The 72,089-nt window shown below is 40.0% G+C and overlaps 3 protein-coding genes across 7 annotated transcripts; 1 reads left to right on the top strand and 2 right to left on the bottom strand.

Moving 5' to 3' along the window:
* Positions 1-4,887: 4,887 nt before the first annotated feature.
* Positions 4,888-9,297, top strand: LOC103717533 (AP2-like ethylene-responsive transcription factor BBM2). 2 transcript variants are annotated; one of them, XM_008805970.6, is made up of 9 exons: positions 5,171-5,542; positions 5,635-6,328; positions 7,112-7,194; positions 7,352-7,360; positions 7,516-7,604; positions 7,739-7,812; positions 7,895-7,945; positions 8,099-8,175; positions 8,322-9,287. In XM_008805970.6, the coding sequence occupies exons 1-9, from the start codon at positions 5,314-5,316 to the stop codon at positions 9,212-9,214; spliced, it is 2,199 nt and encodes a 732-aa protein (XP_008804192.3). In that variant the 5' UTR covers positions 5,171-5,313; the 3' UTR covers positions 9,215-9,287. The 2 variants fall into 2 exon arrangements, with proteins under 2 accessions (XP_088576222.1, XP_008804192.3); XM_088720096.2 differs by lacking the exon at positions 7,352-7,360 and having other exon boundaries at positions 4,888-5,542; positions 8,322-9,297.
* Positions 9,298-15,731: 6,434 nt separating this feature from the next.
* LOC103717531 (mRNA splicing factor, thioredoxin-like U5 snRNP) lies at positions 15,732-27,160 on the bottom strand. Of its 4 annotated transcripts, none has more exons than XM_088720100.2 (6): positions 26,945-27,160; positions 25,702-25,859; positions 23,943-24,009; positions 16,677-17,521; positions 16,495-16,542; positions 15,732-16,293 (listed from the first exon to the last, which is right to left on the bottom strand). In XM_088720100.2, exons 1-4 carry the CDS (start codon positions 27,077-27,079, stop codon positions 17,423-17,425), a joined length of 459 nt encoding a protein of 152 aa, XP_088576226.2. In that variant the 5' UTR covers positions 27,080-27,160; the 3' UTR covers positions 15,732-16,293; positions 16,495-16,542; positions 16,677-17,422. The 4 variants fall into 4 exon arrangements, with proteins under 4 accessions (XP_088576226.2, XP_088576225.2, XP_088576224.2 ...); XM_088720099.2 differs by having other exon boundaries at positions 15,732-16,346; XM_088720098.2 differs by having other exon boundaries at positions 16,633-17,521.
* Positions 27,161-49,778: 22,618 nt separating this feature from the next.
* Positions 49,779-51,724, bottom strand: LOC120113062 (uncharacterized). The gene is made up of 2 exons (XM_039133744.3): positions 51,279-51,724; positions 49,779-50,845 (listed from the first exon to the last, which is right to left on the bottom strand). The coding sequence occupies exons 1-2, from the start codon at positions 51,558-51,560 to the stop codon at positions 50,504-50,506; spliced, it is 624 nt and encodes a 207-aa protein (XP_038989672.3). The 5' UTR covers positions 51,561-51,724; the 3' UTR covers positions 49,779-50,503.
* Between the last annotated feature and the right edge of the window lie 20,365 nt (positions 51,725-72,089).

Genomic DNA, 72,089 nt, shown 5'->3' on the forward strand with positions numbered 1-72,089 from the left:
CCTCTCCGGTTTTGTTTTCCATCCAAAACGCGTCTGCAGGATTAGGAGACACCCGCCTCATATGCCCAGGCTCAGGAACGAGTCTTTCCGATGTGGGACTATTAGGCCTCACACCCTTCCCACCATCGGACAAGAGCCGTCCTCGGCTCTGATACCAAATGTCACGCCTCCGCCTGCGCGAGGCACGTGAGGCACCCAATGCCCACATGGGGGCCACATGAGAAGGGACCGCGGGGCTCCCCTGCCAGATATTGTCCGATTCCGAAGCTTCACGCAAGCGTCCTTCACCCCTCTCCAGTTTTGTTTTCCACCCAAAATGCGTTTGCAGGATTAGGAGACACCCGCCTCATATGCCCAGGCTCTAGAACGAGTCTTTCCGATATAAGACTATTGGGCCTCACACCCTTCCCACCATCGGACAAGAGCCGTCCTCGGCTCTGATACCAAATGTCACGCCTCCGCCTGCGCGGAGTACGTGCCTCCGCCTGCGCGGGGCACGTGAGGCACCCAGTGCCCACGTGGGGGCCATATGAGGAGGGACCGCGGGCTCCCCTGTCAGATATTGTCCGGTTCCGGAGCTTCACGCAAGCGTCCTTCACCCCTCCCCGGTTTTGTTTTCCACCCAAAACGCGTCTGCAGGATTAAGAGACACCCGCCTCATATGCCCAGGCTCTAGAACGAGTCTTTCCGATGTGGGACTATTGGGCCTCACACCCTTCCCACCATCGGACAAGAGCCGTCCTCGGCTCTGATACCAAATGTCACGCCTCCGCCTGCGCGGGGCACGTGAGGCACCCAGTGCCCACGTGGGGGCCACATGAGGAGGGACCGCGGGGCTCCCCTGTCAGATATTGTCCGGTTCCGGAGCTTCACGCAAGCGTCCTTCACCCCTCTCCGATTTTGTTTTCTACCCAAAACGCGTCTGCAGGATTAGGAGACACCCGCCTCATATGCCCAGGCTCTGGAACGAGTTTTTCCGATGTGGGACTATTGGACCTCACATTATGTATCATATTACCTAATGGCATCTTTATATAGTTTCTAAGAGATGCTAAGGAAGCTGGTGCAGCACCTATATGCATTGTATATAGTATGATATCGTATTGTTCTTGTGCACCTACGTGAAAGAACAAATTAGAGCCATGCAACTTTGAGATTGGTGTGGAACATTGTGCATGTATTGCAGTGTCATTATTCTTCCGATCAACTTGAAAAATCAATCACATTTGGTTTAGCTTCCTTGACGTTACTTGCAACCAAAGTGGAGATAACTGTTTAATTATCATTGCTTAATATCCAGCGTTCTCCCCAGCCAAAGAAAAGGCTGTAAGAGCATGTGGGAGATTATAATTGCAAGAAAGAAAGGGAGCAAGAGAAGCATGTGTTTTGGATTGATTCAACCCCTCTGAAATTAAAAAAATACACCCAAGAGGACTGCAACAGGAATGATGTGCTTCCATGCACACGTGTGCTGGCCCTCATTTCCTCCCACAAGCCCACATGCCGGTAATGCAGGCGGATCAACATAGGCTCGTGGGTTCGAGGAATGCACACCCATTATGACTTGGGGATCTCTACAATTAGGGTTCATGCCCCACTCACCATTCTCTCTTTTCCCCACTCCCCACTCCCCCTTCTTAACATGGGAAGTCTTCTAGGTCAAAAGGCTTGCATCCCAATCCCCCTGTTAGCACGTATTGTTTTGTTATGATTGTCTACTAAGCCTTTTGGAAGCAATGGAATAAACTAATTGAGATAAGCATTCATAGGGTTTAGAAGGATTCGATTTGGAAAATGGGGCGGGTCTATGTGAGACAAACCTAGACAGGCCTCTATTAAACTAATCTCCCCCCACCCCTAATCTCTCTCTTCCTCTCTCTCTCTCTCTCTCTACCCCCATCCGGCAAACTAAAGCAAGCAAGAGAATGAGAATGGACCCTGAGGCCTAGTTCATGAAAACCGGATTCGAGCCAACAGCAAATGTTGTAACCTAAAATGAGGTCTTTGCACCCTAGTTGGCTAAGCTAGCCTAGCTAGTTCATAAAACCCCGGCTAAGGAAAGGGACGGATGCTGGATGAGTTTGTGATCTTTTTGCATCTTCCCTGCACTCTAAGACAAACTCCTTCTCTTCTTTGAAACTTTAAGAAAACCGGGTTTGAGCCCATAACAAAAGGTGTGGCTAAGCCCCAGCGAGTTCCTAAAACCCGGGCTAAGGAAAGCGATGGTTGCTGCATGAGTTACGATCTTTTTGCCTCTTCCCTCCGCTCCAACACCAACTCCTTTACTTCTTTTGAGTATTTAAGCTTCTTCTCTCTCTCTCCTTGGCTTTCGTGCATGGCCATATTCACGTATTCATTCCGAGGAGGCACGGGCCCTCCGCCGATTTCTCCCAGGCTGAGCCAGTTCCTAGGGCTTTTGAATAGTTCCCCACCACCACCACCCCCTCCTCGGACCCCGTGCCCCCAATTACCTCCCTTACCGTCCCCAATTACATTATCACTGTTTACCAATTAATATATCTTAAGACTTGAGAGTTTGGATTATTATATTTGACAGGAAGGATGGGATGTCTTAGTTGTGCTGGTTTATCTAAATATTTTTGTTTCTTTTTGTTCGTATGCAGCCTAAAGTTTAATAGTTTAGATTAGTGTTCTTTGTGTGTGTGTGTATATATATATATAGGCTTGCGTTTTACTCTCCCTGGGAGGGACGTTGCTATCTCCTGGCCACTCGCGGTAGAGGGCCATTTTTTTTTTTTTAATGACCATTCCTTCTCGAGGTACTGGTTTGGGTGGGCCCGACCAACGGGCACGTGTCTGTGGTCGCCCACCCCAACCTCCCTCCGCCACCAATGGATGCGTCCCCTCCATGAAACACCGCGGCCTTTCCTCTACACCCCGCCCTCTCTCTCTCTCTCTCTCAACCATGATTTGATCTCCAATACGACCATACCTTAATATCTAGCTAAAGAATTATGGGTCCCATTGCATCAAACGGCAGGGAGAAGGATGATGGTGCTCTACCAACATGGAGGTCAACTTCCCGTTAACCCCTTGTTCCCACTTGTAATTTTTTTTTTCTTTTTGAGTGGAAACAAATGCGCATTTATGCTTTGTTACCGAAAGATTCATGAATATAAATGTCTAGAAAAGATATCCATGAGGAAGCACGCAGCTTAACGCGGATCAGCGACCATGCATGCATGCATGCATGCATGGCTCGTGCATGCATGTACCTACGTGAAAGCCGATGCACGTGTGAGTCGCACATGCACGCCTTTTCCTGGAATGGTGATGGGCTATACACGTGCGATGGGGACAAAAAATGGGGTGGGGAATGGATCCATGGATTCATGCTTTTCATGAGTGCACTACCGTGGAGGGTGGTTCCGTAGATGGAACAGGAAATGGTAGGAGGTTGGTACACGCAGGCACAGAGACACAAGACAAGTACCATGGCACGTGCCCACGTGGGAACAGTGTGCGCGTGTGCCGCGCCCCCGTACAAAAGTCTATGGTGGAAGCGCAGAGATCAGAGCGGCCTCCATTTTTTGGTTTTGGCTTCTTGGAGCCTTCTTAGTAAGTACTCCTCTTTCTCTTTCTCTCTCTCTCTTGGTTGGGGTATGATTATGATTAGAATACCGAGAGGCATTTATTTTTACAGAGCAGGCTTTGTATAATAATATAGGGGAGAGAGAGAGAGTATGTGAAGCCATGTGTTTTACCATATTCGATTCCTTTCTTCACGGTCAAACTTTCAACAAGCTGTGCATCCACCGAGATAAAAACTACTCTTATCTTAGCCCCCTCCCCCTCCTTTTCTCTCTCTTCTGTTTCCCGGTGGGAGAGAAAACAAAGTTGTTTACTCTTGGCCGTACTGTAATAAATAACGAGGGGGGGAGGGAGAGAAGTGGAGTTGGGTTTGAGCAAGTGATCAAATTCCTCTGGTGACATTGGGGTAGTGGTCTAACCTTCAAATTTGGTTTGAAAGGTTTTGAGAATGAAATAAGATCAAGGCCCGGAAGACAAGGGTTCGCATCCTCGCATTGGGTACAGGTCTAACCCATCTCTTTTACCTCTCCCCTCACTCTCCGGTCTTATTTTCCTTTTATTGTTCAACTTTCTTATTTTTAAGGGGCGATGGTTCCTCTTCTTGAGCGAAATGGGTAGAGTGGGAGGGCCCGAATAGTGCGGGAGAGAGAGAGAGAGTCAGATGATTAGGACAAGGGGGTAGTTCCAAAAATAATAGTCTGGATGAAGGATATAGAAATGAAGTGATGGGCTTTGACGGCATTTCTGTGTGAGCAAGAGAGAGATATGCTGGCACGCTACGACATGGCCAACTGGACTTGAATAAATGAGTGTAGATGAGGGGTTGCGAGGAGACCGTTTATATCAATATATATATATATATATATATATATATATATATATATATATATATATATATATATATATATATATATATATATATATATATGTATGTATATATATATATATGTATATATGTATATATGTGTGTGTGTGTGTGTGTGTGTGTGTGTGTATTCCTGTTACACTTTGCCAGAGATCAACTTCTGCAGGTGTGAATAGAGAGAAAATTAACTCTGAAGGTTGGGACTCAGGAGTCGTTCAACTTTTACCTTTGAAATAAAAGGAATGAACCGTCGCAAAGGTCATATTTCTATGGACTCCATAAAGAGTTAAACTACTTACTTTTCTTGTTCACATGGGTTAACGCACTGGTCAAAAAAGTTAGCAAAAGCCAACCAAAGTACCTAGCAGCCTTATGGATATATGCTAATATTCTTGGCACGGATGCAGTGTAACCATATCTCCAAAGCTTAGCGAACTGACAAATAGTAACTTATCATCATTATATTTTACATAGTTATTATTATCCGCTTTTCCTAGCTATTTAGCAAGCCTGCCATCTACCAGGCTACCATCAACAACCTGGCATTGTTCGGTTGCAGAGATATATAAAGCAACTCTGTTTGCTTATGTTTGAAATGTTACTTTCTTTCAGGTTCTTCTGACCTTTCCTCTTCTCTTCCAAACCCCAAGGCACTGCCTCTTCTGTGACTCCCATATCAGAACACGATCCCCTTCTTCTCTTCTTCTCCTTCCCCTCTCTCTCTCTTCCCTGATGGCACCTCTCTCTCCTTGCACCCTCCCAAGCCTCTGACCCCTCAACCCCCCCTCCCCCTCCTTCCATAGAGAAAAGACTGTCCACAAAACGACAAACCCCACCTCCCGGCTCTTCCTCTCTCCAATCTATAATAGCCAGTGTGTCCTCATCCCACCCATTTAATGGCCTCTATGAACAACTGGTTAGGCTTCTCTCTCTCTCCCCAAGAGCTTCCACATTCACAGCCTCACCAGCCCCCCACCCTTATCTCTGGCGACGAGGTCTCCGCCGATTGCTATGGTCTCTCCGCCGACTCCACATCGGCTCCGCCCCTTGGCATACCAACCCTAAGGCCAGATGGCTCTTTTGGCATTTTGGAGGCCCTCAACCGACCTAACACTCAGACCCAAGGTCAGGTTGCTTTTTATTTGCGCATTTTGGATTCGATAATCCTATTCACTTTGTATTTCTTATATTTCTCTTTTTTTTTATTCCATCTAAAGATTGGAGCATGAAGAGTTTGGACTTCAAAGGAAGCTCTTCAGAGCTATCTATACTGGTGGGATCGAGTAGCAATCAGAACAACATGGATGATCACGAGCCAAAGCTCGAAGACTTTCTTGGTGGACACTCGTTTGCTGATCATGATCAGAAGCTCCCACCGGGGTGCAGCTCGATTCCCGGGCCGTACGATAATTCGGGTGACTACATATTCTCCAACTGCTCCCTCCAGCTCCCGGCAGCAGCGGCGATGGCCTCCAATGATGGGAATAATGGTGGGCTGGTGAGCAACAATGGCGCCGGCAGTAGCAGTAACACCATCGGGCTTTCGATGATCAAGACTTGGCTGCGCAACCAGCCTGCCCCACCACAGCAGCCAGAAGGCGGCAACAACAACAACAACGACTCAGCTGGGACTAGTAACCGCGGTGGTGGCGCATTGGTGGGAAGTGTTGGGGGGCCGATGTCTAGTACGCAGAGCTTGTCGCTCTCCATGAGCACGGGTTCACAGTCGAACTCCGCGCTGCCACTATTGGCAACAGCTGCTAGTGGGGGAGGGGAGAGCTCATCTTCGGAGAACAAGCAGAAGGGTATTGGGAGTGGTCTTGATGGGCAGAGTGGTGCAATAGAAGCAGTGCCGAGGAAGTCGATCGATACGTTTGGGCAAAGGACCTCCATTTACCGGGGCGTGACCAGGTTCGACGTCTCCTCTAAAGAATATTTTATTTCTAACATTGTGTTTGTTATCGATGATATCATCACATTTCGATGATCCACAGATACTTTTTCCATCAACCCGTATGCAAACCAAAACCCTAAAGGACCATTTGAGAGATTGATGATATGTTGGAGTCCTTATAATGGTTCTGTTGATTTATGCGGATGTTCTTTCTTTGAAAAGCCTAAATCGCCCAGGGATTATATTCATAACATGCAGTTCAAGTTATCAAAGCAAATAGAATTTACATAATGATTAATTATTGTAGAGAATGTTGACGCCGGAGCATGTTCTGTTCTTATTTCTTTTCTAGTTCTTATAAGATTGGAACTGTGAAGATCGCTTTTACCATTTCAAGCAAACGTTTTTAAATATGATTTCCTTCTCTAAGCACTGGCCAAAGTGATCATTTGTGGGATGTTTGTGGTTACAAATCTAAAAAATACTTATTGATTGTTATAATTATTTTTTCTTAGTTTGTCGGATAGATCTCATAAAATGACATTTTAGCTTTTAGAAAAGATCGGCTATATTCATCATCTTCAGATAGGAAACTGTGGTGAAGCAGAATCTAAATGGCCAATCTTGAATGTGTGCACATTGAGATTTGTTTGCATAGCATATAAAAACATACCCATATGTATAATTGTCATATGCAAATGGATCGAGATTTTATTTGCCTTTGTTCTTCTTTGTTTAACTTCGTTCTTTTCTCTTTTTTTTTGAAGGTCTAATTCTTCTGATTTTTTTTTTCCGAACAGACATAGATGGACTGGAAGGTATGAGGCGCATCTATGGGATAACAGTTGCAGAAGAGAAGGTCAAACTCGAAAGGGTAGACAAGGTACATTAAGCTGCGTTATCTATATGTTTCATATTCTTTCTGACACTTGCTTTACTACTCCTAATTTTTGCATTTGTTCTGACTCTCTTCGTTCTCTCTTTTCCTTTGGGGCATTGTCGTGTTGTGGAAATCGGTCTTGTTTCAATTGCATGCACAGTCTATTTGGGTAAGCAAAACATGCTGTCCTTTCACCATTGTTCAGTATATAGATCTTTTGATCAATAACAGGCTTCTCTTTCCTTCAGCATAATTCAACTGATGGGCTCAGAGAATCATGAATTCGTTCTCTTGTTCTCTCTTCATCTTTTTAAATTTTAACAGGTGGATATGACAAAGAAGAAAAGGCTGCTAGGGCTTATGATTTGGCTGCTCTCAAGTACTGGGGTACAACTACAACAACCAATTTTCCCGTGAGCTAATTTTCTCGATCGTTTCTTTTTGATGATATTATGACTAATAATCATACATTACGGACATCAATTTCTCCTATGTCTTTCTTTTACAATTAATGCTCAAATGTATGTTCGTGTCTGCACATACTCAGATTAGTAACTATGAAAAAGAGTTAGAGGAGATGAAACACATGACGAGGCAAGAGTATGTTGCATCACTAAGAAGGTAACCTTTGATCTCTAATGTTATGTACTTTAGTGTTACACAATAGACTATCGTTTGAATTAAGATATAACTTTCAATGCAGAAAGAGCAGCGGATTTTCTCGTGGTGCCTCTATTTATCGTGGAGTGACTAGGTATGTTAGTATGCTAATTTTGTCACATAAATAGACTGAAAAAATTTCTTCACTGAATATTCGAAGATTCAAAATATTGTAACAAACGGCTTTTTCATAAGAATAACAACTATAACCGCACAAGTTTATATATTTGGTTAATAATCTCGACAGGCATCATCAACATGGAAGGTGGCAAGCACGGATAGGAAGGGTAGCAGGGAATAAGGATCTCTACTTGGGCACGTTCAGTAAGTCTTTATGATTTTAATTTAACTGCTCCGAAGATGTTTTCAAAGTTTAAGATCATTTGAATTGCTCAGTATCACTGATGAGAATATCGGAACCAATGACAGCAAGTACCCATTTTATCATTTCTTTTGTCATTTTTATATAGGTACCCAAGAGGAAGCAGCAGAGGCCTATGACATTGCTGCGATAAAATTCCGAGGCCTGAATGCCGTTACTAACTTCGACATGAGCCGATATGATGTTAAGAGCATCCTCGAGAGCAGTACACTCCCCATAGGCGGGGCTGCCAAGCGACTTAAAGATGTCTCCGAGCACACAGAGGCAAGTGTGGATGGGCGCAGGACTGATGATGACAACCTCACCTCCCAACTCACTGATGGTATCAGCAGCAGCTATGGAGCCCATGCTCACCACCACGGCTGGCCCCCCCTCGCCTTCCAGCAGGCACAGCCTCTTGCCATGCACTGCCCTTACGGTCAGCAGCGTGGATGGTGCAAGCAAGAACAAGACAGCATTGTGGCCACCGCCCAAAGCTTGCAGAATCTCCAGCAGCTCCACTTGGGGAGCAACACTCACAACTTCTTCCAACCATCTGGGATCCACAACCTCATGAGCATGGATTCCTCCCCGATGGAACATAGTACGGGGTCTAACTCAGTGATTTACAACGGGAGCATGGGTGGGAGTAGCGGAAGCTATCAAGGTGTTGTTGGGGTGAGTGACGGGTATGTGATGCCTATAAGCACAATGGTGGTGGATCAAAGCCAGAACAATCAAGGGAGCAGCAGTTTTGGAGACAATGAGGTGAAGGCAATGGGTTATGGGAACATGTTGGGCTCCACCGATCCTTATGGTAGTAGGAGTGTGTATTACCTCTCGCAGCAGCCGTCCGGTGGGGTTGTGAAGGAGAACGGGTATGATCAGAGTAGTGGGTGCAACACTTGGATGCAACCTACAGTCCAGGCGATTGCACCTAGGGCGAACAATGTGGGTGTTTGCCATGGAGCTCCTCTTTTCACTGTGTGGAATGATGATTAGATGTTAGATAAGAAGGTCTGCGCAGTGGTAGGAGTGATGAACAGGAGGGATGGTGGTCATAGAGAAAAAAGAAAAAAAAGAAACACACATGCAACTTAGCTCCTAGTTTTGAATTTTTTTTCTGTATGGTTTTTCCTTTAGGAACTTCAATGAACTCTTCTTCTAACACAAGGATTCTGCTGAAGTATTGGTGATGGCTTTTGAGAGTTGGTGGATGTGATCATGATTTCTCACTAGCTGTTGATTTTGGGAACTTCAGGTGGATGAATCCTTACCAAGGAGCTTTGTAAATTCAAATAATATTATGACTGCATGAAATGAAACATGATTTATCTCTTCTCACATTCAAAGGTGGATGATTCTCTTCTTACAAGCCTCTCGTGCATGATTACCATTTTATCTTGAAGAAATTTACTATTGTTCATGTGCTCGTGGATGCTGATTTCTGAGATTTGGTATGATAATGGTAGGTTGTCTAATTGTTATATATTTTCCATGATTTTGAAATGATAAGAGTGAGGGATCGCATACTCAACACCGTTACAATGTATTGACCGATCTGAATTACACCCCTTGTTTTAATTATACTACATGCCACGAGTAATCACTTCGATGGAATTCTATGAAGAAACCTTATTGATATGACGAGTGATATTTATTTGATAAAAACTTTCTAAATGTTCATTTATATTTGCAATATTTTTGGAAAACTATTCGGAGATTGAAGTAGCCTAGAAGTTAAAGCTCAAGAGCCTGCATGCTCATGCAGTTAATTGTTGCTAGATAGATTGCTTCCCATGTACCCTTTCACATTTTTAATTTTCTCTTCCCATGCATGTGATCAGTCATTCAAGTCAACCTTTACGTTTAAATCACGAATTCTGTATTATATGTAGCAGAGACCTTTGGATCATTGACTTGGACTGAATCTCTGTCCCTTATTTTTCATGCAATGACTTCAGAGTTAATTAAGATAGTCACTGTCATCCATATTTTTTTCTTTTGAACTTGCATCCCATTCACATTGCGTACATATATATGATATTATTCCTTGAACGATAGCTACCTTTTTACAAATTTATATAGGAGCTAATGATCCAATTCAGAAAGTTTTTGACTGTCACTACAGTGGTGACAGTATTAGAAGTAGAGATGCTAAAGAAGGGAGCAGACACAGATCGAGGTCCCCCACACCAACTTAGAATTAATTCCTTAGGGAAGAGTACAATATAGTGAACGTATATTCGTAGATTGAGACACGAGGGTGGCAGGTTGATTCTTTCTATATCGTTGAGGAATTGACATGTGTTACAAAGAACAAATCTGATGCATCGATGAACTTTGTATGGTATTAGAAGAGGATACTTTCAAGGCCTCATGTAGGATGACCTGTTCACGTACATTAAAATGGGTGCAACTCATTTTTTGTTTGCATATCGCTATAACTCCCACAAAAGAACACCTGAGCTAAAAGGATCCCCGAGATATTTAACTTACATAGTGTCTTGCATACCTCGTCTTACTCTCTGTTCATGCCAAGTTATACAATACGATTCTAGTCTCATGCAGATACTTTGGAAGTATGATTTCAATTTCTATAACCACAGTAGAACTAGAAATCATCTGCTTCAATAAAAAGCTTTTATCTTGGTCCATGTCTTTTTGTGTTGCCCAGACTATGCAAGCTTTTTCCCAGTCAAGAAGAGTGCAAGTCCTTCCAGTCCCTAGCAAAAGTAATGTGCTGGTCTTGACTGGGGGAAGCTCCTGCTGCTCTATTCTAGAGCTTTACCTGCTAATCAACGCTTGATTAATAGTTTCTTCCATAACATAGTACGACGATCCACAACTTGTGACTTGATTTCATAAAAATAATCTTTAGAAACAACCAACTTCCAGGGAACTATTTATTACCTCGGTCTCGGTGCTCATATTTGGAAGTTCTTCTACTTGTAGTTCACCTATTAGTGTAGCTTGAGTTTTCCACCCCACATCCATAACCTTAACTGGAGGCGCGGTTTAATCACTAAAGTAGCAGAGAAAAGAACATATACTTATCGAGGTTTTCACTAAAAAAACACTTCCATCTCTTGTCCCTAAGCCCTCGTAATCGAGAAAGATTTCAAGGTTGAGAACTACCAAGAGCATAACCAAATCTGCTTTTCCGAGCTTGCCTGATAGGTCATAGTTTGCTGCGCGTCATCCAAAACAACCAGGTGGTTTTCAAACAAAACGAAAACTTTGTTAGTGTGAAATTAATGTCGCTTATTCTCAGCCTAAACTATAAAGAGATTTGAGCCCCTGGCTCAGTTGTGCATGCATGTTTGCTCGCGCGCGCGTGTTTGTGTGTATATATAAACACGATCATCTTTAGGGAATACCAATTGTTGCAGCCCAACAATGAGTCTACTGTACTTCTTTAGACATGCCACCTCAACCCTTGCAGCAAACGAGGGTACCGAGTGAAGAGAAGAATTGGAGTCGCGGCCAACGAAGCTGATTCCATGGAAGCAGCACCCACCCCAAATAACAAAACTCTATATGCATAAAACCTTAAATATTCTAAAACTAGCTAGCTTTTTAGGGTTTTCAGAGCACGTAGACGTCTATCTATCCTAATTCTATAGCAGTGGTAGGAAGTAGCAGTAGAGGTTATAATTACATAAATAATACGGAATTCCTGTGTCCATCTATCTCCCTGCCACCTTGTGGTATTCTATTCTCGGCCACGCCCGCCTCGGGAACGCCAGACATGAATTAACCTCGAGGGTGGCGCGGGGTGTCCCGGGGAAAACGACGAGAATTCCTCGGCCGTGCAGAGCTGTGTCGGCCCCATCTCTGACACCAAAAGACAGCCCTGGACCCCACCACCACCACCCTCCCTCTCTCCCTGTAGCTTTTTGGTGCAGAAAGAGAACAGCCATGCACCGCTTGGGCTCCCAATTGGGAGGCCTGACTGCCGGCAACTGCGTGGCAGACATTAGATTTTAGTAGGAGCACTGGCTCTGCGGCAGCAGGAGCCAGAGGTTGGTAGTGAGATGTGATTGTTTTTTGCGTTATATATGTAGTTTTTCTATTGCATGTCGCATGGTGGTTGATTGATTTGATTTGATCTGATCTAGCTGATGAGACACTTTCCATTTCCTGGCCACGCTTTTATTATTTTTTTTTGGGGAAGTGTTTGGTATCTAAGGGACGCATCTCAAGTTGTTCATATGAGATGCTATGGAATAGGAAAAAATAAATAAGTGAAGGGAGGAGAGCGGCAAAAGAAAATAGTGTGAAAAGGAGTGCTACCAGAACTGGACGAAACTGCTGGGAAATGAGAAGAAAACCAGGTAGGCTAATCACAAAATAACTAGTCTTTAGGAGTTTTTACATGGTGATCAGCTAAAATTATTTATATTTATATTTTTAATTCTTCTGAGAAACATTATTGGAGCGTCGCTATCTTATTAAACTCGAGATTCTTTGAAGAGAGGGGTGCCAATGCAACCGGCTGACATAAGACCTTTGGATGAACCTCTTGTTCGATTGTTAATAGTTATTAATAATAACAGAAATAACAATTATATTAGCTCAATGAAGTCGTTTGACACCTTTCTTTTGGCAAAAAAAAGGATATATATATATATAAAGGATATGATACACATATCAAACATTCGGAAGTATACTTGCAAAATGTTGGAGAGCCTCCTTTGGATGGAAACATTGAGCTATAGCACTGTTAGCACCAATAAGGTCTTTGTAGTCAAAGAACAGCTATTATTATAACATCCCTTATTAATAATTAGAAGAGACAAAAAGTAAGCCAAACGGCCCAAACCAATAAATATAACAGCATATTTGATATATCACTGTAACAAAATATAGTATTGGTTTATAAAATGACTGCAGATTTGAGTCTAAAATAATAATTTTTCGATCCATAGTGTAAAAGTAAAACAATAGTCATTATTGTCACTATATATTGTATCCATTAATGGCTTAATGTCAACCACGCCATATATAAGTTGTTATTAGAGATGTATATAACATAATGTGGGCCCTATAGACCATCAGATTGAGTTATAACATTATAGAATCTGTTATTTTAAGCCTTGTGCTAAAGTTTCCGGGTGGTTTTAAGTCATTATTCTCATTATATGATAACAATTAATAGATAAATATTTCCCATTATGTACATATATCTTATGCATGTATATAACATAAAATCGGCCCCAAGAACAGTTAAAATGAGAATAATAAGATTACAGCATCTGTCATTTTAAACCTTGTATGTTAATGTTTCCTTGTAGTTTCTTATTATTCTTATTCAATTTAATCTTCTATTTCTAGTAAAATCGCTTGGGTTCTTAGATCAATCTTTCTCTCAAATTTTACTGATCTCTTTGCACCTGGCTGCCAGGGACTTTAGATTTAATACGCCTTCAGTGTTTGACTTCATGGTGGGGATTGGGTTGTAACTTTCGCACGAAAGAATGATTGATTTTCTTTCGCAATGTCAATCGTTGGATCGCAACTCGCATAGCTCTCAAAGCATTCTGAACTCTTACTTTCGTTCATCTGTATAGATCTTGAAGTGGCTATTGTGCGATCCAACGATTGATGATAAATCATTCTTTTTGCACGAAAGATACAACCCAAACCAAGATCCGCAATCTTGGTACCAGATACCATATTAGTTTCATATGGCATGATACATTCTTGCACTAAAATATTTCTCAAGCCATTTTTTAAATTTTCATCTCGGTACACTTCGATACAAGTCTGTATGCCTTCGAACCGGTACATAGCTCGGTATGTTTTGGTACAGGTCAGTATATCTTGGAATGAGATATTAGTACATCTCGATACAGACAATATAGGGCTTGTACCGACTTAAAGCTAAATTACGTACCGATTTTCTTTCGGTATAGTATTGTATGCTCCGTACCGAGTGGTATGGTGAGGCACAGCAGACCATGACCCAAGCCCCTATGGCAGACTCTCTGGGGGCTAAAAGTCATTTTCAATCGTGTGCATGGACTAGTTTGGAAGATCTCATGGAGCTGGTTGCCCAGTTATGACAGGACCCATGAGCTTTGTCTAAGTTCTGGTCCCAGTTGTCCAAGATGTTTAAAGTGTACAAGAAGAAACAAGTCAAAATATTTTTGTTGTGCAGGGATTCTAGACTGATGTGATAGACGAATGTATATATTTGGTTGTTTGGGGTGGTCCCCTGAGGCTTTGGACCTTACTCGAGAGGCCGGGTGTGCTGAAGTTCCCCTTAAATAATCACTAGTGGGGAATTTTAAATTTGTGACAACGTTCTGGGTAACGTAGAAGATCGATCAAACGAGCAAACTGAACGTGAAGAGATTGTATTCAGCTTGAAATTTGACTCGAATTTGGCTCACATCATATTCAAACTGAATAACTAGAGTACTATTTTATGCTATGGGCTCGAATCCCTTGAACAAGATGCCTATTTAGATGGAACCTGAGCAAGAGGCATTGAAACTCTTTTGAGGCTTTCTTATTTATTGCTATAGAAAAGATCAGTCAATATGTAGGGTTAGTAATGGGTCGGGTATGGATCAGGTAGGCCATTATCTATACCTGACTCATATTTGGCTCAAGATGGGTAGAGCCTCGAGGCAAGATGGGGTGAGTTAGATAAGGTAGGCTGCACGGACCCATTACTACAAAAATTAATTTTGTTTATACTTTTTTTTTTTGCCTTAAAGGAGGGAATTTGTGAAGAGTAATATATATTTGGATCAGATTCTAAGAGAATTTTATCATTACCTGTACCTATCTCGAATCCGCTACGGGTCAAGCAAAGCCCTCCCTATTAGGGTAGGGTCAGACCAGGTCGGATATCGATGAAGCAAAATAAATTACCAATCATCATGCTACAAAATCCACATCTTGTGAATTAACTTGGCATAGACATCTTCATTTTGAACTTGTATTACCCATACCCCATGTTGTTATTCAGTGTGACAATCAAGTACAAAAAAATTGTCTTAGGTAATTTTTGGTTGCAGAATAAATGGGGGTAACCCTGGCGCTTCTCCTATTCAATCTGCCAAACAATATTTGATGCCTACAAAATAGTCTTATACCATCCCTATACCGCCACGAGGAATATCCCTCTCACTTGCGTTAAGCCTTATTCCAGCTCTGAGCTCAGACAGACTTATTCCCCTAAATTAGGCAGAATAAGGACCATATTGTCCTCCAGTTATTCTCCAGCCCCTATGCACTCTTCGAATATACAAAAAAGTGGGACACTAATTTTATTCTTGTGATGACATCCAAATCATTTCAAAATCCAACGCATATCAAATACATTGCATTCCTTGCACTTTGTCTTCTTTAAAGGACAAATCCTTATTCCATGGAATAAGTTCAAACCTCTATACTATCCAAATAACCTTTTCTTATTCCCAAAATTTATTTCCATTGCCACAACCCAACGCAGCCTTAATCCAATATTTCATGCTCAAACATAGCATATTAAGCTAGACTGCCATTTTCTTCGAGAAACGGTGACGGGTAATCAATTATCTCCTGAATATTGCTTTACAGAGCAACCAATGATGTAAATAAAGTTATGGCTTGATTCTAACACGGAAAAGCAATCAGCACTAATTCATAAATGGACAGCCTTAAAGCTGTGTAGATAAGCCAATAACCATTGGCCTGACCTTTCCTAGATACTTGTGCAGATAACACTGTTTCTAATACAGGGTTGGTTGCTGCCTTGCTCTCCTTTGAATGCCATGAGTTGAAAGCATGTTGTGTGCAATTTATTAATGGCTTCCCTGCGCAAAGCTCATTAAAAATGGCACAGTTGAGTTGTCCTGGTGTGACAAGCTCAAAATTTGGTGGTATGAACGATCTGGCTCTGGATGTACGTGCCATCGGCCCATTTGATCTGGGAAAAGAGAGAGCTACAATTTTTATGAGAAAAACTACTACGCTACGTGGAACAACTTCCAAGTCACCAACGTCAGGAACATGATATGTTGGGGATCGTCCCAACTGGGTCAAGAGGTTCTTGTTCTCCTTGTTTTGGGTACCAGCATAAATCCCTAAAGAAAATAAGATTCAGCAGTGACTGAGAGGTAGTAACTTCATGCAAGTCCTGTCAGCAGAAGGTTCAAAGGAGATCCCTTAATCACAATCTTTACACAGTAATTATTACTCCAGACCAGCCTATGCGTCAAGATTCTATGCATATCTTATGATTGTCTAAAAGTATCTGAATTAAGATGAAAAAAGCAGAGTATAACCTTTAATCGCAAGAACAAGAGTTCAATGGCAGCTCTACGGCTGGTATCCTGTTCAAAAAAACCAAAATGAACCTTATCAGAAATAAAGTTGAGATTTGTCATATTATCAACTCCAGTCTAAGGATGACCCCATCTTACCTTCCTTTAAAACTTATCCAAGAGTTGTATATTTGGGTTTGTACCTGAAACTCCTTAGGAGGTGCAGCAGGACCAATACCCGAGACTCATATCCTCCATCTCCATGTACATATCATTTTGTCATCAATGTTCTCATCCTCATCTAAACTTTACATCAGTGTCTCCGCATCCAGACTTGACAACAAGGTTAAACTGACGAGCACCACAACCCTATCAAGGTCTTCTGAAACATCTTAATCCATCACCGCACATCCAAGCTACAGGGAAACAATCCTTGGCTTGTGTTCCATTTCCTCATCTAACTGTCCAACTAACTGAAGTGCACTAATTCTGCAACCTGCATGACAAATTAATGGAAACCACCATTCGGCATCACCATCACCGCAGCTGGCCGATGGCCCAACCATTGAACTGCTAATCAACACCACCATTCGGCATCACCATCAGTCACATTGCCAACATCATCATCATCATCGCCTCAACCACCTTGGTGGCAAACCATCCAGCTGTTTATCATACACTTGCAATATAGGCATCCACATACATAATCAAGAAAGTCTATGGAATATTTGGATTTTTCTAATATTTAACATATACATATCTATATGATAACACAAGCCAACATGGTTATGGAATGGTTATAGAAATATTAGTTATGGAATAGTTATAGAAATATTACTAGTCACCGGCTGTAATCTGCCATACACTTGCTCATCAAACTAATGGCAGTCCATCGAGTGGTAAGTTTCATACCATTGCCCTTCGCAATTATATACACTGCTTGTTTGTATCACAAGTCCTTAAAGAGTAGCTGGAATCTGGGTATCCTCTCTGGTGGAAGTGGACAGGTCACGATCAGCTTACCCTTCATCGCCCCTCTAAATATGGCCTGCAAACAGAATAACAGAATGCAAAGTTTGAAATCCTTTCCAGAGAATACCTCACATACGAAATATATAAATAAATAAATAAAAGGAAACAGAATAAAATTACATTGTAACAAAGATTAATTCCAAAAGCAAACAAACATTCAGTAAAAGAAATAAAATAAAAAAGCAATAACTGACTCAATACACCACGTGGTTAAACATTATCAGCTGTAAGTCTCATATTTGAGATATGCAAAGATTTATAATATAAATTATATTTGCAAGATAACTGCTTTTGGAGACATAATTTTACCTGAAGGAATGCCCGACAACAATAAAGTGGAAGCAAACACATCACACAGCAAAAAAGAATATAAAATACTGACAGTGTAACAACCCAGGACCTCACTCAAAATGGCTAGCCGGAAGGTATTTATTTAGATTCTTTGATCCTGTATAAATACCCAAGATCTACCCAGCGAATAACTGATGTGGGACTAAACACACGCCCGCACGGATCCTCACATACTCCCCCTGTTTAAGCTCTGACGTCGTCGTCAGGCTAAGGGTTTAAATCTATTCAAATCTAATAAAAAATACCATGATCGGCCCGTGGTCAGCTCCAATGGATCCGTGCTGCAGTGTCCCCTAATCCACATAGGTTATTGGCCGGATCCGCTCTGATACCATTTGTAATAATCCAGGACCTCACCCAAAATGGCTAGCCGGAAGGTATTATTTGGGTTTCTTGATCCTGTATAAGTACCCAAGATCTACCCAGCAAATAACCGATGTGGGACTAAACACATGCCCGCACGAGTTCTCACATACTCCCCCCGTTCAAGCTCTGACGTCCTCGTCAGGCTAAGGGTTCAAATCCATCAAATCTAATCACAAATACCACGATTGATCTGTGGTCAGCCCCAATGGATCCGTGCTGCAGTGTTCCCTAGTCCACATAGGTTATAGGTCGGGTCCGCTCTGATACCATTTGTTACAACTCAGGACCTCACCCAAAATGGCTAGCCGGAAAGTATTATTTGGGTTCCTTAATCCTGTATAAGTACCCAAGATCTACCCAGCGAATAACCGATGTAGGACTAAATACACGCCCGCACGGGTCCTCACAGACAGTATATGGAAAGCATGGTGGAAGTTACTCCCAGACTTGTGAGAAAGCCATCCAACAGGGGATGGGGGGTTTGGTTGGATCGGTACACATTCAGAAAAAGAGGCTAGCAGTACAAGAGTTAACTCAACCAAGCATGGAGGGAGGAGGAAAAAAACTAAAAAGAGAGAAAAAACAGAAATCCTGCCTAAAGAAACAGAAAGACAAGGAAAACCAACCGGAACGATGCAAAGAAATCAGCTCTCTAACATAGCAAAACACAAATTACATAACAAAAAAGAGAACACCAGCTTCCCTTAATCATGCTGATCAGATAGGAAATCAGCAGGAGTTGTTCCCAGTAGCTAGCATCTTCACCTTAAGAGGAAAGATCTGGAAGAATTGACTTTTTAGTAGACTTTTAGCAGAACAAATATCAATCGCCCACTGATCCCCAAATATAGTAAATTGCTGATGACTAGTCGCATTATTAGAATAAATTCATCTATAACCTCAACTTTCATTAAAAAAAAAGCTAAAAAGGCCCAATCCTTCCTTTAAAAAACTGATCCAACTTTCTTATCCCTGACATTTTGTCCATAACAGAAGGAGAGTTGCAGGTCTTCCCTTTATCCCAAAAATCTACTCGTAAAAGTTCCAAACACATATAGCAAAATCGCTGTGGAGAAATAGGTGACTTCAGTTTCTTTGGCCTGCCTTCAAAAGAAACAGTGGGTACCTCCAATGGGACCTCTCCTATGTAAATTGTCTAAAGTCAGAACTCTATCATTTATTGTTAAGCAATTAAATATTCTTGCTTTCAACTCACCTGGAAACACACAATAACTTAGCAAAACCGCATAGCACACCATCATTATTGAACGATCTATAAAAAGATTTTAAACAGTAAAGATAACACAATAGGTGAAGTGGTGAACCTCCAAATTCTTGAATCACTTTGTCCAGCAGTTCCAGTCTCAGAAAGTAAACTAACTGGCTTCATTTATATCTGATCACCCAATACCCTGTTAAATTTGGGTTTGCACTGAATCATCACATTTGACCACTTATATTGAGATCTGATATTTGCCTTCTGATCACAAACCAATATGGATAGAGAAGAAAAACTAGAAGCCAGAAAACAATTGCACAACCAAATATATTTCCAGAACCTTAAATACTTTCGACTTGCAATCTTTGCACTGAATCCACAATTAAAACCTTCTGCAAAAAAACAAATAAACTGATCTCTTTGTAGTTGCCTTTACACTAAACATAAGTCTTCTGCTAACCCTGAATAATAAAGGTGCCCTAGCAGCTGAGAACTACTATCCTCCAACATCCTCCACAACCATTTCCCGATCCAATAAAATCTTTAATATTTTCACTCTGCCACTATTTTCCTTGCTTCTACTAGCCTTGTTCCAACACATGAGGCACTAGCCATGAATGTCATCCCATCGCCTCTGTGGATATGGTAAGCATTGTGATCTCCTTCCTTAAGCCAAACCACTCACGATCTTTGTATTTACATAATCCTCTCGTCTTAAAATTTCCTCTAGGCTCTTCTATTAAAAAACTTGACATTACAAATTTCTGTTTTTCAGACAGATCAACAGAATTTCTTTTCGTATCCATCTCCAAAACAACCAAAAGTGTCTGTAGAAAATCATTCTTTTGAGTAATTATGCTGCCAAATTCAGAAGCATCCCAGTTACTTAAAACCAAGGTCCGTCGTACCGGTACTAGTCGGCATACTGATGGCGTTCTGTACCGGCCCGTACTGGTTCTGTTGAATGGTCAGGTTTTAGGGTTCCGCGTACCGGGCCCATACCGGTCCGTACCAGTCCCGTACCGGTTCTTCAATAATAAGCTCCCGGTACCAGATTCCACGCTGATCCGGTACCGATCCTAGGCCGGACAGGTACAGCAGACCATGTTTAAAAATTTTTCTTAGCTTGTAAAATTTTAGAACCGGTACGGCAGACCATGCTTAAAACTTTTTCTTAGCTTGTAAAATTTTACCACCACTTTCCTCTCAGCTAAAATACTAATCACGCCATTCAGAATCATGAAAATGAACTTATTACAAATTTTCTAGCTACATTTTTCCATTCTGAACAAGTTCCCATGGAGATTATCATTTCTGATGTCTAAGCAAATAAGAGAATGATCTGACCCCACTCAAGGAAGGTCTCTACCCATAGCTATTGGATATCATTCTTCCCAGTCCAGACCAACCAGAACTGTGTGTCCAGTTTGAATAAACAGGTTCTTCTCTAACATTTGACCAGGTATATCTCCTCCACATAAAAGCTAAGTCAATACAATCAAAACCACCTACGTATCCATCTGCCCAACTGCCCATCCTACCAAATATTTTGACAAGGACTAGTGACATGAAGATCTCCAGCAATCAGCCAACGTTCAGAAATGATATTACAGATATTTCATAATTCATCCCAAAAGAATTCTTTTAAATATCTACCAGAACAACCAAAAATTGAAGTAAGAAGCCAAAATCTCCCACCACTCAAATTTTTCAAAACCACAGAAGTGGAATTTGTCCCCTTCCATTGCTTAACAACATCAAATACCTGCTCTTTCCAGCCAACCAGAACTCCACCTAAAACTATGACTGAATTTATCCAGCACCAATGACTGAATTTAGCTTTCTCTGGATGAGCATCACCTAATTGTGAAACAGAAAATCAATGAAGTTCCAGCAGAAGCTACCTCCCAACTGTATCCATGATCACACCACTTAGGAAAAGCAAATCGAGAAAGGAAAACCATCAGCTAGCATCCTCTTCCATCCAATTTTTTCCCTTCATCATTCTAAATTGACTTTCTATACCTAGAATCTCTAAGTCTTTCCCTAATCTCAAAGGCTTTCTCTCAATCAAAACCTTCCAATGCAGAAAAAAAAGTAACACAGATCCATCCAGCATTCGCATAATCCATTTCTCAATATTATGTATCCAGCACCTCTTTCTTGCACAGAGCTTCACAAATCCATATTCCTCAATAAGATCCAGCATCCTATTCCATATTTTCCCTTTGTTCCATTTTTGTTGCTTTCTAGAGCTTTTCCTCAATAAGAAAGACTTAGCAATCTGTTCCCTGAAGCACTTACTGATGGTTTGCAACATCAGCTACATGCAAGAGGCAAGCTAAGAATCAACAAACAGAATACCAACACCTCACTTGATATGCTTTTTGGTTCTAAAAAACAGAATTTTGATGCTAATTAAATATTCCTCCTTAAAAGAGCTTCCCTACATCTTCATTGGCATGTCAAATCATCTCAATTGATTCTCCATCACTTTGTCCTTAATTTGAACAACTCCTAACACTTCACTAATATGCATGTTCCTTATTCTATCGTTCTTGTTTTTACCATAGATGCATCTTAATGTTCTCATTTTGTACACATGCATACTTGGACCTTCTTTATATTTCAAGCCATACAACAGTGTGGGTCTTACTTGTGCTGTACTAAAGTTCCTTTAAGTCACCAAGAAATGAGGATCAATTAAGCTGAAACCAAGTAGCTGGGACAAGGCTGGATGGTCGTGATTATTTATGTATTATTTACAACAACTTACATTTGCCTTTCAAGTTGGCTCACATCTACAGCCCTCTCTATGACCATATTATCTTGGAAGTGTCTACTAAATTGCAAGGGCAACTGATACAGTTTTATTGGAAATTTTTCTAGCCTCGCTAGTTTTACTCTGCTGTTAAACTATCTAAGTCCATTCAAATCCTTATTTGAGATTTCAAAGAGCTGCTTATAATTGGCTTAAGTCATTCTCCATTGAGAAAATAATAATAACAACATGCCAACTTAGTCTCCAAATCTCTCTTGCAAATATTAATAGATGATTTGCATAGGACAAACGCACAACAAAACTAATTCCTTAACAATAAAAAATAATCAAATTCAATCATCAGTTTTTCTCGTTTGCACTATAAAACATCCTACTGAAAATTACAAAAACAAATAAACAAAAATAAAATAGGATCCCCTAACCTTTCCTTCTTCCAATGAATGCACCTAAGGCCCCATTCAATCCATTCACAAAAATAAGAAATCTAGTGAATTCAGTAATGAACCTTTCACCAATTAACCTAGTCATCGCTAGAAACCGTCATCTCTAGGAAAAAGAAGACCCACTCCACATTGTCATCAACAAGGTTCACCATCCTAGTACCAAACCCTGTACCGGTACCATCCTATTACAGTGTCGGTCTATGGTGTGGTGTAAGATGATGAAGAGTACCGAGTGTCGGTTGAGACTACATACCGATTTAGTACTGGTACAATACGATACATTTGATACGATACGGTACCAACAGTACGGAAAACCTTGGTCATAAACCTTTTGAAAGCAAACTTATAAACAAGGCCTGAGTTTCCAGCATGCTGTGCAAAATTTGTCTATAGGCCCTAAGAGATGAGCTAGAAATCAACTAAAATAGAGTGAAAATAGTCTGGTTTGCCAATATTCAACCATGCTCTCTACAGTTGTTGTTCAATGAGGAAAAGCCAAGATGGGGTATAATAGTCAAGAGATAATATAAAGTTAAAACCAAAAGACAACAAAGGTTCTGGCTGAACCAAATGCTCCAGTGCACTAAGAATCTAAGATTACATGACCAGAAAAGGCAAAATCTTCAACCACTGTCAATAGTTTGATAAGGATAATTTAAAACAGAGCAGAATAAAGTCCATGCAAAATATCCTAAAGATAATGTAGAAGTTTAAAAAAAAAGAAAGGAAACTCGAAACAAAGAGGAAATGTGCTGAAAAGATGACAAGAAACATAAAGTGAGCACGAAAGACATTGGTATGCTTTGCTACAACAACTGTACTTATCAAAGATGAAATAGAATATGCCAACTGGCACCAAACAAAGTGACAATTAAAATGCACCACTGTAGATTTAGAAAAGATAATGATGAGAAAATATCCTGCGTTTTAAAAACAAAATGAATGTCTTACAATAGCAGAAGGGCCAGATTGTTCTCCCAGAATGAGCGAATTAATTAATAAGCATTTTACGGCTCAATACAACTTCTTTTCCAGCTATTCCAAAATAACAGGGCAATAGGTCTTCCAAATCAAAGTGTATCAGAATAAGAACATAATCTGAACTTGGAAAACATATTTATCAGTATTGTTTATATTCTACAGCAATGAGACCTCACCTAAATTACAAAAGTCAGATGAATCCACTCGATTGATACAACTCAATGGATCCACATCAGAAAAGACCAACAAAATTTACTTCTAAAAGAATCTTCCTAGTGCAATGGGTACTACTGACCTCTACAACATCAATAAAGTCTTGTTTTCCATGAAAAGAACCTATCCATTTAGTGTGATCAGCAGTCCTGAATTATAAGAAAAATATAACTGCTTCAGTAAACAAGATATCACTAATAGGTGCCAGAATACGTCAAAGAAAAGCATAAAACCTACACAATTCTTAAACATGTATATGGGTATTTAGATCGACAAAAAGAAAAGGTGTTAGAACAAATATGAAATATAATTTGAATTAAATAATATCTAGACTAGTTTTCATAACATAGTAGAATAGAAAAATCAGAAGGCTTTGAACTAGGTGATAGCCCAGTGGTTGCACCTTTCCTCCACACGAAAGAGGTCCCAGGTTTAAAATTTGGGAGGTATTTCCTAAATTTGGACCTGTGTAATTCCACAGAGAGGCCTTCCCTTCTTTTCCCTCAAAATAAAAAAATAAGAAGACTATATTTATTAGGTGTTTCATCTTCTATATAATTAAAACATTACAGCATTAGCCTTTTTCTGCTATCTGACAAGTAATTAATTAAGCAATACCAGCATGTCAATGTCATTCTTGATTTCGAAAAATTCAATATTTGTGTTTGGTGAAAGATATGATTTTAGCATGCGCTATCATAAACCTTAAACGAGTGATCATAAGCATAAGTCATAAAATATACATCAAATTATATACTATATACAGTTACATCGAGAGGAAGTTAACATCAAGAAATAACGAAAGATGCTAGAACTGTACATGCCATTTTAACTTCTACATGCTTTAAAACAACTATAGTATAGGTGTTATATTGTTGTCAAACTTCATGTTCATCATCTAAATTCCTGAATATGGTTAAGACTGCAAGATTATAAAACATTATATTAAAGTTATAACAAACCTTCATCCTTAAACCATGTCATTATTGTGGGATCTGTTTTGCAAGCCATGCTGAACTTAGCTTTTGGATGAGTCCAACTCTCCACCAGTGTTTAGAATATGGAATCTGAGAGTCATATGTATCTAAAGCATCTAAAACACATTTAAGTCACAGGTGAGCAAGTTCAGCTAGTAATTGGGGTTTTACAATGACCCCGTTCACCTCATCGTAATGTCCAATTAGAAATGGCAACTTGGGAAACAAAAGAGAAAAATATACTTAAAAGAAAATCATAGCCTCAAGGGTCGAATACATATAGGTATGTCAAAAATAATAGGCCCTGGGTGACTGAAACCAATACTAGAACAGGATGACTTCTAACTAACAAAAAATAGAATGATATGTTAGAAAAATGACTTAAGTTATAGTAGAAAGTTATGCTTGTCCATAAGAAGAATGTTAACTAAATTTTCTTATAGGGGTTTAACAAACAAGAAATAAATAAACCCGGCTCAAAAAATTTCTTAGCATGACAAAAGAGCTTTTGTCAGGATAGTACTTGCATATACCAAAAGTCTACATGGTCAAGCCCATCCCCACCAACAAGAATGAACCGCATGGAAACTCAAATCACATGTATTATATCAATTGTCTAAGAAATTAGTAGTTATTGTGCATATCATGTAATAAGCAAAACCTTGCAAGAAGTCCGGAAATTACTGGAACTTTAAACTTGAAATATGATTTCATCAACTTTAGAATAACAAGATGGTCAGATGTATGAACAGCTCAAATTGTCACATGAAATATGAAACAGGCTGTGCAAACAGAGATAAGAAAAAGAAAATGAAAGACTGCTAGAGCTGTGTAAAAATGTGATATTTAGTAAGTGAATCTTACCCTGAGTCCATCTTCATGTGATGAGCATTGAAGAAGAATATAGTTGACGGTATCAATGTAATGTCAAAATAATTAACATAAACCTGAATCTCCTCAGCATCTGTATCAACTAAAGCTATCGTTGCAAACTTTGAAATTTCTCGAGAAGACTTGGAAAGCTGTTCAAATCAGATGATGGAAAGCATAATGTTAAGAAAAGCAGGAAAAATAAAAAAATGAATAAGAACATTAAAATATTAAATATTACTATGCAAATAGCATGACATAACGCAAAGTGATCTTTTGAGAAATGAGAGCATAGATGAAAAAGGCGTTTGCAGACACCAGGAATCACAGCGAAGAAGGCTTAAATAGTTGATGGCGAAACAAGATTTACTCTATATTATACACACTATTGTCTCGGTTCCTTGAAAATGCCATAGTAATTGCGGGACTCCTCTCCCACCTACAAAATTTAGATCATAAATTTTTTCTTTAATTTATTACAAAAAATAATGATATCCTGACATTCAACTATTTTAAGATTGTCTTCTTTTTCCTTGTGAGATGCGGCAACTTCAGAATAGCATTTGTTAAAGCACAATGCAAACCACAAAGCTCCAACCTAAAAATCAACTCGAATGCAAGCGCATGCAGAAACCACTTAGTAATAGCTTGCAATGGCAAAGGCATCCTATTAGAAGCAAAAATCATATGAGATGCACAAAGAAGTCATGCGAGGTTAGAGCGTTGATGAGATGTATAGTGCTTAAATAGGCTGTCCCGGTATGCCGACTGATTTGAAAAATTCAAACACATAAAAACTTATTAAAACATTAGATTGTAGAAAGAAAATCAAGCAAAATAAAGCCAAGTCAGAAAATCCTTTTGCAAATTTTCATGTTCTTGATAAACTATTTCAATGTAACATGACATGTTAGCTAGTAAACAAGATTTTTTCTCTTTTTTTCTGTAGATTATAAACAATAATATCAATTCATCATTCAAAATTATGTACTAAAAAATCAGAATCAATGCAGCAAGGGTAAAAACAGAGTTTAGGTCATAAATTAAACATTGCAATCGAAATAACCGAAGCATTGCAGTGACGCAAAGTGACATAACAAAGTAAAGCATGAAATACAGAGAATTTCATGGTATTGCGAGAGCATCATCAAGCCAACCTAATGAAAGACAGAATCCTGATGCGATTGGCAACAAACTAAGATACATGTTGTAATCTGAAAGAGAAATTGGGGCATACGATGTCGTCGAGCTGAAGACAGGCGGGATCGGAGCTGCGGCCGAAGCGGAGGACGAGGACCTTGTCGAGGGTGTCCCTGATGATCCCGTCCACCTCCCTCTTCCGAGTCAGAGTCGGCAGAAGAAAGGAGCTCATCTCCCCTCTCCCTCTCCCCTCCCTCTCCCCTCCGCGCACGTGAGATGCCCGTGATATAGAGACGGAGGCGAGAGAGGCGAGAGAGGCAGAGAGAAAAGTGGCGTTTGGCTATCTAAATGGCATCACGATGGTGAAATAATTTTTATTCTAAAATAACCTGATTCCAATAATTTAAAATTATCATAGTATGCTATATTTTAATATTAATTTTTTTAAATATTCATAAATAACAAATTTGATGTTTTATAAAAATCCAAGATTACCGACTATATAATACAAAAACAACTCCTTATATATTCCATCATAATATATTTAAAATATATTTTAATAAATATTGATAAAATATATTATTTATACTTATAATATATTATTTTTAAATACTAATATTTATTTTGATTATAAAAATAAGCAAATAGAAGTAGTATATTAGATAATTTCGTTGTATAAATATTAAGGTACAATAATATATTTCTACTATAATTTCACATTATCGTTGAATAATAATATGACAATAATATGATCAAAAATATATTATAGTATAATATATATTATAAATAATATATATAATATTAACATAATATAATATCACATATATAATAATGACATATAATATATTGATGATGCATTGATATACTAATTTTTCCGACTAAACTAAGGGGCACTTTCATTTTCATTAGATTTAGTATGGATAAAAAAAAATTAGTCTTCGATTCTCGACGGCCCAAAATCATTGCCCCGAGGTGATCTTGCAAGCATCTAGAGGCAGAAAATCCATATGTTTCTACAAAACAAAAAAAAATAAATAAAAACCCACTCAGATAATTTTCTAAATTTGCTATAGAGGCCACACTAATTAAATTCCAGCACTTATACCTGAGATCAATCAAATACGTGTAGAAATTTATTCCCAAAAAGATAACTATACAAATAACCACAAAAATTCAAGAACCCATGACCACTGATATACATCCAAATATTGGATGAATTGATCTTTGGGAATAAATGTCGGTGTTGTCAAGGAGAATGACATGTGGGGCAATGATATGGATCAGAGAAGAAGGAAAAGAAAGAGTTGAACAACAAACAACTTTGGGTTTCTTCGAGGGAACCCGACCTCCACAATAAGCCAAATATTTGGGTGATCAAATCTCCCTTTTTTCATTGTTAATGTAACTTAAATACCATACTGGCATAACAGCCATGAACCCACGTACAACATAATAAAATAACTAAAACAAACTTAACAGAACACTGAAACATCCCATGAAACAAACACCAACCCACGACTCAACAAAACACCATCCATCCCATGAACAGAACACTAACCCATGACTTAAAAGAACACCATCCTATGAAACAGAACACCAACCCACGATTGCATGTTATCTAACAGAACACTAACTCAACTGACATGTAACCAAATGGACACCATAGCAACACGTAACACGTAAGGAACCCATAACATTGCCCTCCTGTTTAAGCAACCGTGTCCCCACGGTTAGAAAATTTCTGGTGCAGCACGTGATAGTCTTCCCAAGTTGCATCGGATACATCAACACCGACCCATTTGACAAGAACTTCGGTAGCTGCTCTGTTTCCACGTTGAACCATGCAACGCTGGAGGATAGCCTCTGGTTCAGGATGGAAAGTCCCATCTGGTGTCAAAGGAGGAAGAGTTGGGGAGGTGATAGCGCCAGACCCAAGCTTCTTCTTGAGAAGGGAGACATGAAAAACAGGGTGCAAGCGAGTCTCTAGTGGAAGAGCTAGTTTGTAAGCGACTGCTCCAATGCGTTGTATTACTTGAAAAGGTCCATAAAATCTGGGAGAACGCTTGAACTTGCGACGGACAGCTACTGAATGTTACCGATATGGTTGGAGGCATAAAAAGACCCAATCCCCAATGTTGAATTCTCGATCTGTTCTGTGCAAATCAGCAGTCTCTTTCATGCGCTCCTGCGCTCGATGTAGGTGTTCCTTGAGTAAGCTTAGGATCTGGTCACGGGACTTGAGATTATCTTCAACCTCCTGTACCTTAGTAGTCCCTGGAATGTAGGAAACCAATCGAGGTGGAGCAACCCCATATACAGCTTCAAAAGGTGTGAGTTGTGTGGACGTGTGAGTGTTGGTATTATACCAAAACTCAGCTAAAGGAAGCCACTGGGACCAATCTTTTGGGCGTGAACCAGCAAAACAACGAAGATAATGTTCCACACTCTTGTTCACAATCTCAGATTGTCCGTCAGATTGGGGATGATATGCAGAGCTATGAGCGAGCACGATTCCCTGCAAACGGAACAATTCTTCCCAAAACCGACTGGTGAAAATTGGGTCCCTATCACTTACAATAGAAGTTGGCATGCCGTGTAACTTGAAAACATTATCAAGAAAGAGATGAGCTATTTTGGCGGCAGTATAAGGATGTGATAACTTAATGTAATGAGCATATTTGCTCAGACGATCAACAACCACATAGACTACATCACAGCCATGCGACATAGGGAGACCTTCGATAAAATCCATAGAAATTTCAGTCCATACCTGTGATGGAATTGGAAGTGGTTGTAGGAGACCTGCCGGAGAGATATTCTCAGATTTGTTGCATTGATAGCTATCACATTCACGAATAAAGTTCTTGATATCGGAGCTCATTCCCTTCCAGTAGAATTCCTGCTTGGCACGCTGCAGCGTTTTGTGAAACCCAGAGTGGCCCCCAAGTGGGCTAGAATGGATTTGCTGGAGTTAAATCGAAATGGCATGCTAGAACCCACGTACACCCTTCCCTTATAATATAAAAGTCCATTATGCAGTTGATATTTGGAAGAGTCCAACATACCTTGACTTAACTGCCGGAGAAGTTCTTGAAACTTTAAATCCGTGTCACATTCAGACTTCAGCTCCCCTGCCCAAGCTGCAATTGGACTTGAGATAGCAATAAGAGTGGCTTCTTCCGAGTCATCTTCATGGCATTGTGAAAGGGCGTCTGCCACCCGATTTTCTTTCCCTGCTTTATACTCCACATGCATATCATACCCCAATAACTTTGATGCCCATTTTTGTTGCATCGGTGTACCAATTCGTTGCCCCAAAAGAAACTTGAGTGCTTGTTGATCTGTGCGAACTTTGAAGGGTTGGCCAAGGAGGTAAGGTTGCCACTTACGGACAGCAATAACAAGAGCCAAGAGTTCCTTTTCATAAGTGGATAAGTGTAGGTTCCGACCCTTGAGTGCATGACTTAGGAATGCAATTGGCCGATCTCCTTGTGTAAGAACTGCACCTATGCCTGAACCGGAAGCGTCACACTCAATGATGAAAGGCTTTGTAAAATCAGGAAGTGCAAGCACCGGGGAATGGGACACAGCAAGCTTGAGCTGGTTAAAAGCTTCCATTGTAGCAGGGGTCCATTGGAAGGAGTCCTTCTTCAACAGGGATGTTAATGGGGCAGCAATCTTCCCATAATCCTTGATGAATTTTCGGTAGTAATCGGTAAGCCCCAGAAACCCATGCAAAGATTTAATGTTTCGAGGCTCCGGCCAAGAGATCATTGCTTCAATTTTGCCTGGATCAGCTTCTACCCTAGAACTTGAAATAATGTGCCCCAAATAATCAACTTGAGAGCATCCAAACTTGCATTTGGTTAGCTTTGCATACAATTTATGCTCTTTTAACACTGAAAGAACCACCCTTAAATGCTGCAAATGATCATCCATAGAACGACTATAAACAAGAATATCATCAAAAAACACAAGAACAAACCTCCGAAGGTAAGGGCGAAAGATGTCGTTCATGAGCCCTTGGAAGGTTGCGGGGGCATTTATTAAACCAAAGGGCATCACAAGGAATTCATAATGACCTTGATGAGTACGGAATGCCATTTTAGGAATATCTGCAGGAGAGACTCGAATTTGATGGTAACCTGAACAGAGATCGAGCTTGGAAAACACAGTGGCACCATGGAACTCGTCAAGGAGTTCATCCACCACCGGAATGGGGTACCGGTCCTTAATTGTCGCCTTATTGAGGGCCCTGTAATCCACACATAATTGCCAACTACCATCCGCCTTGCGCACTAATAGGACCGAAGACGAATAAGGACTCTGGCTTGGTCTGATTATCCCAGATTCGAGCATCTCATTGACGATTTTTTCGATCTCTGTCTTTTGAAAATATGGGTAACGGTAAGGTTGCACCATGACAGGCTTGGAGTCATTTTGGAGAGAAATTCGATGATCACTGCTGCGGATTGGAGGAAGTCCCCTTGGCTCATCAAATACTTGGCAAAATTCTTGTAAGAGACATTGCAAACCCGAATTTGGAGGATTAGCACCAAGATTCTGACCCATATATGCTTCAAATTCTGCAGGTAGTAGTTGCAGCAGTATACCACATTGTTGACTCTTAGAAGTCCTTCTTAGTTGGTCTTCTCCCACTACTTCAAACCCAGTTGATGATTTTCCTTGAAGTTGGATAGTTTGGCCAGCCATAGTGAACTGCATTGTAAGCTTGTGAAAGTCTCACAAGATAGGCCCAAGAGTAGATAACCACTGAACACCCAATACAATATCGCATCCCCCCAACATCAGGATTAAGAAGTCCACCACAATGCAATTTCCTTGTATAGTTAAAGGAGCATTATCACAACGGCCTTGACAAGCAACCTTCTGACCATTGCCGATCATAACTGTCATAGATGGGGCTGCCAAACGCTGCAGGTGAGCTCGGTGGAGAATGGAGGGGTCAACGAAATTATGTGTACTCCCAGAGTCCACTAAAATCGTGACTATGTGACCCAGGATTTCGCCCCTTAAGCATATCGTCTTAGGAGTAGGAGTTCCAGAGATGGCATGTAAAGAAATGAATGGGGCCTTACTCTTGTCAGTTTCTGAAACAAGTGTTAGATGTATGCCCTAGAAGCCAATCTGGCTGACACATTGTTAATTCTAGGGACATAATTTTGTATTTGACTATTTATTATTGAATAAATAAAAGGCATCTTTTCATTCATATTATTTATGTGTCTATGAATCGTCCAAAAAATTAATAAGATGATGATACATATTCTCAAGAGTTGAGAATTTGAGCCATGTATCATTGGTGATTAATTTCTAAATGCTCCTGATCAATGGATCATCACGAGGACGGTGATCGATCCGATCAGTGCACAGATCACTTTTCTTCTGGATGGACGAGACTTGAGTCCACAGTGTAGGGACACTGAAGTGATAGTGCAGGTGCTTGTTAGATAACAAGGGTACTGAGCGTGACCAATACAAGAAGTCACTTGGATGTCTATCCACTCGTCAGTGACTTGCTTGATGTTGCAGTAGTGTGACTGGTCCTTTGACCTGCGGTGCTTCGGCTACTCACAGTGAGGTTATTGTAGTTTGACTGCACACATACATGGTCTCTAACCATATGGGTCCATGCAGTGTAGATTGGCCACAGTAAGTTCACTGTAGGAGTAGGGTATGCACCTATAAGGAATCTATCGACCTTGATAGATAAGGAGAGATCCTATGTGATTTATAAGACTGAGTTCGTAAGACCTCGGCCGGGGCAGTATGCACAGTGGAGAAAGAGTTTTCCACTCTCGAACTTAAGTCGAATAAATCTTCACATATGACAGACGATGGGGTTTGACGAGCTGTCCATGATCTCCGTCATGTAGGGATCCACGATAGTAGGACTGTATCACATGTTAACTGCACCTAGAGGTTCATCATTCTATTCTGCTGGGTAGCCACTACATGCTGCTAGGTGTCACTGGTGGATGGTGGGACTCACAGGGATTATCTCGATGATCGATTAACCCTAATGAGTAGAGTTGGAATCGTTCCAATCCATTGAAAGGAGTTTTCAATGATATTGTGATAGAGATCATAATATATCTCACTACCAGTCAGAGTAGAACCTATGGGGTCACACACACTAGAAGTATTGATCGATCCGATGGTTGAAAAGTGATTATGAATCACGAGTAATCAATTCGATTGATAAGAAGTTGAAGAAGGAATGGGAATTGATTAATTGGACTTAAAACACAAATCCTACTTGGAGTAGGATTCCTAGAGTCCTAATTGGATTAGGACTGGAAATCCTAATTGGAGTAGGACTGGGATTTCTACTTGGAGTAAGATTCCTACAATCCTAATTAGATTAGGAGTTTTGAATTAAAATTGGATTCCTACTTGGAATAGAATTCCTAGAAGTCCTAATTGGATTAGGACTTCGAATTCAAATAAGAGTCCTAATTGGATTAGGACTAAAATTAAATATGTCCTAATTTGGATTAGGGTTTCTTAAGTCACAATTAATTATTAATCTAATGAATCAATAAGACTCCTAATTGGATTAGGATTGAAGAGTTCAATTGAGTCAAAATTGATTTAAGTTCTAATTGGATTAGGACTTACCTAGATTGGATCCAAATTGGTTCACCCTTGGGCTAAGCCTAATTGGATTAGGGCTTGACCACATTAGGGCATTCCAAACCCTGCTTAATATGGATTAGGGTTTGCCATGAGGAGGGGCGTATGCCCCTCCCCTTTCCATGTGGTGAGGGATGAAGAGAGGGGGCCGGCGCCCCCTCTTAGGAAATAACTCTAGGGCTCCTAGATTGTAGGAGCCCTAGATGGCTTTAAAAGGGGAGCAAGGGCCGGTGCCCTAAGTAGAATTGGATTCCTCCTCCTCCAAGCCGTGGCCACCTCTCACCCCTCCTTGGTTCAGCCGCAAGCAAAGGAAGAAAAGAAGAAGCCATTGGCGGCCTCCTCCTCCTCTCTTCCTCCTTCCAACGCAGGGAAAAGGAAGTAGGCTGCAAGGGCTTTGATTCATCTTCAAGTTTCATCCTTCTTCTTCCTCCTTTCAAGCACATTCAAGAGTTGAAAGAAAGAGAGGAGATCAGCCATCAAAAGAAGTCTTTGCAAGGGAGCTAGCACCCCGGGAAGACTAGAGAGCTTTGATCGGATCTCTGCTTCGTGTGGATATCCGTAGAGGCCGGACACTTGAACGACTTCAAGCGAACCCTCTTCCTAAAACCACGAACTCAGATTTGCGGTGATCATCTACCCGCACAAGGTGAAGATATGATCTTTTAATGTTTTAAAAAGTATTTAATCCTTATCCATCTACGAACGGTTCATGAAACAACGTTCATGCGATGAACGTCGATCCCGCACATGCCTCTTCCGCTGCCATCTGATTTTTTTGAAATATCAGCGGCATAGGCGGGTTCCCAACAGTGGTATCAGAGCCTAGGCTTCGTAGATTAAGGTAAGAATTAATTATCTAAAGGCATATTAGATCTGAAAATTGAAGGATTATGCGTGCTGAAAATTTCTGCATGCAGATTTTTCAGGGTTGCTGAATTTTTGCATGCTGATTTTTATGTGATAAGATGATGATTCTAATTGCATTGATAATGAGATTACAAAGTTTAGAATCATGATTAGCATGATCAGCAACCTATGTCATAACATAATCAATTAATTCTCAGATCTGAAATTATAATTGTTGCATATGGTGATGATCATAGGATTCAAACCCTTTTGGTATTAAATGTAAAGACCTGCGATGTGATCTGCAATGTCATGTAATTTTTCAGATGCTTGCATGCATCTTATTTAATGTTTTGAAAGGCCTGCGTGCCTCCTAAAAGGGAGATGTAATTTATTTTATTTTTATTTTATATCTGGTTGTATTTCTGTGATGTGATGTACGTCAACGATCAAGTCGAAGATGATGCATGAGATGAGCAAGGGGTCTAAGCGGTTGATGGCGATTGGATCAAGAGTTGGTCAAGGATCGAATCAAGGAGGCTTGGAACCAATTCAAGAGTTGAAGACCAGTTGATCGATTGACGTGCATGTGCTTGTAATACGACCTAACTAGAATCCATGATCATCACCTATTTAAAGTTTAGCTTTAATTACTGCTGCGATTATAACTGCCTGCAATGTGCCGTTTGCATGTGATGTGAATGAGAGTCGGGTAGATAGGTTTACATGTGATGTAGCAAACCCAATTGAGACCTAAAACTAAAACCTCCTCAATCAAGTCGAGAGTGAACCGACATGAGCAAGTCATATTAGATTAATTGATCTAATTGGTGTCTAGAAAAGCATGAAAGGTGGTTACTTAATTAGGACCTTACTCTCTGAGTAAGGAGAGCCTCCCACCTGCTTACCTGGCCAATTGTTCGATTACCTCTTATGAAGAGCTCAAGTTGCAAACACTAAGACCTGATTAACCAATATTAAGTCAATAGGTCTTCCACTGTAGTAGAGCTGCTAAGATCTTTCTGATGTTGATTTGTCTCGGCTGGACACAGTGGTCAAGTTGCATCGAGGGGCTGGACCTCTCTATAGACATGAGATGTTGTAGGGTAAAGGTGGGGTTGGGCACCAATAACTGTTAGGTGAGGACCCAATGACGACTTTATTCCTACGGTTATACGGTGGGTCTGACTTAACTAAGAAATGGGACCAATAACTGTTAGGTGAGGTCTTCATGGCTTAGAGACCAAGTTGCACTGCAACATGCTTGAGAAGCATTGTACAAGAGTTGTACACTCATCCATCTATGTGTCACCAATAACTGTTAGGTGAGGTGCCATGTAGATTAGTGAGACCGCAGTACCTATTAGAAACTCTAGTCGCGTAGGATTTCCGTTTTACTTACCAGGGGAGTGTAAGGGATTCGAGAAAATAGTGAGAGTTACATTTGTTCTAAAAGACCTTAGAACAAATTAATGATCAAGTACAAAAGTCTAATTAGAATCTTTACTCTCTGCAGATACAATGTCAGCTTCAAACCCTTTGACCCGTATTCTTGAGACCAACCGACTGACTGGAACCCATTACAAGGACTGGCTTAGAAACCTCAAAATTGTTTTAGACTGTGAGAAAATAGGCTACATACTCGATTTAGATAGCCCCACACTACCAACACGTCCTACTGATGTTCAGCGATAGATGCATCAAAAGTGGATGGATGATGACATTAGAGTTAAATGCTATATGATGACATCCATGTCAAATGAACTCCAATGCCAGCATGAAAATATGAAGACTGCTAGGGACATACTGGCACACCTGCAAGAGTTGTATGGTGAGCAGAGTCGCACAGCTCGTTTTGAAGAGTCCAAGAGGCTCTTCAAGACAAAGATGCGCGAAGGGCAGTCTGTCCATGATCACGGTCTGACTATGATCAAGGACCTAGAGGAGCTTGAGAAGTTCGGAATGAACATGCACAAGGAATTGCAAGTGGATTTGATCCTACAGTCACTTCCTAATTTATTTGGTCAGTTTATAGTAAACTACCACATGAATAAGATTGAATGCACTAAGACTGAACTAATCAACATGTTGGTAACTGCTGAGGGAGCCTTGAAAAGTTCAAGGGGCAATGTCCTTGCTGCTGAGTTGACTTCTGGTTCCAAGAGAAAGTCTACTTGGAAGAAAAGAAGCCTGCTAAGAAGCAGAAGAAAGACAAGAAGCCAAAGAAGGAAGTTCAAAAGAAAAAGGCTAATGACAAAGAAAAATATTTCCACTGCAATGTCGATGGCCACTGGAAGAGAAACTGTCCTTCATACCTCGAGAGCCTGAAGAACAAGAAAGGTGACACACCTTCAGAAGGTATAGACTTGCTCATAATTAAAACTAATCTAACGGTTTCTTCTACTTCTAGTTGGGTTATAGATTCTGGTTCTAGTGCTCATCTGTGCACTACCATGCAGGGTCTAAAGGAAAGTAGAAGGCTGGCGGAAGGTGCGGTAACCCTTCGGGTTGGCAACGGGGCAAAAGTTGCTGCTGTAGCTGTGGGCACCTACCATCTGCGACTACCGTCTGGTTTTAGTTTATTACTTAGAGACTGCTATTATGTACCTGTTGCTAGCAGAAATTTGATTTCTGTTTCATGTCTAGCACAGGAAGGTCATGTTTTTACATTTGACAAAGACTGCTGTTCTATTTATTTAAGAAATAAAATAGTCGCACGTGGTTTTATGATTGACAGTCTCTATCATTTGCATATGGATGTATCTATAAATGTGTCTGAGCAAGAAGTGAGTGCCAAAGGATCCAAGAGATCCAGGGATGGGATAAACCAAAAATATTTGTGGCACCTCAGACTTGGCCATATTAGAGAGGATAGGATGAACAAAATGGATAAAGATGGGCTTCTCGGCTCATTGACTTCCGAGTCATATCCAGTTTGCGAATCCTGTCTTCAAGGAAAAATGGCTAGATTGCCCTTTGTAGGACATGGGGAGAGGACCACTGAAATACTTACCCTAGTACATACAGATGTATGTGGCCCATTCGATGTGCTAGCCAGAGGACGTTATTCGTACTTCATTACCTTTATCGATGATTATTCACGGTATGGGTATGTGTATCTTATGAGACACAAGTCTGAATCTTTTGAAAAGTTCAAAGAGTTCAAGAATGAAGTAGAAAAACAAACTGAAAACTCCTTAAGGCTCTTCGATCAGATCGAGGAGGAGAATACCTTAGTGGAGAATTCCGGGACTATCTCAAGGACAATGGCATAGTCTCACAATGGACTCCTCCGGGTACACCTCAACTCAACGAGGTGTCAGAGAGGAGGAATCGGACCCTATTGGATATGGTCAGGTCCATGATGAGCTTCACTGATCTACCGATGTTTCTTTGGGGAGATGCCTTACTTACTGCAGTATATCTACTGAATAGAGTTCCCTCTAAATCCGTTCCTACCACACCGTATGAGATATGGCATGGTAAGAAACCAAGTCTTGGTCATCTCAAGATTTGGGGATGTCCGGCCCACGTCAAAAGACTACAGGCGGACAAACTAGAGGCTAGGACCATAAGTGCTCGTTTTATAGGATATCCTAAAGAGTCATTAGGATACAATTTTTACATCTCAGAGGATCACAATGTGTTTGTGAGCCGTCATGCCATCTTCTTGGAAAATCAGTTTATCCTTGACAGAGGCAGTGGGAGGAAAATTGAGCTTGAAGAGAAAGTCTCTAAAAAGCAACGAGTCATGGATCCTATCGAACCCATTCATACATAACCAGTATACGATGTCCCTCGACCACCTCGTAGATCTAGTAGGGTCTCCCATCCTTCCGATAGATACTTAGGTATACTAGAAGAGGATACCGAGGAAATGTTCCTAGTGGGAGATAGGGATCATACACAAGATCTCAAAATCTACAACGAGGCGATATCTGATGTCGATTCTGAGAAATGGTTGGAAGCTATGAAGTCAGAATTAGACTCCATGCATTCCAACCAAGTCTGGACTTTAGTAGATCCACCAGAAGGTATTGTACCTATTGGATGCAAATGGATCTACAAAAGAAAAATAGGTTCGGATGGAGAGGTAGAGACCTATAAGACAAGGCTTGTGGCGAAAGGGTATAGTCAGCACGAAGGCATTGACTATCAGGAGACCTTTTCACCTGTAGCCATGCTAAAATCCATCCGAACATTGCTTGCCATTGCAGCATTTCATGATTATGAAATCTGGCAGATGGATGTGAAAACTGCTTTCCTGAATGGATATCTTGATGAAGATATCTATATGGAACAGCCTTTGGGTTTCACTTCCAGTGATAGAGATCACAAGGTCTGCAAGCTGCAAAGGTCCATTTATGGACTAAAGCAAGCATCTCGGAGTTGGAACACTCGTTTCGATGACGCAATCAAAATGTTTGATTTCATCAAAAATGAAGAGGAACCGTGTGTTTACAAAAAGGTTAGTGGGAGTGTTGTCGTATTTCTCGTACTGTACGTGGACGACATCCTACTGATAGGGAATGATATTCCCATGCTAACCTCGGTCAAGGTCTGGTTGTCATTCTCCATGAAAGACCTTGGGGAAGCATCCTATATTTTGGGAATAAAAGTCTATAGAGATAGATCTAAAAGGATGCTTGGCCTTTCACAGAAGATGTACATAGAGGAGGTGCTGAAGAGGTTCAGCATGGAAAACTCCAAGAGGGGTCTCTTACCCCTTAGGCATGGAATTCATCTCTCCAAGAAGATGTGCCCCAACACATCTGAAGAGATTCAACGCATGAACAAGATTCCCTATGCATCGGCAATAGGAAGCCTCATGTATGCCATGCTATGTACACGACCTGATATAGCTCTTGCTGTGAGTGTCACAAGCAGATATCAGTCGAATCCAGGTGAAGAACACTGGACAGCTGTGAAGAATATTCTTAAGTACTTGAGAAGAACTAAAGATTTATTCTTGATTTTTGGAGGATCATTAGAGTTAAAGGTAGAAGGATACACAGATTCAGACTTCATGACTGATGTCGATGATAGGAAGTCAACATCTGGATATGTGTTCTTGTGCAATGGTGGTACGGTAAATTGGAAGAGTTCTAAACAACCGATCATTGCTGATTCTACTATGGAAGCTGAATACATCGCCGCCTCTGAAGCTGCTAAGGAAGGCTTCTGGTTCAAGAAATTCATTGCGGAATTGGATGTAATGTCATCAGATGCCATAACACTCTACTGCGATAATAATGGCGCCATAGCTCTTGCTAAGGAGCCAAGGTCTCATCAGAAGCCAAGCATATAGAGCGGCGCTTCCACCTCATGCGCGACTATGTTGAGAAGAAATATGTAGAGGTGTAGAGAGTAGACTCCGCGGATAACGTGGCAGACCCGTTCACTAAGCAGCTAAGTCAGCAGAAGACTGAAGCCCACCTTGAGAAGATGGGGCTTAGATATATGACTGATTGGCTTTAGTGCAAGTGGGAGATTGTTAGATGTATGCCCTAGAAGCCAATCTGGCTGACACATTATTAATTCTAGAGACATAATTTTATACTTGACTATTTATTATTGAATAAATAAAAGGCATCTTTTCATTCATATTATTTATGTGTCTATGAATCGTCCAAGAAATTAATAAGATGATGATACATATTCTCAAGAGTTGAGAATTTGAGCCATGTATCATTGGTGATTAATTTCTAAATGCTCCTGATCAATGGATCATCACGAGGACGGTGATCGATCCGATCAGTGCACAGATCACTTTCCTTCTGGATGGACGAGACTTGAGTCCACAGTGTAGGGATACTGAAGTGATAGTGCAGGTGCTTGTTAGATAACAAGGGTACTGAGCGTGACCAATACAAGAAGTCACTTGAATGTCTATCCACTCGTCAGTGACTTGCTTGATGTTGCAGTAGTGTGACTGGTCCTTTGACCTGCGGTGCTTCAGCTACTCACAGTGAGGTTATTGTAGTTTGACTGTACACATACATGGTCTCTAGCCATATGGGTCCATGCAGTGTAGATTGGCTGCAGTAAGTTCACTGTAGGAGTAGGGTATGCACCTATAAGGAATCTATCGACCTTGATAGATAAGGAGAGATCCTATGTGATTTATAAGACTGAGTTCGTAAGACCTCGGCCGGGGCAGTATGCACAGTGGAGAAAGAGTTTTCCACTCTCGAACTTAAGTCGAATAAATCTTCACATATGACAGACGATAGGGTTTGACGAGCTGTCCATGACCTCCGTCCTGTAGGGATCCACGATAGTAGGACTGTATCACATGTTAACTGCACCTAGAGGTTCATCATTCTATTCTGCTGGGTAGCCATTACATGCTGCTAGGTGTCACTGGTGGATGGTGGGACTCACAGGGATTATCTCGATGATCGATTAACCCTAATGAGTAGAGTTGGAATCGTTCCAATCCATTGAAAGGAGTTTTCAATGATATTGTGATAGAGATCATAATATATCTCACTACCAGTCAGAGTAGAACCTATGGGGTCACACACACTAGAAGTATTGACCGATCCGATGGTTGAAAAGTGATTATGAATCACGAGAATCAATTCGATTGATAAGAAGTTGAAGAAGGAATGGGAATTGATTAATTGGACTTAAAACACAAATCCTACTTGGAGTAGGATTCCTAGAGTCCTAATTGGATTAGGACTGAGAATCCTAATTGGAGTAGGACTGGGATTCCTACTTGGAGTAGGATTCCTACAATCCTAATTAGATTAGGAGTTTTGAATTAAAATTGGATTCCTACTTGGAATAGGATTCCTAGAAGTCCTAATTGGATTAGGACTTCGAATTCAAATAAGAGTCCTGTCACGCCCCCACCTCTGCGAGGCACGTGAGGCACCTAGTGCCTACGTGGGAGCCACATGAGGGGAGAACACGGGGCTCCCCTACCAGATATTGTCCGGTTCTGGAGCTTCACGCAAGCGTCCTTCACCCCTTCCCGATTTTGTTTTCCACCCAAAATGCGTCTGCAGGATTAGGAGACACCCGCCTCATATGCCCAGGCTCTGGAACGAGTCTTTCCGATGTGGGACTATTGTGCCTCACACCCTTTCCACCATCGGACAAGAGCCGTCCTCGGCTCTGATACCAAATATCACGCCCCCGCCTGAGTTCTGATGGGATCCGGTGCATTAGTGCTGGTATGATCGCACCCCTTTAAAAGGGTGTGAGGCACAATAGTCCCACATCGGAAAGACTCGTTCCAGAGCCTGGGCATATGAGACGGGTGTCTCCTAATCCTGCAGACGCATTTTGGGTGGAAAACAAAACCGGAGAGGGGTGAAGGACGCTTGCGTGAAGCTCCAGAACCGGACAATATCTGGCAGGGGAGCCCCGCGGTCCCCCCTCATGTGGCCCCCACGTGGGCACTAGGTGCCTCACGTGCCTCGCGCAGGCGGGGGCGTGACAATTGGTATCAGAGCCATAGGTCTCGAGTTCGAAACCCAGGCATCACGTTGGGGGGGGGATTGTTGGCGGAGGCCTGAGGGGCTGAGTCAACGTTGGCGGAGGCCTGGAGGGCCGAGTCAGTCCTGCCGCCTGCCAACGTGGATGCGCTGGAGGAGTAGGATGGGTTATACCACTAGGGGATCCCTGAACCCACTGGCGAGGCCCTGTCGGAGTCCGGAGTTGGGCGAGGCTTGGTCGGAGTCGACTCATGGCGCTATGGGCCCCTACGCTAGTTTAAGGAAATAAAGTTGCGCCTTCACTAACACCTGCGGGTTTTGGTGTAATGGTAGCGCTTGATCCTGACAAGTCCTAATTGGATTAGGACTAAAATTAAATATGTCCTAATTTAGATTAGGATTTCTTAAGTCACAATTAATTATTAATCTAATGAATCAATAAGACTCCTAATTGGATTAAGATTGAAGAGTTCAATTGAGTCAAAATTGATTTAAGTTCTAATTGGATTAGGACTTACCTAGATTGGATCCAAATTGGTTCACCCTTGGGCTAAGCCTAATTGGATTAGGGCTTGACCACATTAGGGTATTCCAAACCCTGCTTAATGTGGATTAGGGTTTGCCATGAGGAGGGGCGTATGCCCCTCCCCTTTCCATGTGGTGAGGGATGAAGAGAGGGGGCCGGCGCCCCCTCTTAGGAAATAACTCTAGGGCTCCTAGATTGTAGGAGCCCTAGATGGCTTTAAAAGGGGAGCAAGGGCCGGCGCCCTAAGTAGAATTGGATTCCTCCTCCTCCAAGCCGTGGCCACCTCTCACCCCTCCTTGGTTCAGCCGCAAGCAAAGGAAGAAAAGAAGAAGCCATTGGCGGCCTCCTTCTCCTCTCTTCCTCCTTCCAACGCAGGGAAAAGGAAGTAGGCTGCAAGGGCTTTGATTCATCTTCAAGTTTCATCCTTCTTCTTCCTCCTTTCAAGCACATTCAAGAGTTGAAAGAAAGAGAGGAGATCAGCCATCAAAAGAAGTCTTTGCAAAGGAGCTAGCACCCCGGGAAGACTAGAGAGCTTTGATCGGATCTCTGCTTCGTGTGGATACCCGTAGAGGCCGGACACTTGAACGGCTTCAAGCGAACCCTCTTCCTAAAACCACGAACTCAGATTTGCGGTGATCATCTACCCGCACAAGGTGAAGATCTGATCTTCTAATGTTTTAAAAAGTATTTAATCCTTACCCATCTACGAACGGTTCATGAAACAACGTTCATGCGATGAACGTCGATCCCGCACATGCCTCTTCCGCTGCCATCTGATTTTTTTTGAAATATCAGCGGCATAGGCGGGTTCCCAACAACAAGCTCTTCTTCCTTAACACCCTCCTCGGCTACACCGGAAGTCTCACCAATTTCCACCATGTCAATAAGCTTCGTCCCTTCCATCAAATATAGTCTCGGACCCTTGCAACGATGTCCCGGAGCCCACTTGTCTTCACAGTGGTAACATAAACCACGCTCCCTTCGTTCCTTCATTTATGCTGGTGAAATGCGCTAGATAGGCAAAGCAGGACGCTTAGTAATGGTGTTTGATGGTGGTCTAGTTTGCTGGGGTGCCACCACAAGCGCCGTTGAGGTAGGCGGTGGTTGTAGCACTCGATCAGCCCGAAAGGAACGCCGCATATTACCAGCATGCTCCTCCTGTATTTTTGCAAGACCAAAAGCTGCAATGAGTGCAGGAGATTGAAGTAAACGAATCGGTAATCGAATATCTTCGCGTAAGCCACTGAGGAAGCAGCTTAATTTATAATCTTCATCAAGCCTGCGCAATCTATTGGTAAGTGCTTCAAACTACTCCTTATATGCCTCGACCATTATTGTCTGCCGAAGACGAGTAAGAGCCTCCATTGGGTCATCGTATGCAGAAGGCCCAAAGCTAGTAAGGTTGCCAGATTCCTCCATATCTTGAAACCAGGTAAGAGCGCATCCCTCCATATGAAAGAAAGAAATAAGGATGCGATGCAACGGATTCGTTTGGTGGTAGGCAAAAAATTGTTTTGCCTGATATATCCATCCAGCAGGATTGTCACCATCGAATTTTGGAAAATCCAACTTCATAGACCTGGTGTGGATTCCTGCATGGGGCTCATAGAGCAGATTGCCTTGGCAGCCATAGTGGCCAGTAGTCGAATCTTCAGGTTGCCTCTCTCGAGATGAACCTTGGGACTCCACTACAGCTATTAGAGCGTGCACTTGCAACGAAAGTTCAGCAATAGCCTTTTGATGCTCCTCTTGCTGTTTCTCTTGAGTGAGTTTGAATGAGGCTAGAGCCTCTGCCAATTGGGAAAGGTGCGTACCTTCGGCCATGGGGACCGACCGCTCTAATACCAAATGATATGGATCAGAGAAGAAGGAAAAGAAAGAGTTGAACAACAAACAACTTTGGGTTTCTTCGAGGGAACCCGGCCTCCACAATAAGCCAAATATTTGGGTGATCAAATCTTCCTTTTTTCATTGTTAATGTAACTTAAATACCATGCTGGCATAACTGCCATGAACCCATGTACAACATAATAAAATAACTAAAATAAACTTGACAGAACACCGAAACATCCCATGAAACAAACACCAACCCACGACTCAACAGAACACCATCCATCCCATGAACAGAACACTAACCCAGAACACCATCCCATGAAACATCCCATGAAACAGAACACCAACCCACGACTGCATGTTATCTAACAGAACACTAACTCAACTGACACGTAACCAAATGGACACCATAGCAACACGTAACACGTAAGGAACCCATAATAGGCAACAAACAAAATTGTTTAGCTAAATGTATCTTTCGGCAATCATAGGTCCTCTTGTTCCACAATAAAGCAATACAATTATCCTTATCTAGTGTAAGGAAGGGGATTGAAAGGATTACAAGGTAAGCAGTTATAATAAGCCTCGAGAGAGTAGCACCAACAATCAAAATAAGATCTTCCGTGGATCAAAGAAATGTGTAGTAGCCATATTTCTTCGTGTGATCTTTAGGGCTTGGCTAAACTCTCTCTTTCTCTTTGTGTGATCTTCATATATACATACACACATATATACATACATACATACATACACACACACATACATATATACACATGCAAAGACATATATATATATACACACACATATATATATACACACGCAGAGACATATATATATGTTTACCTATGTATATTTGCATACATACGTGCACATATATGTAATATAAATATATGTATGTGTGTGCGTGTATATATATATATTTGTGTGTGTGTATTTATATATATATAGGTCAAAAAAATGTGTAGCAGCCTTACCAAAACTCTCTCTCTCTCTCTCTCTCTCTCTCTCTCTCTCTCTCTCTCTCTCTCTCTCTCTCTCTCTCTCTCTCTCTCTCTCTGTGTGTGTGTGTGTGTGTGTGTGTGTAATCTTTATATGTACACACATATATGTATATATATGCACATATATACATATATATGTACATATATGTATATATATGTGTGTGTATATATGTGTATATATGTGTGTGTATATATGTATATATATATGTATATATATATATATATATATATATACACACACACACACACATATACAAAAGCATGTGTGTATATGCATATTTATACATTTGTATATATTTATATGATACATAAAAACATACATATATATATATATAGATGTATAAATGTATGTATGTATGTTTGCATGTATATATGTATGTGTATATATATGTGTGTGTGTGTGTTTATATACATATATGCATGTATATATACATATTTATATATATTTTAATTCTTTAAGTTTTTTTATATTTTGTATTATATATAAAATGGAAGTTTTATGTCTATACTTCGCCCAACCTATTTAGCCCAATTCAATTAAATATCAATCGAAAATTGAATCAAATGGAATCGAATTTCTTCAGTCAGCTTCAAGCAGATGGTCGGTTCAGATACGATTTAAACCAGATGGACCATACATATATCTTCAAACCTACCCCGACATGACTCATGCATACGTACCCCTTGTTCCAAAGATTGGCAAGGTGGCCAGATCCACATCATAGCCTTGCTCTCCTACCCCGATTGCTGTGGATTAGGTGAGTCTTTCTTGCCACCATTTTTTCTTCTCACATCCACGCCACCTTGGTCTCTTGGCTCCAATAGATGCCATGGCCTCGAAATGCCATGGTTACTTCATGTTCTACCCCCTATGGACCTTCACGTGAGCTCTTAGCTATGGGTTCAATTTGTTAAGGTTTGCAGCATAGCTGCCCTCTCGCGGTCACTTCCTTTGCTCAGTTTGAGTCCACGAACTGATACCATGGTGATCACGTTGGTTCCTTCCTTGGCTCGGTTTGAGGCCACACCCTGATTCCACGGTGATCATGTTGGTCTTTTTCTTTACATTTTTATTCGTGCTTGATTTTACTGTCAACAATGAATCCTTTGGAAGGCCCTTAGCAGCTAAATGATGTGTGTTTAACATCCCATCTACTAATATTTCATGTACATGCATTTCATTGCAAAATGCCATAGGTTGCATTCATGGTTTGCATATCCATGTAGCCATTTAGCAGGGCAAGCAGCCAGGGTGCCAAAACAGAAAGGAATGGACATTCTAGAATGTCATGGTTGCATGTTCTTTTAACTACAGTTCTTGCATGCATGAGAGAGGCACTTTAGCATGAGAATTATCATGGCATATTGTGTGACCCATAACTTCATTAGATACAATCAAGGCAATGACATGCACATTAGCATGAGAATGGAGTGTAAACGGCGGTATGAGGATCATGGTGTGCTGCAGTATCCTCTAGTCCACATAGGCTATATATGGGCCGAGTTCGATCTAATACCATTTATAATAACCCAGGATCTCACCCAAAATAGCTAGCCAGAAGTTATTATTTAAGTTTCTTAGTCCTGTATAAGTATTCACGATCTCCTCGGCGAATAACCGATGTAGGACTAAATACATACCCGCACGGATCCTCACATGGTGACACTAAGGCACCCCATGATGATGGTTGGATACAAGATGATAGACGTAGAGAGAGGCTGATGCGCAAGATTGTGACCAATGACCCATCCTGGGATTGTAACTTCTAAAGGGAGGAGGCATGCTGAATGCGCAAATAGGCCCTTGTACAGAATGGTTTAATGCACCTTTGTGCGAAAAATAGGTTGTTGAATTCAGCTGCTTTGGATCTTGGTAGATGGATATATGACCATTTCATTGATGGGAAAATAATCAAACTCAACGTGAATCTGGCAAATGCATTCATAGACATGTATGCCAAATGCGAAGATATATATTAATGCCATGGCCAAGTTGTTCAATGACATGCCAGAGAGTGACATAGTATATATCTTGGAGTACTATAGGATATCATAGGCAGTTCCTGGTTATGGCAATAAGGGCCTCACGCTTTCTAAGTAGTTGAAGAGTGAGAGGATGGTGCTAGATGATATCATGTTTGTTGGTGTCTTATCTGCATGTAGTCATGTTGGCTTAGTTGTGGAAGGTCATAAGCATTTCAATGACATGAAATCCATGTCTGGTACAGCATCGAAGGCGGTACGTCATGCATGCCAATTACACTTAGTGCTCAATAAAGTTGGTGTAAGGACCTGTGCGAATATGTGTTTAGTCTCACATCGGTTATTCGCCGATCTTGAGTATTTATACAGAACTAAGGAGCATGAAAAAATACCTTCCAACAAGTCTTTTAGGGTGAGATCCTAAATTGTGACAAATAATATCAGAGCGAATTCGGCCTATAGTATATGTCGACTAGGGGGCACTATAGTATGGGTTAATGAAGGCTGACCACAAGCCGATCGTGGTGTTTATGATTAGATTTGAATGGATTTGAACCCTTAGCCTGATGAGGACAACAGGGCTTAAACAGAAAGATTATGTAAGGACCCATGCGGGCATATGTTTAGTCCCATGCCGGTTATTCGATACTTATATAGAACTAAGGAACCCAAAAAAAAAATCTTCCGGCTAGTCTTTTTGGGTGAGGTCCTGAGTTGTGGCAGTTGAGCTCCTGAAAGATGCCTTCAAGTTGGTAAGGATCATGCTAATGGAACCAGATGTGGCAGGGTGGATGCCCTTCTTAATGCATGCGGGATGCATGGTAATGTAGAATTGGGTAAGTGTGCAAGGAAGAAATTATTGGGTTTGGATCCAGGAGATAGTGGTATCAATGTGCTCCTGTCAAATATGTATGATACTAGAAACAAATGGGATGATGTGAAGAAGGAGAACGATGAGAGATGGAGTGAAGAAGACTCCTGGCTGTAGCTTGATAGAGGTGGATGGGAAGTTTCACGATTTCTTTCTTGCAGACATATCACATGTTCTTTACATGTTCAATTGAAAGACATATATATATATATATATATATATATATATATATATATATATATATATATATATATATATATATATATTTGACCTTGGATAACATATATATACTTATAATCAAGGAAAGAAGGCTATGCTCTTAAGACTTGAATTTTGATAGGAGATTGGCAATGATGTTTTTACAAACCTCAAGATAAGTATTTCATGGAAATCGATAAGAATCATGCACATCCTGAATTAGGCAAGGGTATCGGCTGCAAACAACAACTGAATAAACCTTCTAGCTCGACAGAAGTTGGTGAGAAGATCACTGGTCTTGCGGGTGCAGACTACAAAATGCTTATAAAGTAATGTGGTTTTAGATGAGATATGAAGGATGACCAAAGTACTTTCATTCTCCAAAACTTGATATTAGACTTGTATGTAAGGTCCCCATCCATCATGCCCAAATTAGTTTTTTTTTTTTTTTCTTTTTTTTTTTTTTTGTGTGTGTGTGTGTGTGAAGGGATCATGCTCAAATTAGTTTACATGGAGAAATGTGTCTTTTTGAGAAATAACATGGAAATATGTATCAACATGAGATATCACCAATGCCTTATGCTTGGACTTAATTATTCTCGAGGTGAGTCATAGACAGTGTTTTGAGTAAATGATAGGTTGGGTCAGAAAACTATTACTTTAATTAGTGCTGTGCATCTGTGGCTGCTCATGTTAGATTAGACATGACCTCTCAGTGTTATTGGCTTTTTAGAAGTGGTCCCAAAGAAGCTTGTCTTCGTGGACTTAGGATCAGTATTCCATCTTCTATGCCTTATGCTTCTCCAATGAAACATGTGATCTATTTCCCAGAAGGTGCCGATTTATAACTTCCCAGTGCTTACAGTTGGAGGGAGTTACAACCACAAGCCATGCAAGGAATAATGATGTGGAAGAGTGACCTTACTGTTCCTAGTTGTTGAACTGTTCATGACAGCAAATTTAGCTAGGATATTGTTGTAATATAAAAGAAATGCATAGAAAGCATGCAAAAGCACATAGAAAGTCAATCTTTTTGTGGATTCTTGGAAACGATTGGATTGAAAGGTATCTTTATATCCATGTACTATATTCAAACGAACATTTGCAATCTAAATCACGATATATGGGAAGAAAACTGTTCAGACCATTGAGTCACATTGGTTTGTTGGAATCCCTCATCTGGGTTCCTTTTAAACAACTGCTAATTAGACAAGTTAATATTGCAGATTTGGACTTGAACAACCAATGTTACTTGAAATTTTTAATGCTATTTTGCAGATTATGACTCTGAATGTTACGCGGATTGTAAAAACCAGTAGAATTGATTCACTCAAACTATTCAATCTATGTGTCATCTTTTCCATCCACATAAGAATGAACTAATTATAGAGAATTCTCTGTTATGCTATAAGCATTGAGGCATTACCAACAAAATTTCTGAAACCAGTCCAACAAATCCACACTTAACTATAATGACACCTCCGCCCAAAGATATGGCCCAGATAAGCCACCTAACTCACTGGGCAGAGGACATGGTTGGAATCAGATACCAAGTACCGGTACCAGTCCTACTTACTCGCATCAACACACCGTCCAAAAGTTTCGACACACCGACGCCATGCATGCCGAGGCGTTTACGTTTGGTGCAATAGCTTGTGGCCCGGTGTGGGACCCTCTTTTTTGGATGGTCCAGATTGGGAAGGGGTGGGAGGACTTATTAGAAAATTAAGCAGCCCTTGCATGGGGAAATGCACCTTCTCTCAGGCATCAGCCTTGGAAGGTGTTCTACACTCGAAGAAGCTGCAGATATGTTTCCCAATTCCCACACCTGGGATCCTCCCCATCTTTTAGCAGTGAGTGCCAATTTCCTCGGGCCCAAATTTTAATTCCTGCAGTCAGTCTAACCCCATATGCAGTAGAAATAGGAGACAAGGAAGGGAATGGAATGTGTAATGAGTTTAGGTGGCATTCACGCCCTTCATCCACTAGCCCAAACTACCATCCATGCACTGCTTTTTGGAATGCAGACAGTCAAAGCTTTTGTGGTGCAGGACATGGCTCAAGCTCTTCTTTAAATGAAAGGTAGGGCTCCATCAATATTTCGTTTTCCTATCTCTCATTGATACCTTGTAACAACCATCAAGTACTTGGCTTGAAAGTTTTACATCCACGTGTCCCACTAGCTAGAGCATAGTATTAACACACCTTCTTTTACACTGAACCTGATCTTATTATCAGGGTTTCTTGAACACTGAGTCCCTACTTGGGTCCTCTACGTTGGTATGCTTGCTAGCTAGTGGAGGAGGCTCAGGGTTTCCAAAGACTTCACAGTCTCCATCCTGCGAGGAGATGTTTGGTGTGGTGTCTGCAGCAACGCGTGCACGTACTTGCAATTCGGGCACGACGGAGAGGACTTGCAGATCATGACGAGGAGATGGCAGTTGACGCACACCACCGCAACCATGTTGCCACTTGAGCTGTTATGCTTCTTTTGTTCGTCTGGAGTTGTGGAGCTTGCCTTCCCTTCTGAGATTGGGAGGGTTGAGATGTTGAGCTCCAAGTCTAGCTTTTGCTCCTTGGGCCTGATCCAGCTCTTCTTCAATGTTTTCCTATTCAAGTAGTACATCCTTCCAGACTGCCCCAGGACAATTCAGACAGGTTATAAAAGAAAGAAGAAGGGAACTATATGATAAAACCAATCGTAGCAACATCTTTGACATAATTTTATAGAGATTATCGCTTCAAAAATCATAATAGTCTGTAAGGATAACATCATGACACGTGTTGGTAATACTATCAACTTATGTAGCCGTTCAAGAAAAGTAGAAGAGAGAGAGAGAGAGAGAGAGAGAGAGAGAGAGAGAGAGAGATCATGACATCAAGAAGCATCCTCTTGGAGACAACGACACTCCAAAATCTTCTGAAGATTCTCTACTGCTAATGCTAAGTACAAGGCGGGTGATACTATGTGGAAGCAATGTAATTATAGAACTACCTTGAAGGATATCTATGAGTTAAAAAGAAGATGTGTGTGTATGAGAGAGAGAGAGAGAGAGAGAGGTGTTCACTTGTAGGTCTAGGCACTGCTCCCAATCCAAGGGCAAGGGATCGTTAAGCTGAAGCTCGATGCTAGTTTGTGTCATGGGCTCATCCCATGCGTGCTTTCGCTTCCTCCGAGAGTTAGCATCTGATTCCGAAGACGAGCTATTCGCACTCTTGACATAGGCAGATAAAGAAGGGCCAAGAGACAGCTCCGTTTGATCCATCACCGTCAAAGCTTGCTCACCATCCACCTTCTGCCTGCTTTCTCCGATAGAGAACTCCTCGTGTTGTAGCAGCTTCTTGATCATTCTTCACTATGATAGTATCTACACATAGGGAGATCCAATCGGCATGCGACATAGAAGAGAGGAGAAGTGGGGAGAGAGAGAGAGAGAGAGAGAAAGCTTAGCCTGTGGAATGAAACGAAGGGGGGGCTTCTCTCCCTTTTGATTGATGGGGTCATGCAGGAGGAGGCGTGGATACTAAAGAGGGTTCTTAAATGGGATTCATCCAACCCCATTAAAAGGAGGGCAGGCTAGCATTAAAAGTGACTAGCGACCTTAAATGCCTCAAATCTCTCCTCCTCCACGCCATTTAAAACCTCCCTGCATGGTCGGACTAGTCGCGTCATGATGCTTTCATGAACCACCCAAATGTAATTTACTTCGTAATCCCACGCAGGACTCTTATCCCACCCCCTAATTTGATGCTCTCACTATCTATCACTTCACTAGCCTAATAATTAAGTTGCAATCCAGTATCACAAATAAACTTTGGTGATTGGAGCTGCATCTGAAAAGTTGACACCAAATGAACATTGGAACTAAATAGGATGCCTTGTTATGGACTATTTGATTGAGTAATTTTTTGGACATTTCTAGTAATAATATGGATTCGTTATCTTTCCATATCTAAAAATCTATAATTGTCATTGGTTCATCATTGACACTAGCATGTGGTTTTCAGTAAAAGTTCTACTACTTGGCATATTATCTGTCTCCAGCTTAATTAACTTTCTCTCACCTATCATGGCTAAGGTTAATTAATTTACCATTATAGATAAAATAAACATGATTAGTTGTAATATAATGAGAGGTACAATGTAGTATTAACTTCATCAAGGTCTACATTTTAAAACATGTGCTCCAAAGATGATATATTGCAAGTCAATTAGGCAGATAACTTTCTATGCACAAGCAGTCTTCTTTGCAACATTGAAGTTAGATGTGGGGCCCTTGGAAGGTATTAGAAGCTAACAAATGTTTGAACTGCACAGTTGTTTATAAATGTTTTAGATAAAAGAGAAAGTGACACACTGGTATATGTCATCCAACATCTCTTGATATCTCTCATGTGCCATGTGACCATCATCATCCTTTGTATACACCTACGCCATTAACTACCATAAAATCACGAACTGCTTCTTGTAGGTGAGCATTCATGGCCATACCCGAACCCTTATTCTCGTAAAGAAGCAAAGAAAGACTGATGTGTGTGTGTGTGTGAGTGAGTGAGTGAGAGAGAGAGAGAGAGAGAGAGAGGGGGGGGGGGGGGGGGGGGGGGGGGGGTTGTTAATACTAATAGCAATGGCAGCCTCCCCACCACCCAGCTCGATGCAGTAAATTGGCCAAGGCATTACGGAGGGAATAAATATGGCGTGTTGGAGCTTCTTCTTGTTCTCACCAGTGCCAACTACAACAATAAATTGAGGCGCCTCTCTTTGGTTGTTGGGGCATGAACCCATTTAATGTTTTGATGTTATAGGCTTATAGCTTTCGTTACTCCCTATCTCAAAGTTCTCAACTCACACCTGCTGCTTTTACCAAATCCCAACTGGAACTGCAAGCCGATCAAATCTACACGGATCCAAGAAGGAAGATGCTAAGGGGCCACAAATCTATTACCAAAAGGGTTCTCGGTTCAGTTGGCTTGCTATGTGGCAGGAGGGGATTGGTTTTCGATAAGACATGTTCAGTTGGCTTGCTATGTGGCAGGAGGGGATTGGTTTTCGATAAGACATGATCCTGCAACTACTGATGGTCACAGCTCGATGAACTAAGGGGAACTGGAGGAACTCATGAAATCCAACAACCCTTGTGGATCGCATCATTCCTATGTGAACTGGGGAAACAGGCATGCATAATACATGGGAGACTTGGATTTTAGCACCCAGCCCCTCTCTAATGCCATTTGTTAAGGGGTTGTAGCCCTCTCAATTTCCATTTGGTTAGGAGTTGTAGTCACTGAATATAGTGACCTTTACCTAAACCTTGTCTCCCTACCTGGACCAACCTTATGTGTGCACCGATTTCCTGCCACTAAGCATAAGCTTGGACGGCATCACCTCTCGCCTCATAGAAAAGATACTATGAGTTTGATTTTGCAGTGCATCAACCCTTACGTGGGATCCCATTTAAAGAGTGTTGGTTCCATGAGTACAAGCACTGGTCTGCCTAGGAGCCTAGGATCTAACCAGGATGGGTCAAGGACGGGCTGGCTCTAGGTGACAGGCTATAGTCCTCGCGCAGGCATCAGAGTTACCAACAGAAGACTAAGCAATTGTGTATGCGATTAGAATAAACTAAGCCTAAAATTTTGGAAGCAATTATTGTTTTCAAAAATTTAAAGGCAAAAAGATTTAGATGCATGCTAAGAATTATAAAAAAAAAATACAGGAAGGATAACTAGTAGCACATAATTGTTTTGCTCGCAAGAGGGGTTCTCGTTGTCGCTAGTATCTATTAATTGATGCTTTTGAAATGTAATGGACTCCACCAACTAGCTGAGTTGCTGTTCCCCAAAATCCACTGGGGTACAGAATCCACCATGCAAAAAAGAGATACAAGTTGTGTGCTCAGAAAAAGAAAAACTTTATTCAATATTCAATAATCAAAACTGAGTATAAGAGGAAACATATTATAGGCTTCGAGGTCCCTTACAAGGCTAGGGTCGACGTCCAGGTATACTCAAAGTTCGAACGAACAAGAAATATTACTTATAGTCTAACTAAACTGAGCTACCTTGCTGCTCTTAGTCTTCTAGAGGAAATCTTGTCTCGTTGGTGATCAATACGTGTGTCGTCCTTCCGTCACTGTAGATGGTTACCATTGATCGTCTTCTAATGGTGATTATTGTACTATCGACTGTTTTTGAACAGTGCATAGTTCACTGTTAGTAGAGTTTTGGATCCCGTTGCCTCATTTTTTTGGGTCTGGCTTGGTTCCAATCTACGCTAGATCCTTCCAACTTGGAGAAGAACGGCTCTGTGAACTATGTGCAAGGTACTCTTCAGAGAGATTAGGATTTAGGTGCTATAAATCTTTAATAGCTATCTATGATCTTTCTGATTCGAGTTGTCCCTTCTCTACGTCGAAAACTTTCGATGATAAGTCTCCTCCTTTGATTGAAGTTCTACCTGAAAGTGCTAACGATACTGGGTTTAGTGGTTGTCATGGTGCGAGTCCTGCATGATCTCAAATGGCTATTGGTCTGTTGTACAGCTGATGTTGTTTTTGTATACAAACTTAGTCTACGGTAAGATGAATTCCCATACGGTTTGGATCTCTGCAATTAAGCTATTTAACAAGTTCTCAAAACTTCTACTAACTACTTCTATTTGTCCATGATTCTAGGGACGGAAGGTACTTGAAAATTGTTGCTTAGTGCCTAATTTGTCCCATAATGTCTTAAAAAAGTGACCGGTAAACTTGACATCTCTCTGTTGAAAACTACATTTTTATGAACTCCATGCAACTGAATCGCTTCCCTGAAGAATAGGCAAGCAACATACGAGGCATCAGCAGCTTTCTTGCACAGAATAAAGTGGGCCATCTTGGAGCATGAATCCACCAACATTAATATGAAATCATATTTTCCTGTTGTTTTGGGTAACCCTATGACAAAATTCATGCTTAGGTCCTCCAAAAGTTCATGCATGCTTAGGTCTTCCCAAGGGCATTTAGGGACAAGCAATGGCTCATAAGCCCAAGTGTCGACGCTTTGATTTGGTGGTTTGACAGATGTGATACCATTTGATTTCTTTTGCCATGTCCTTCATGCTTAGAAGAATCACTCGTCCACGAACGAGAGCATCTTGTCATGGCCAACGTGTCCGGCTAGCTTAAGCTTCCTGGGTAGAGCTCCGATATATTCTGATCTTGCATAAGGGTCCCTAGAATGTAAAGTTCATGCCCGTAGAACAAGTAACCCTTTTTTTTTGTTTTTTTTTTGGTTTCTTTTTTTTTTTTTTGAGGAAAATCTCGATCTTCTCCTTCCTTCAGTGCCTATAATGTCTTTGAGATAGTTGAACATTATACTTCTGGTTGATATCTATACTAAAAGGAAAACTTGTTGACTTAGGTCGTAGGCAACTTTGTTCTCTATACTCGCCTTGTGGATCAAATTGAAATTAATATATGCTTATGGGAAATTACTGCACTTGCTATGTCTAGAGTTCAGCTTACTTTGGGAGTTCAAAGGAGCGGAGGGTTTTATGATCTGAGTCAAGCACAAACTCCTTGGGGGGGGGGGGGGGGGGGGGGGGGGGGGGGGGGAAGAAAAAATAATAATGCTTTGTCGGATGATTAGGTGATTAATTTTATCCAAATTTAGCTGAAATTTCAGTATTTTATTTCCGATATTGAGAACTACAGATTGAACATTTAGATCGTTAAAAAACTTTCTCTATTAATTATTTCAAACATCAATGCTTGGTGAGATTCATTCTCTATTTATCTATTAATTATTGAAATCCGTCTTATTGGTAATTAAATGTTCTTGATGTAGAAGCTAAGATTAAATCTTGTTAATGTTTATACAGCCTCTAGTTGAACTAGACAGGATCTATTGTAATCTCATTATTCTAAATAATGGAAGTTTTTGCTTGGACTAGTTCTCGTAATTTTTTTCTTCACTTAGAAGGGTTTTCCACGTTAAAAATTTTATTGCCTCTTATTTTTGGATTGTTTGATTATTTTGCTTATTAATAGCTTGAGCAGATTGTAGAGATTATTGTTACTTGTTGAGTGATATCTTATTTAATTATACAAAGAGGGAAAAGGAGTTTGCGGCACCATTGTTTCTTGATTGTATTTTTTTCCAACATATAGGAAAACTCGAACGCCTTGTCAGTCTAATAGTTGCAAGATTAATACTTCAGTCATCCACTACTTGATCTCTTCGAAAGCTTTGTTTGTGGCTTTCATCCAGTTGAAGTCTCCCTTCTTCATGCAATTGGTGATTGAAGTCATCATGATGCTGAAGTTTTTGATGAACTAGGGATAGAAGAGGTTTCTGACCCCATGAACATTGGTAGGAGTTGGCCATTAAGTGATTCCTTTAATTCTGGCTAGATCAACTTTAATTCCGTTGTTGAGATAATGAACCAAGATAATGAACCAAGGAAGATGACCTCGAGCTCCATAACTAGGTGTACTTCTTTAGGTTCATGAATAGTTTCTCTTGCCTTAAGGCTCTCATTACTATCAAAAAGGATTAGTTGCTCCTTTGCTATAACAAAAATATTATCAAAATAGACAGCAACAAACTTACCTAGCTACAAATTACTTCAAGACTTAGCTCATGGCCCACATAAATATACTTGATGTGTCAGCCAAAACAAAGGCATCACAAGGCACTCATATGCCCTTCTTTTGTTTTGAAGGTTGTTTTCCATGCATTACCTAGCCTTATCAATTTTTGATGATAATTGCTTTGTAGATCAGTTTTCAAACAATATACCTTAGTGGGCTAACATGTCTTTTCTTGATGAAGAGGGAGGCAAAGCCACCCAGCCTTTATTAAAAAACGGGAGTTTATAGGAATTATTTATAAAAGATTTGCAAGAAAGAAAAATAATTTTTTTTACAAAAGATAGTGATCTATAAATAGACTTGTTAAACTCTTTAACAAGCGCTATTTATATCTGACGAGTACGATTGTTTTCTTGTTCTTGGGCTTCCCTTGATTCCAACTGCATCACTGAGTCTTCTCTATCCCACCAAAAACAAAAAGAAATAATATAAATTGCATTAATTCTCGAGCCACGTGGGGATCTCCTGAGCAATGCTCATCCAAAAATTAGTCCATATCATGGATTCCTAATCAACATGATCCAAAACCAACCAGATTTAATATCCAATAGATCAGGTGTAGGATATGATATATTCGCAATTGACCATCCCAATGGGTAACATGTCACAAATGAAAATGGCTTGACTCTCCATGCAACCAATGAAGACTCATGTTTCTTATATTACAACTGCTATGAACACATTGCGACGTAAAGTTTTTGCGCATATTTTTGCTATCAACAAATTTTGGTTACTTGGGTGTGAGTAATACTAATTTCTGAATAAATTACCTCGTGTTAGTAATAAGCATGTAATGTGACTTTTCATTTGGGGGGTAAAAAGGGGGAATCCTAGAGTTACACGCATACAAATATACAATCTTGAGCATCGGTCATGGCAGGCCACAATACAGAAAATTAGAGAGTCAGTAGCAAGGTTTGCCGTCTCAGTACCGGACCTCATACCGGTGCTATACTAGTACAGTATCAGTACGGTACGGAATTTTTTTAACGTACTGATTGTCAGTATGCCATCCGTTCTGAGTACCGGTACCGAACCGATGTAGTATGGTACTTCATGTACTGTCCGGTTCGGACCGGTATGACGTACCATAGTCAGTAATCCTTATGTATTTTGCAGATATAGTTGTAGCAAGGTTGGCAGCACTATCAAGTACCTGGTTGCGCCCTCCCAACATAAATGAGAACATTTGAATTCCTGAAGTGCTCTGCCAACAAATCCCACATGCTAGGGATACATAAATGAGCTATAACTCAGGCTTTGTCAACAAGATAAGAACGATATAACAGTATGTGAATCACCTTCTAGCTGTAGTACCTTGGCATGCATTATGCTAGTTGCATATCAAATGCCCTCTCATGCACCTCAAAGTTCAATTAAACACTCTTTAATAGATGGAAGGACACTGATTGCAAGCGATCCACCAAGATAATCTTGGATTACAAACACAACGCCCTCCTTGCCATCCTTCAAACTATGGCATGTGACTAAACAATGTGCTTAAATGTAATGATTGCTTACATGCAGTGAGAATAAAATCCAGACTGATCAATATTTTTGTCTCAAAATATATTTTTTTTTGTTTCATAAATTAAACCGCATTTCCAGTGGACTAGGTTTGAGTTCTCTAGCTAGGAACCAACCCTGAACAGAAAAATCTGAATGAATGAAGGAAAGCAGGCTATTCAAATTCAAATTGGATCGATACTGATTTTGGCTTTCAGACATAAATCCACTATGAATTAGACTTGGATCATGCCCAAACCTGGCTATACCAGGCCTGTTGTAGCCATATTTTCTCTCATGCTGGTTACACTTTTCTCCAAGAAAAAAGTCTAAGCCGGTTGGGTTCAATGAGTTCGGAGCATTTAGCATTGAAACAGCTTGAACTAAAATTTCGAAGCCATATGACTTGGAAGTTAGTTTGGCCGAGCACTCGCAGCCCCAATCAATACAAAGACTATGCCTGCTAGTGCAAGCTAAACTCAATTTTATCCACTTATCTTCATGACATTATACAAGCCGATGCGAGGAGCCGGTCCAACACATACACGTTAAAAAAAATATAATAAAAAAAAAACTATGCCCAATTATGCTGCAAATGCACATCTCTCTTTTTGAATTTTTTTCAACTGGTATTGTAAAAACCCAGTATCTCATCCAAAATGGATAGCCAGAAGATATTATTTGGATTTCTTGATCCTGTATAAGTATCCAAGATCTACCCAGCGAAGAACCGATATGAGACTAAATAAATGCCCGCATCGATCCTCACAGGTATTACATTACATCAAATGAAATGAACCAAGGTGCCTTCAATGCATCCTTAGGGGAGACCGTGCATATATATATATGCCATGTTTATGGCCGAACTGTGATCACATAAGGGTTAGAACTCATCAAATGTAGCTCGTTTCTTCACAGTGCAGTGCTCCTGAGCCCCGCTCTGTAGCTCGTTTCTTCACAGTGCAGTGCTCCTGAGCCCCGCTCTCCCAATTCTGGAAGTGGGAGCTGCAATGCCGATGTCATGCATTTAGTCTCGACTTGCCCACACAAATGAGGGCTACTTAATGGGCTGACAGCTGCTGCTTGGTTGCTGAGTGCAGTGCTCGTAGAGAATGAGATTGGGTGGTTGAAGGCATGAGCATCAAATGCACACTGGTGAGCATCAGTGATGCATGCTTGTGGGACAATTGAACTTGCCTGACATCAGGTCAATTTGGCTTGGAGTTGAGTGCAGCTAAAATAAATCACTTAACACCATGTTGTTGAGTAATTTGCATAGCTTTTATAAGCACCTTCCTTGGATTAACCTTACTAAAATGTACTTGCTTTAATAGTTCTGGTTCAACCCTCAGATGGGTCATCATTGTTTAAGAATTGGATGTCACTTTCATTTTTAAAATTTTTAAAAATAAAAAATAAAAATTTTATTTCTATATTTTTATTTAAAAATTATAAATATATTATGTATAATCAATCCATTTTAAAAAAACAAAAATGATGATGATGGTCGTGATGGTAGTTGCAGTAGAGGCAATGAAGGCGGCAGTAGGGTTCATGATAAGTTTGGTGGTTATATAATAAAGGTTTGATAACAATGATGGCGGTGGCGTATTGGAGGTGAAGGCGATAATGATGGTGGTTAGGCCATGGTGGTTGTAGTAAGGATATCAATAATGTGAAGGAGGGGCAACGACTGAGGTAGCATTAGTATGATAGAGGCAGTAACAATAGTGATAGATACAGTAACGTAGTGGAGATAGTGACGGTTGGAGCGACGGCGGCTATATTGGTGGTGATAAAAAAGTAAATTTTTATTTTGAAAATATTGGAAGCAGGCATTTCTTATTTTCTTTTATAAATAACGAATGTGATCTTAAAAAATAAAAAAAATAATAGTACCAACATATTTTTTATCTCAATTGCTATAATTTTATTTTTAAAATAAAAAATAAGAAATAAAAATAATGCTTTGTCCCAACTGAGAAGCAAAAGCAGGGGAAATGCCAAACATTTAGGCACGTCTCTCGCATATATCTTGTGGAGGAGCTTAGTCTTATATGGACGTCTGGATATCTTCTAGCAAATTATAGTTCATCAACGCATGATCCACTCCTTTAGCTCCACCTACCCACCTAACCTTTTTCTTTTTCTTCTCTTTGACAGTATGACTGCATAATTTGTTCTTATAACCATCAGTATATAGAAGTGGAAAGAAAATTCCATGAGGAGCTCAACATAATGCTTTTCCGTATTATCCCAATGGTGATTCTGCCAATATATTCTTATAATAATGATTCAACGTTATGCAAACTCTGGCTGTTTATAACTTGCAGATGACTGGTGCTAGGCTCATAGCTAACCTGTAATCAGATTCCAGGTTAATTTCCTCAAGCTAAAACTGCCATCCCTTATTTTTGATGGAAAGAGAGTGAGTATCCCACTTGTTTGTTAAACTTCAGAAAAAAGAGATACAAATATAATTCAAATGAGAAGCAAATGTTTTAGAGGAGAAAGGAAAACAAAACAGTCAGAAAGTAGAACTGGAATCAGAAAAAGCAGAGCACAACAGGGAGTTGCAAAGGAAAATTATTCCGCTTCTTCAGCAATGGTACGTGACTTTAAACAACGAAGACACTTCGTTATCACTCTGGTGTCCTTCTAGGTTCTCGTGTTCAAGCGCATAAGGCCATCCCACTCATTACTCAATGCAAACTTGTCAAGCTAGTCATACAATCCTTTTTACTTCAATAATTATTTTCTTAGGCATATAGGAAGAATAATTATTTTCTTAGAGGAAAAGTAGATGGTGATTCGTTTTGGTATAGGAGGCTCGTCCTCAACCTTTGTTAGCAGAACCAACAAAGCCACCATCCATATACCAATTAACATTCGCTTTGGCTGAGGAAAGTTGGATTTTTCAACTATGATGGCCAGAGTCCTAGATACATTTTTGTTTTCCTCTATAGATGGGCCCACTCAAGAAGAGAAATATGAGCTTGGATCCTCAGCGGTGCATTTTTTTGCATGGAGGGTTGTAATGCTTTGGATAGCCATCACGTCATCCATCTCGAAGATGGACCGCCACTGCCTATTATGGAAATCCAAATGGCTGCGCTTAGTACCATACATGGTGCGTGTCCTTGAGGAGTAAATCATTCGTCTCCAAAATGAATGATATGGTGGCTATTCACTGTGATACAATACTATATAGTATAGAAGGTGCACCGCAGAGGATTATGGGTCAAAGAATGTTCATCTTTTTTTTTCCCTCTCTCTTATCATATTTTAGGGGGCAAATTAATAAGTTGGAAGCACGTGGAAAGAGAAATAAGGAACTCCTGATCTTCTTTTTTTTATAATTGAGGTGGAGCTCGACTTTGAGATTTGGAGCTAGCTGCATGAAGCCAACCTCAAAACCTTTTCCAATTATAACAATAGATAGATATTGCATGCACGGTTGAGCAATTTTTGCCAGATTAACTAACTACCTATAGATTAAGAGTTGCAACCTATTCGGCATTCTGGTACAGTCCTATAGACTACTGATGTAGCTACTCCTTCATATTACGTTATTTTCTTTTTCTTGATTCTACTGGTTGTACTCACACTAGAGCTGTTTGAGCTGCCGTTGTATCAAAAAAAAAAAAAAAAAAAATCATCTATAGACCAAATATCCAACAATAATTGCTTGGCAACATTATTGTCATCCCTTAATCCACGAGTTCACCATCATGAAGTCCCAAAGCCACCTTTTTGTGTGAGCAAAATGGAGTATCCCTCAAGACTAATATTACATGACCGTTTACTAGATTTGCTTTTCTCAAGATTCAAGTACCTTCTAGATATAAATGATTGAAGAACAATGTACAGCCAATGAGCAAATTAACCACCTAAACTTCCAAGGAGACCATCTATCTATTCATGGTTGCATTCCTCAGTGGCTAATTACCTACTTTGTTGACAAGAAAAAGCAATTAATTTGTATCGAAATTGAGAAAACTTTGTCAAACTCTTCTTTAAATAAGTATGTGGTCGAATCCAAGTTTTGAGGAACCACAGTTTTTTCGAAATTGCATACCCTAAGATATATTGAAAAACTACAAAAGGATGCAAGTCATTAAGCATGCTGGTATGTGATAGGCCCCCCCTTAACATGGATACCAGGAACCTTCATCAGATCCTGATAAAGCAGCTGTTAATGATCATTATCATTATGGTTAAATTTGGATTTAGCAGGACGAATTTATTCATTTACTTAAATATACACATGTGGATACATGTCCAATAATTTGTGGGATTTTTGAGTACCTTTAAAAAAAAAAATCTCTCATGTCGAGGAAAGCTACTATATTCATGCAGCCAGAAAGACCTTGCCTCTACGAGAAACTGGACTAATCTTTCATAAACTTAAGAAGAGCTTGCCAAAATTTGGCAAAACCCTAAGACATATATATAAGGTAAAAATAGAAAAAGAAAAATATAATACAAAGGATAAAAAAGATATACACAACAAAAGCTATTATTGTGAGGCCACAATGTTGGATCCCGTTTAATTAGAATCCATGTTTGACAAGTATCCCTTGAATTTCGTAAATTCTGATAATCTTAAGGGCATTAAGGTAATTCCATCTTAGTGAAAAGTTACCTTAATGGGGGGTGACTCTTCACGGGTGTAATTAACCATAGCGTTTGGTCCCTGGAGAGGGCTATAAATAGCCTATTAGACCTCTTCTTTAATACACGCATTAAGAGCTCTTTCTCTAGAAGATCTCTCGCTAATCTCTGTCTAGATCAGAGCAAATCTCGATTGATCGCGACAGTAGATCAGATTGCACGTATATCAGAGTTCAATTCAAGATGGATTTAGCGAGTCAAGGTATGATTTATGATTCATTAAGATTAATTATTCCATCTCTCCAGGGACCAAACGCCGTGGTTAGTTACACCCATAAAGAGTCACCCCCCATCGAGGTAACTCTTCGCTAAGATGAAATTACCTTAATACCCTTAAGATTATCAGAATTACGAAATTCAAGGGACGCGTCGCTTATCAAACGTGGGTTCTAATTAAACGGGATCAGGGTTTAATTAAAATAGGATCCAGCATTCTCCCACTTGGACCATATTGACGCCATTTGTCAATATGGGCCACAATTTGACGGGATCCCAACACACAAGCCTCCTAAATATCACTACTTAATTTTATGGTCACCCTATCATTTTCAATCTTTCTCCATTTCCGCAAATAGTAAGATTATAGGCCTTGTTCACCTTACGTAAAAATTTAATAATTGAAAATTTTATTTTATTTCATATGATTTTTGTTTGCCATGCATAAATACTTACAGTCAGGTTACATACAATCCTGCACAGGGAAAGCTTTCAAAGCAACTCATTTTTTATATATTTCTAAATATTTAGATGTCTAAATTATGTTTGATGTGATGAAATTTGTACTTAATGTTTTTACTTTAAAACAATAATAAGAAGAATACCATGGATCATTTAAAAATAATAAAATATTTTATTAAAAATAATAAAAGGATTACCAAAATCAAGCACTTGGTAAAATATCTTCCAAGATTTAAACATACAACCTCTTCACATCAAATAGAAGAATGGTGCAGCTCCATCTCGCTATAGTTCTATGTGCGCAATGTTTCTTTGTACCATGCTTCTAGGAAATATTAGTATTCAAATTCTCACACCAACATTATTATGTATCATGAAAAACATAGTATGTCATCCTAGTCGATGCTCAACATTATGTAGTTGAAAATCCCTATAAAAGGATAACAAATGTCATGAAGACTTATTATCAATACAACAAAATATTCCTACCATGTTGTTTCTCAATAACAAAGAAAAGAAAAAGAAAAAGAAGTTTAAACTGTATTGGTCTAGGGTTGGTTCATGATATGTCCCATTTATGCACTTAGAGATTGGTGGAATGCAATGAGTGATGTAAGTCATCGACATCTTAATTTCTGGCACAAATTGGTATTTAATATGGCATCCCCATCATGAGGTATGATCAAATAGGAAAGGACATAGGGAACTTTGAGTAGCCTTCACATCAAAAGAATGTGCTAGGGCAATCTTATTGTCATATTTGATGCAAATTTAAGTATTGACGCATACTTGTGGGGTCGAAACTACATATCAAATATCAATATATCCTTAACCATATTTCTATCTGTTTTTGTTTGGTAATATGCATATGTACATGGATGTTATTAATTCGGTTAATAAAATAAGCGTGCATATTTGTTTTAAATGAATAGGACCGCAAATCAAATGTTCATAGTGGAGATATAAATGGATATGTAAAACTGATAATTAAATTTTATGGATAAGATACTATGCTGCTTTATATTTTATGGAGTACAAGTCGCCTATGTTTTTAATTATTTTTCCAAAATAAACAGAATTATATCACTCTCTTAGTAGATTGTAATAATGGCTAAACTGCATGCATTAAATTGAAAAACTAAATATTAAACATGCAAATCACCAAATCAAAGATATCAAGATATTAAAAGAAAATGAAATCTAAAATTATATGGTATTCTTTCAAAGTTTACAAGAGTTATATCAGACTATATATCGGAATCAAACATACAGGTACAAATCAGATTTGTGTGCATCTATGTGTGGATCTATTTTTCTTAGACGAATACAAATAGAGTTGTGGATGACAATCAAATACTAAAATTTGTTTATTCAGATATATATAGAGGTAGAGCCACACTGGTATCTATTCAAGTCCATTTAATCCCCTGACAATACCTGGAATTAATGGAAGCTCTATTTTGAATTGTTTGTGTGGGTCCACATGTTATATATCTAATAATTTAATATAATAACTGACCTTTTAGGTTTAGATATCAATTGTTTTGGTTATTTTCCTTGATCTTATTAACACCAACCCAGAGTTCGTAGCCTATTGTTTGTGGATCTCTTTCTACATACATACCCAAAAGGAGGAAAAGGAGGAGAAGAAAACTATTGCATTTTTCCTGACTGGCTTTTTTAATCTCCAGGTCGCCTCGGTCCAATACTATAGATGTTTCAGATCAAATTAAAATTCATTTGATATCTTTGACTGGCACTGTTTTGCAAGATCAAGCAATATGTTTTCTGATAGTTTTGAAGGCTAATATTTGGCTGTTGATTGAGAACCTGACATCATACCTAAAACTTATACTGTGCTACAAGGTCAAGTTCTGCACCCACATGGCGCTACTTTAGAACTAGCTAGACTTTAATGTCAGTTCTTTCTAAGCGTACTCGGAAATGAGATTTTCAGGGTATCTCTTTGGAAATCCAGCAATGGCAAGAATCGAAAAAATAGTCGTTGATGTTCTTCTTGGAGTGGTGTACTAATTAGGCCAGTTGTTGATTTGAGCTAAAAATTCATTCATTGGTCTAGGCTTTCCAGCTCTTCAGGTTTCTTTTCTGATCAAGCCATTGCAGGATGAATTCATGTTATGTCACTTAATGGATGGTCCATAGAGATCCTAAATCTTCAGTGACTAGCTAATTAACCTGCCACAGCACCTTAGCATCAAAAAGATAAGAATGAAGTGATATCACCATCCTTACCAATATATTTCTGTTCATCTTGTTGGTTTCCCCCTTCATTACTTGCTTTAAGCTTGGAGCTCATCTATCGGAGAAGAGTTTCGTGGCTTGGTCGGGAGCACTCTGTCCCCCTGGAATTTAATGACAAAAAAGGTGATAATGATATTTTTCCCACTAAATATGAATTGACTGTGTATCCTGTTCTTTCTCTCTTCTTTCTTGAATAAAAAAACTGGGTATCCTGTTCCACGTTTTATTCTTATAAGTCAAGTAATATCTTAAAAGTGAATCGATAAATTTATGTAAGACATAGAAGAGCAACTAATGCCAAACAAATAAGAAAAGCAACGCCAAGATGCATGGTGCTCATAATAATAATTTAAATATTTGCCCCTCATCACCAACAAATTAGAGTTTGGACTCGGTGATGCGAAATTCACCATAGTAAAACCTTAGAAAACATATGAAATGGTCCTTGAATATCTATTTATATTGATAGAACATGTATATGCTCAACCTGCCAAATATCTTTAATTTCTAGGCAACACAATATATCATTGACTTGCCAATATGTATGACTTATGGAGATGAGGCTTAAAAAAGATAGAGGTAATAATAACTAATAAAACTATTTCTCCAAAAATAATAACAATAATACAAGTGAAACAATGATACAAGTGATGCATGGTGCGAAGCAAAAGATAAATGTTTCCCAAGAGAACAAAGTGTCTCGATCCACAGTGGGTACTGATCACTGAATGAAACAAATGGCTTCTTCCTTTACTATCCCAGAACCTCATCAAAACACTTCAGCTACCAACAAATGAGCCGTACAATGAAAACCAACCTACTGCTATTCTACTTGTTTCGTGCAGCACTGCTGCATTTAATTGCATAATAATCTTCTTTTATTCATCACCACTGCAGTAGAAATTAAGCTCCTTACATAAGTGTCACTCTCATTTTAAATGCAGCATTTATTCATTCCGCTGTTTGTGTGAAGATGAGTTCACCCACTCCATTTCTTCAAAGCGCACATCACGTAGAATTGCTTTGAGTAACGTCCTCGAGACTTTACTTGCTTTCGGGGCAGTCCTTCCTTATAAGATGGCAGTAATTGGCCAACCTCTTGTTCGCTGCTTCCTTAAGCCTACTGCCCCTCCAGTCATTTAAAGACCTGAAAAGGCCTCCTTGCTGACCTTTACTACCTTCACTTTTCTGCTACAGAAGTTAGAGATGGTTTTCTTTTCATCCAAGTTGAACCACAGTCACAGGAATTTTTCATGTCAGATATGGAATGAATTAGGTTGTTAAGTTATAATCTAATCGGAGAATGTACAGTTGCAATAAAGTTTCAAAAAAAAAACATAGTAAATTCACAATTAATTGGTGAAGAAAATCCATCTGCACAATTTCAGCACAAGTACTATAATAAAGTTGCAAACCGGCTACCCAAAAGGTGAATATTATGAATTAAATGGGATAAATATGAACGTCTTATTCAGAGTTGAAGGAACCATACTGAAGGAAGAAGATTGTGGGATAGAAAAGCCACATTATTGTACTAATTGTGGAAATCCGGAAGCTCTATGCCTACCAAAATGTAATACAAAGCAGCAAAAGCATAATGAAAGTCCGGTGTAAATGACTTTCAGGACAGCAAATTAGACAATTTGTAGCATTATTTATGGTCATCAAGTCCAGATGATGATTGATTTGTTCTACTTCTGTGAATACTTTTAAGAGCTAAAAGTAAAATCAATTAACTGAGTAATCATAAAATCTTATATAGATTTCGTAGTTTTCACTGCAATTTCATCTTTCTCGGCAAGTCAACCCAGTCGGCCACCACATTGAGAATGTGCTCATGCCCATCAGTGAGGGAATAGTGTTAAACGTCAAGGCGAGCCAGAAAACCCATAGAAAGAGAGGTGACGGTTAGAATGTTATCGAACTTGTGCGACCATCCTAGAAATGTATAAAATTGCCAGAGGCATTTTCTTAGACACCAAACAAGTAGTCATACAATAGATGACCAAAATGGAGAATTCATTGAAATAGTTAAAGTGGAACAAAAACAAACATTAAAGACAGTTTGTGAGGAAACCTTGCAGAAAGTAGCGTCATGATGCAGAAAACTCTAATAAATGAAGACATGGCAAAGAAAGATGTTTAAAGCAATGAAGCAAACCCTGAACAGATAAAGATTGTTAAATCTCAAGGTTATAATCAGTTTAACAAGGAGGGAATAAGCTATAGGTTTAATCATACCATTGATGTGGTGCTTCACTTATAATGCCTATATCGACTTACTTCATTAAGAACAAAGAATGATTTAACTGTTTCATTTTAGTCTCCCTTGGTGGTCTGTTTATCTGTGCAGCAGCAGGACCTTCTTGAGAAGCTTTCGAAAAGGTCAGCATGTAACATCAGCAAATGATGCTAAGAATGCATAGGAAAGGACATGATGAGTCTCACTTTCAGTTGGATAATAAGCTTTCACGTGCCCTGCGGTGGAAGGTTTGCAGTAAAAGTTGTAGCCATCAACATTGAGCTTCCTTAGGACTAACTATCCAACAGCAATGGCTGTAATTCCAACAATCTCCATAAACCTACAGTTCCACTATACTAGGAGCATAACGGTGCAAAAGATCCACTTCGAAGCAAAAACTCCAGGTTTTGTGAAGGCCTGTGTCATCTACATCCATTGTATCCACCATAGCATGAGCAGTACCCCACAGTTTCGAAAGTTTTGGGCACTGCTTCTGAATAAGAATTGAATGAAAAACACCTTGAATTGGTTATGGATCATATTCCTCATCTACTCCATCTTGTATGCTGTAGATTTGTCTTACTTCTTTTTTTTTACATCAAGAACTCTTTTTCTTTATCTTGAAAAGTATAGCTGTCTCATTGCATTGTAGCATGTGTTCTATGAAAAGTACAGTTGTCTTATTTCTTCATTATGATCATTCATCTTCATGCTGCTAAAAAGATCCTAATATAATATGCACTTCAGTATCACTTTCAGGGAAAGGTATAAGGAATGAAGCTCTCAAAATAGGATGTAAATTATTAAATTATTCATAATTCAGATTCTAGACTTACAGCCATTATAGTCCCTGCAACGTATACTGTACGTATGTCCGAAGTCTAGTTTGTAACATTCAAGTACTACATGCATAAGAAACTGATCTCTCCTCTCTCTCTCTCTCTCCCCCCTTCCTTGCCCATAGTATAATTAGTTATAAAAGATTTCTTGCATGCTTTCATGGCTACTCTTTGGACTAATAGCATGTAACAATTCAAGACCTCACCCAAAATGGTTAGCCGGAAGGTGTTATTTAGATCCTTGATCCTATACATAAAATCTTCTTTTATTTAAGTATTATCCATGAACCTTTTGTAGACGCTGATTGGATGTCTACAAGTGGCACCGTCCAACCCAATTCCGGTGGCACGTGCCAACTATTCTACATGATTACAACCCGCGAATTACCAACTGCTCCAAGTTTTATTAGTTGTTATCAGGATTGCTTCGTTATGTTGTTGTTGTTTTTAAGTATTATAAGTTATAGCTTCGGCTGGTCGACATGGGTGCAATGCTAACTTGCCATGTAACGGATACTAGCATGGGAGCTGTATTGCTCGGTCGTTTGTTAACAAATATGTGGAAAATAAAAAATAATAATAATAGTGATGAAATAGATACATATATGATTGGTTTTGTTTCTCTTAATTGTCAGAGCTTATCATTAATCTTTTGTTGGGTTGGAAACTCGTCCGGTTGAGCTAAACAGAAAAAAATTAACATTTAAACTTGTAGAAAGTAGATTATGATGATAGGAAGTTCCTAAAAGTTGTATTATCTTTTATTTGTTTTTTTGCAATCACTACAAAAGAAAGAATATATCCTAGCGCTTTGTTTGGTCTTTACCGACGCTTAATTTTCTGCCAACGCCCCTCAAAGCATGGGTAAGACGTCAGGCAGGTGGGGATGGGCTCAGTTTACGCCGATGCTTTTAAGTGTCGTTCATCTGCGAGTTAGCCGACGCTTAAAAGCATCGGCTAATATGGACCGACGTTTAAACCGTGGGTTTATGTCGGACTAGGCCAACGCTTAAAAGCGTCGATTTATCTTCGTTCTTGCCCGACACTATAAAGCGCCGTTAAAGGCGTGCCAGATTCCATGCCACTTGCTATTGCCGACGCTTAAAAGCATCGGCAATAGAAATTTTTTTAAAAAAATTCTCGTAAAAGCAATTTTTAATATTGTATACATTAAATTCTAACAAAACAAATACACTAAATCACATAGATAACAAAATGCACGCCACAAACAAGAACTTTTCATTCAAAATGTTCATATTATCATATTTGATTACATTGTACTTCAAAAACACGCTAAAAATATACATCTCAAATTCCTAAGTAAACAATCTACGATGTATCAAGGGTCGACGGCATCATCGTCTCTACGAGTAGATGAAGTATCAGCAACCTACAAGAAAAAAAAATACTTTAGAAACTAAGAATACGAAAGTCATCACGCTCATACAAGAATACATTATAATTACGTAAAATATTCATATAGATTTAGTTATATACCAGAGGAGCAAATCTCTGCAAAAAAGATGAAATATGGTCAAGCTGATCCTGTAAAGATTGTATCCTCAACTATTGGCTCTATTTCAACTCCTCCATATCGGTTGTATGACTCTGCCTCATCTTCTCTATCCTTGTCTCATATGACTGCTTTATCTGTGCCATCTCTGTCTTCAGACTACAAACCTCTGCAGTGCTACTACCTTGTCTGGCATCTTGGGTATATCGGCTCACTGCAGACAACTGAGTGGGGGTAACTCCGACACCGTAACCCCTCATGCAACCATAATGTTCTGGGCCCATCAATTCGGCATAGACCTGAGCCTCGACGCAACTGGCCGCGTCGGATGATGATGACTCTCCGACGCGCTCTGAAAAAAGAATTGTAGCTCTTTCCTATATCTCTCTCAAAAAAAAATCACATTAATATTTTAAAAGAAGTAAAATTAATAAAAAAATTGAGCAAATAAAAAATGAATACATACAACTATATCTCTCGACTTGTCTCGGACAAAGCTGTCATCTTGGTGGGTGTGCGTCATCTTATAAAACTCTACCTCACGAGGCTCCCTTCCATGCTCTACTATCTACACATACGGAAAGTATATTGGCAAACTATAGATGATACGTGCTATATATTAGTAGAGTTTCAAATAGTTTCAAAAGAACTTACGAATTCATTTCTACGTCTCGCATAATATTAGAATATGTCTGCCAAAATAAAAGCACACAGTATAATATGATTCAATGTATATATTTGCAATCTATATATATATTACATAGACCTACTGCCGTGTATTCAATCTCAGTCCTAAATTTGATCCACCTTTCATCTAGAACCTTAAATTGTAATAGAAATGTGACGACTAGGTTGATAACAAAGGAAGTCTTTGCTTTCAGAAAAACAAAAATAAATTAGTAATTGCTAGACCAATTGAAGCTGGTGAAGAAGAAGGGTAACTATCATGATTACTGTGGAGTGCGCTTCTAATGCAGAACAGAGAGAGAAAATTAGAGATACAAATTCATGTCATACAAGGGTTATAAATTTAGGGATGGAGGTAGTTAAAATTCAAAAGATTTTACGCCAAAAAATCAAGCAAATTTGAACAAATCATTCCATATTCCATATTGAACCAAAAGCAATTGATGATGCATAGTGCAATACCTCGGGCGGAGGCGGGCCTGGATCGATCGGGACGTGGGGCCGGTCAGTCGACGCCAGAGAGGAGGGAGGAAGAGAAGATCCACAGGTGGAGGCGAAGCTCGATCGAGGCTTGAGAGCAAGAGAACAAATTAAAAAAGGAAAAAAACCCACGAATACCCGAAGAAGAGGAGGACGAGAAGGAGCGAGGAGGGAGAGGAGGGAGGAGGAGAAAAATACCTCGGACGGAGGGGGTTGGGGTCGGTCGATCGACGCCAGAGAGGAGGGAGGAGTAGAGGAGGTAGGAGTCGGACGGTCCACACCGGAGAGGAGGAAGATAGGGGCTAAGGCAGCACCGAAGAGGAGGAAGACGAAGGCTAGGGCAGCGCCCGAGAGGAGAATGAGGG

This window comes from Phoenix dactylifera, chromosome 4 (assembly GCF_051530095.1).
Source record: "Phoenix dactylifera cultivar Ajwa chromosome 4, Ajwa_hap1_PhDact_Kaust_v1.1, whole genome shotgun sequence".
Lineage (NCBI taxonomy): Eukaryota > Viridiplantae > Streptophyta > Magnoliopsida > Arecales > Arecaceae > Phoenix > Phoenix dactylifera.

What these genes read in the sequence shown, in the direction of transcription:
- LOC103717533 (XM_008805970.6), top strand. Translation starts at nt 5,314, where the DNA reads ATGGCCTCTATGAACAACTGGTTAGGCTTCTCTCTCTCTCCCCAAGAG. An exon ending in ATTTACCGGGGCGTGACCAG is followed by an intron (nt 6,329 to 7,111) that starts GTTCGACGTCTC and finishes TTTTCCGAACAG; the next exon opens with ACATAGATGGACTGGAAGGT. An exon ending in TATGTTGCATCACTAAGAAG is followed by an intron (nt 7,813 to 7,894) that starts GTAACCTTTGAT and finishes CTTTCAATGCAG; the next exon opens with AAAGAGCAGCGGATTTTCTC.
- LOC103717531 (XM_088720100.2), bottom strand. Translation starts at nt 27,079, where the DNA reads ATGAGCTCCTTTCTTCTGCCGACTCTGACTCGGAAGAGGGAGGTGGAC. An exon ending in CACATGAAGATGGACTCAGG is followed by an intron (nt 24,010 to 25,701) that starts GTAAGATTCACT and finishes CTTATAATTCAG; the next exon opens with GACTGCTGATCACACTAAAT. An exon ending in ACTTTATTGATGTTGTAGAG is followed by an intron (nt 17,522 to 23,942) that starts GTCAGTAGTACC and finishes TTCTGTTTGCAG; the next exon opens with GCCATATTTAGAGGGGCGAT.
- LOC120113062 (XM_039133744.3), bottom strand. Translation starts at nt 51,560, where the DNA reads ATGATCAAGAAGCTGCTACAACACGAGGAGTTCTCTATCGGAGAAAGC. An exon ending in AGCAGTGCCTAGACCTACAA is followed by an intron (nt 50,846 to 51,278) that starts GTGAACACCTCT and finishes GTCCTGGGGCAG; the next exon opens with TCTGGAAGGATGTACTACTT.